The sequence below is a fragment of the Rosa chinensis genome, chromosome 1 (genome assembly GCF_002994745.2).
Source record: "Rosa chinensis cultivar Old Blush chromosome 1, RchiOBHm-V2, whole genome shotgun sequence".
Taxonomy (NCBI): domain Eukaryota; kingdom Viridiplantae; phylum Streptophyta; class Magnoliopsida; order Rosales; family Rosaceae; genus Rosa; species Rosa chinensis.
Genome location: NC_037088.1, coordinates 19,809,972 through 19,882,060, shown reverse-complemented (window position 1 = coordinate 19,882,060; position 72,089 = coordinate 19,809,972). Strand labels below are relative to the sequence as shown.

Below are 72,089 nucleotides of genomic sequence, written 5' to 3'. Positions count from 1 at the left end.
GGATCAACACGCCTCGATAAAAGATAAAGGAATTGGAGGATGAGAAATTTGAACAATATGAGGACGAAAGTGATAATCCTACTGAGAGGCAACATCATGCAAACAAATCAGATGACCAAGAGCAACTACAGGCTGGAGCAAGTGGAAAACAGAAGGATGATAATCCTACTGAGGGGCAGCAACTAGAAATGATAATTTTCCAAGAGTAAGAGTAAGGAAATGTAAATGCTGATGCATAGACTGGTAAGTGAGATTCTCACTCTCTTTCAATTAAATTTTAATCCCTCCAATAATTTCATGTTTTAAATGGTAATCTTATTAAGTTATTTAGTTTCAATATGTTTGTTACTGAGGCTCCTTTAAGTTTAGCCGATTTATGTTTGTATGGTGCAGAAATGGACAAGGCAACTTCAGTGATTATTAAATGCGCTGAAGACTTGAACAAAGAGGAAGAGAGAGGAAAGAAAGCAGAAAATCCAGTGATAATGAAACTGAGAAGGGAGAACAGAAATGACACAAAGGACTCCAGCAAATACATGTATGACACCCCTCCAGAAATAAAATGGAAAAATGCTCTCAAGAGATCTCCATCGAAAGTCGCATATAGGCTGCATGGAATCAAGTGCACCAGGATACATTGGACAAACTTATCTCCCAAAGAACAAGAAAGTATACAAAATTTCTGGGAATAAGCTAAAGAAGAGTAAGAAACGTAAACCAATCCTTACTAAGGGGTCAGTAGCATTGTATATTACTATTTTATATTAACCTCAAACTAATGCTTGCTATTAAAAAAATGCAGTGAACAGTTTTGGGATGGAGAACAGTTTGGGAGTGTCTCAAAACCAGATATGAAAGATCTGCTAGAAGGATCGTCAATAAAGTCCAATGTAAGTACCCTAATAACTTTACCGAGAAACTTTACTTTTATTTTATTTTATTTTTTAAATTTATCAAACATAAACTTAATGGACAATTTTCTAAAATGTTGTTTTGAAGGTGGTCAATGCTTACATAGACATAATCAAGGCGATTCAGAGAAATTGGCGTTAGAAACCAAAGAATCATGATGACATATGTGTTGCCGTGTTGGTAAGTATAAATTTACGCATCGCTACTGACAGTCAATAGAATTGATTACAAACCCTAGAAAATGTAAATGAAATTTTGTTTTGTGTTGGATTCAGGATTCAGTGAGAGATACTTCACTGAGATTAAAGCATAATAATGTCTTTGAACCCATGATGACTCTCTTAGGACACTGCGACAACATATTCATCTCATTGATCATGACTGAAGACTACCACTACACAATACTTAGGTTGAACAAGAAGGAAAAATAATGGATTCATTACAATCCAATGCGCAAAAGAACAAATCCTGAAAAAAGCAAAGGCTACGAGAATGCCAAAGAAGTGGTAAGTTTGATGGGTTATTTGATATTTGTTATGTTATGTGTGTTGACCCTCAGTAGCTTGATGGGTTGTTTGAGATTTGTTCACTCTGATGGGTTAATTGTACTTTTATACATAGGTAGAAGCAGTGACAATATGGATGCTTGATGTGAAGGAGTTCCACAATCAGAACAAGGAGAGGAGGCTAAAATTTGTCACAGTGGAAGGAAAGAAGACAGTATATGAGGAAATCCAGATTGATGAAAATGCAGAGAAAACAATTGCTTGGATTGTAAAAACTGACGTGGACAACTTAAAGCTGGTTGAAGACATGTATTGTGTGCAGTAACCTGATAATTCATAAGTGAAAAAGCAACATTACTGAGCGTCAAAACTATTAAGTACATTGAGAATGTCTCTTACATCTTTTTTCATTTTGTAGGTTGCACTACAGACTTTATATCCTACACTATATAGAGAATATGGCTAAGAACAGGCTGCAAATAAGCAAAGCTGATAGAGGCGTTTTGATTGACAAGGTGTTGGGATTAGAAAGAGAAATCAAAGAAAGCTTGAAGAACATGAGAAGAACCATGGTAGAGAGATTTCTTAACCATGACAAGAGCTGGTATTCGAAAATAGGTGACAATTGAAGGTAGGCAAAGACTATATTAGGAGGTTGGATTGGATTAAGATTAGGATTTTTGCAGATGTGGATTTGTGTTTATGAGTTGATAGGATTTTGACGAAAGTAAATTGACAGATGCGGGCTTTTTGAAGTCTTCTTTACCGGTTAATGTAAATGGAATTCAACTTTGCTAATTTACTTTTGTTGATTTACAATGGAAAGAACTGCAAGGCGTGTATGTCAGAATGATATTGAAGCTCAGTAATAAATCAACAATCCCTCAGAATGATACTAAAGCTCAATACATTAACATAATTTTTAAGAACGCTATCGATCATCAGTAGACAGTCAATAGTCATAAAATCATGTTGTATCTCAGTAGAAAATGAAAGAAACTAAAGTTACTTCATAATAGAAGTTCAATGAATCAAAAATCAACAACAATTGCACCTATTTTCGACAAAATCATATTGGAACATTGCATGTCTTCCTCTTATGCCGCCCTAATTGGCCACAACGGCCACACGTCCTCTCCTTTGAAGACACCTCGCGAGCAGACTTGATACGTTTGGTCTTGGGCCTTCCTGGAGGTCTTCTGTTTAGTGGAGGTTTGACAGATGTGATATCAGAGCATTGGACATAGCTCTGCTCAATATTGGGAATGGGCTTAGTACCAAAGGAATAACTCTTGAAATACTCCTTGTTAAAGTAATATCATTCAATATATAATAAACTAGTAAACCACATATCCCGCTTGCTGGATGGCAGCAAGAGCGTGAGAGCAAGGAAATGATTTCCTTTTCCACTGACGACATGCACAAGTCTGGGCCATTATATCAACAGATGTTGATAGTTCTGAGTAAACCTTATAAACAAAACTCATCCGACCTACTAACTGTCCAATCTCTACCTATTTCCATATTTTTAACAAGTTCAGCTTGCATAATTGGACAAAGAGGAAGAGTCCACTTCCTTACCAAGAGCTTCTCCTCAACCATCTTCCCCATCATCATCACGCGGATCTTTTCCAACATAGGAAAAATTGGGAGTTCCCGAGCCTTGAGAGTCCAACTATTAAAACATTCCACTGTACTGTTAACCATCTCACCATATCTATTACCTCAAAAGAAGGCATTATACCATTTTTCAACATTTAGTCCTCTAAGAATTTGCGCAACAAGATCGTTGCCCTTATCAAGAAGCTCTCTTAGGTTATGGTAATACTGATGCTCAGTAGATGAGTATGCAACCTTGTAAAACTTATCGACAATTGTGACGCGGAATGCACAGTTGTTATTACCCTTAAACAAGTTTTGGAGATTATTCTTCAACTGATACAGGCAAAAGCAATGAGATGATTCTGGAAAAACTCTAGCCAAGGAATTCATCAACCCTTGTTGTCAATCAGAAATAAAAGTAATGACTTTGCCTTGCGGGTCTAGAATTGTCTTCAAGATCCCAAAATACCAATTCCAATTAGCATCAGTTTCGGCATCAACAACGGCAATGACAAAAGGGAAAAAACATGAGGGAAAAAGAAAAGAATATACCGCATCAAAAACAAAATTATGGAGGACAAAGAAAGCGGGAACAAAAGAAAAAACTACTGAACCTCAATAACAAAGCTTAGATAGGCATGATATTTTTTTGAGGGAAACATCAATAACTACAAATAAACCCTAAACCTTAAACCCTAAACACTATGGAGGACAAAGAAAGCGGGAACAGGAGACAAAACTACTGAACCTCAATAACAAAACTTAGATAGGCATGATATTTTTTTTAGGGATCGAAACACCAATAATTACAAATAAGCATTAAACCCTAAACTCTAAATAAACCCTAAACCATAAACATTATGAAGGACAAAGAAAGCGGGAACAGAAGACAAAACTACTGAACCTCAATAACAAAGCTTAGATAGGCATGATATTTTTTTGAAGGAAACATCAATAACTACAAATAAACCCTAAACACTATGGAGGACAAAGAAAGCGGGAACAGAAGACAAAACTATTGAACCTCAATAACAAAGCTTAGATAGGCATGACATTTTTTTTAGGGAAACACCACTCACTACAAATAAACCCTAAACCCTAATCAAAATTATGGAGGACAAAGAAAGCGGGAACATAAGACAAAACTACTAAACCTCAATAACAAAGCTTAGATAGGAATGATATGAATCACAATATGAATCACCATCATTTCCACAATATGAATCACAAAATAAAACGAAAGTCATAATCATTCCTTGATTACCATTCTTTCTTGTAGCAGAGAGAAGTTGACCCTTATACTTGCTCTTCACATATGCACCATCCACGAACAATAGAGGTATGCAAGACTTGAAATCCTCAATAACTCCACCAAAATAAAGAAAAAGTCTCTGAAAACGACCAGTGGATTCATCACACTCCAAAATAAAGCAAGACCCTGGGTTACTCTCCATCACAGCATCATGATACCAAGTTAACATTGAATAGGAGTCCTCATCTGAACCGTGCAACTCTTTTATTGCTTTTTCTTTACCTTTCCATGCAACATGGTATGTAATATCAAGACCATAGCTGTTCTTTAACCTATCCATAATATCATGTGGCTTGAGAGAGGGATTTCCATGAAATTCATCATTAATGAGTGTCTTCACAATAGTAGAACTCAAAAGCTTATGCTTCAACTGCCTCAAAACACCAGAACAAGTATGTATATTATTAAGCTGCCTAATATAGAAGAAATTATTAGCAGGGCATAGTGACACATTGATGTACCATTTGCATCCCTTAGAAAGCTTGTTAAAACCTTCAACAACTACCCTCCATTTGTCATTTCTCACATAGACAAAGACAAACCCAACCTCAATTGCATACATACACAACTTTTGCCGAAACTCCACAACTCCACATCTAAATTTCTGGTCCACATACTTAATATACTCTCTCCACTGCCTAGACATGTAAACTTTGGGATTTTCAGGCCTAAAATCACCCAAATAATCAATCTCATCAATCACCCTTAATACTAGCGACTCACATGAAGAAGTAGCAGCAACGTCAGTACATTGAACTCTATCAGCAACACAATTAGCACCAAAAATACAAATTCTCACCAAAAATCCAAATTCTCACCAAAAATGTTAACGCAAGTTCTCTTAAACTCAGCTAAAGACCTAAACATCAACCTCATATCTAAATCAGAATCAAGAGCACAAGAAAGGTAATTCGGAAGGGAATACTTCAACTCAAACAAGCCTGGCTTCAAATCCTTAAACCGCATGCAAATTGTTATACCATCAATGAAGACCATCACAGTCTCTGACATGTAAGTACACCTAGCAACCACCTCCAAATACATGGTTCCTAGCACAAATGCACTCCAAAAAGTAAGAACAGCTACAAACACATATAATCAGCCAAACCTACTGAACATCAATAACATTAAGCACTTAACCAGCCCTACACCTAATCTATTGAATGAAACTAATCGAAATGAAACATTTACAAGTATAATTGAACAAAACCTATCTAGATTCGTCAAAGAACAAAGCTATTAATAACTAAATCAAAACGTGCAAAAAAAAAAAAAATCAAATACACTGTAAACAAATTGAAACAGATCAAATTGAAGGAAACTCATCAAATTGAAACATACACAACTAATTGAAGCAAATACAAAACACGAATCGAAGAAGAAGGAAGCTAATCACTAAATCAGCAAGATAGAAATTCACAATTAAGTTAGAACCTGAGCTTGTGTTTGGATTCAAATTCTCCATGATGAACGGCCGCTTCGATTACATTTAAACGCACAAAGCACTCCGACCTCCACTCGAATCAGAGCTTTGATGTGCTCAGGTGGCTTCAATAACGCACGGCCGCTTCGATTACATTTAAACGCACAAAGCACTCTGACCTCCACCCGAATCAGAGCTTTGATGTGCTCAGGCAGCTTCAATAACGTAGAGCTTGAACCAGCTTTGAAAATCATGATAACTGTCTGGTCTGAAGCCTTCATATCTGTTTAAAAGTCAATGGAGGTTATTTTGGTAATTTCTTATTTAACATAATCAATTCAAAAAATGGAAGGAAAATGACTACATGGGCTTGGACCTTGCACAAGGTTCAACTATAATACCGCAAGCGAATTGAAAAAAAAAAAGGCCTACTATTGGTAATAAATGGGCTGAGATTGTAGCTATTGGTAATTTGCTATTGGAAGTATGATGAAATCTTAACATATTTGAGTATTATCTTATTTGATATTGTCGTAGAAATGAATAATTAAGGTTTGGGTGTCCATAGTAATTGGGGGAACCACACTCGACGAGAAAAATAATATGTCTTCTTGATATTGATCATTTATTTATACAAGAATATTTGATCTTGATCAAGTGGAATTGGTTGCTTTTTTTAATAAGAGTTATTGGTTGGAAGTGGTAATACTCGAGTATTGTCAAGCTATGACTCCAGTTACCCAGAACATGAAATGTAGTGGTGTTGGCGCACGAAAGACGAATCGAGCTAAAGCTGCAATATTCCAGTTAAGGGATTATGGACTCGCCTCAGTTAGTAATTTTTATGCATGTATTTTAAGGAAATTATTGATGCATGGAAAATGTATTTCAATTTTTCTATGAGTTATTGTTTGATGACCTGAGAGTGAGAGGAGCATAGCGACTTCCTTGGGTTTCGATCCCCTAAACCTCTGGAGGGGCTATATGGACTGCTGACATCCTTTGAGGGGTGGCACTGCTTCTAGGTGATACGGCGTAAGTGGAAACTCTTGCTACACCTTGTCGATGTAAATGATATTAATCGTGGTAAGGTTCTAGTTGGCATAGCGATCGGTCATCAGGTTTGTTTCATTCTTCTGGACCTTTCTACATTTTTATAAATGAACAACGGTTTGTGGTTTCGAACATTTTTATTTATTTGCATTGCTTTCTCACTTATCTTGCCAACACCCATATATTAAACTGTTTTCACACCTAGTTGGGGTAGAGTCTTATTGAGCAGTGAGGACGAAACTCATCCCTACAACAGTTTATGGATGCATGTACTATGTACGAAGAGGGGACAGTTGGACGACACTAAATGTGTCTTACTTACCCTGTACTTCAATTGTGTCATCGATGGAGTTAGATCCGCGTGACAGGTTTTCTTATTTTCTCTATTCTCACAAAACTTGCTTATTGAGATTGTGATTGTTTGTAATATACCCCTTTGTATATTTTTCGGACTTTGGTTTTAAACCAGATAATCATTCGATATTTGTTTTTAAAGGATTTTCGATGGTTTTATACTTTTCACCTTACTTAAACAGACGCTTCCGCAGTCAAATTTTCATAATGGAGTTATTAAAGTATTTTAAATTTCCTTGTTTTGCCTTGCGGGTTCTTAGGACTTGAGTTAAGCATCTTAGCTTAGATTCTAAGAATATGCAACACTGTAATGTGCTTGATTTGATGAGGTGCAAATCAAGGCATTACATAAGCCATCAAACTATTGATGTGAACAAATCACACCAGTCATCACAAAAGGCTCCCGCTTCAGAATTTGCAAAAGTAGTCGTGGAATATAACTTCAAAGCCCTTAGAATAATGAATTGATGGGTTTAGCTTTGGGACACATTAATTTTTCTTAGTTTGAAAAGTGAGCTTCAATGTTTATAATGAATTTTACTTGCTAAATTGAGTTCCTAGGTTCCTAGCCTTTGAAAGACTGAAACTACATGATTAGTTTTGGTGTCTACTATTTACATCCCTCGATGACGCTCCTATTAACGCAATTACGTTTGCCTCTCAAAAATCATAAATTTAGAATTTTAATTATAATTTTGATAGTAGAGACAAAATAATTGTGTCAGATGACAGTTTGAGATAACATTTCTAACATAATATAAGGCATAATACACCTTAAACCTCCGTTAACGGACGGACACAATCGTCATTTAATATTTCACAAACGACAAGGTTTTTTTAACCCACTGTATCCCTCTCAACAGAGGGGTGAAGTGGTCATTTTATATTGGCACCATCCCTCTCACAACTAGTTGAACTGTCGAAACTCGAAAGCACTGAGAGACTCGATCCGCACCAAAATTGAAGAGGAAAGGCAGAAAGACAATGATACAACCCCTTTGAATTTCAAAGAGAGGGTGCAGATCAATCAAACAAGCAAAAGAGAGGGGACACAACCAGTGACATTAAAGAAATCTGACTGGAATATATTGGATTGGGAATGAATTGGCCGAATTTGATTTGTGTTTGGCACTTTTGGCAGAAGATTGGATAGGAGACGGAGCTTTGGAGGTTGAAGACGATGATGCTGGGTGAAGGTTGGGACTCGAGGAGCTGAAACTCTGAAAGTTTAGAGACTTCTAAAGACGATGATGGTGGCTGATTTGGTTTCTCAAAAGAAATCTGAATGAATCACCTTCAAATATTAAACTAAAGAGAACATTGCCATGCCAGCAACAGTGGTGCGTTGGCTAAGGCAGAAGGTATTTAGAGTGGCAACCCGAGATCGAGCCACATAATCCCTTTTTGTTATTTTTTTTCCGTTAAACTTTTGTTTTTTTTGTTCTAATTCATAATAAACTGAGTTTTTAAGCCCATTTTTAAGTTAAAATTTGTCAGTTATTGTTTTTGATTGGATGACATTAGTGACTTAAAAATGAATTGGAAAGAAAAAAAATAAATTAATTAAACTTGAATACTTAATTAAATTTTAATTTAATATAACATTAAAGTGTTTAAAAAAAATTAGTCATGATGATTAAGTCCTTTGAGTTCTTATACTTTATGAGAAATGTTCGTGAAAAGTGCTCTCATAGTATTAATGATGGATTGTCAAATTGTATTTTAGTTTTAGTAAAAACGAAGACAATGCGGTTGACCAAGTGGATCGTTGTTTAAAATAAGTCAAAAGCGGAGAATATTTTGAAAATGAACACAAAATATCTCAATCATTGCATCCAACGGTCAGTTTCCGCAATTTCTTATGTCTTTATGGGATTGTCTTTAGAGGAATGTAATAATGAATATAGTGTCATTAAGTTGTCATCTGTTGACCACATAGATCAAAGTCAAAACAATGATGAAATTGGTTGATTTTTTCACTGCAAACATAAAATATTTCAATCATCTCATCCAACGGTCGGTCTAAAAAAATTCAATTTCATCCTATTTGTTGTTTTTGAAAAGTCTACATCACTATATAAGTAATATACTAGTTATACAACACTAATAGGCACATAGGTATTTATAGCGATTTGCAAACAAAAAATTAAAAATCGATAGATTTAACATCACCCATGTATTTAATGCATGTTAATAGGTACCGCGAACAAAAATTAACTCGGTCGGCCTTCGTTTTCATATTGGTCAAACAGTCAACACAATATATGATTATGTTTCCCTAAAGGGAGCCGAATTACGGGGAGATAAACATTCCGAAATTTTTACAAGGGTTGATACACCTCGTTTCTGCAAGAGTGTGAGCGTTGATAGATTGAAAAAAGGAGTTGTGAGGGAGTGATTACGAGCGTTTTAGTTTGATGAATATTTAGACTTTAGGGTTGACCACGTGGACCGAGGCCGAAACGATGACGAAAACATGTCAATTTTTTTACCATATATATATTTCACTGCCTTGATCACATCCAACGGTCAAATTTGTCAAATTCTATTTCTTTCACCTTGTTCATCTGGGAAGGTATGCTTTCTCTACAACCAAAACAAGCTATGCAAGACTAGTAGGCATATAAAGATTTTGTGTGATCCAAATAATACGAATTGGAAATCGATCGATTTGGCATTACTCATGTATCTAACACATATTAATAGGTACCGTGTAAAAAAACTAACCTAGTCGGCCTTCGTTTTCATATTGGTCAAAGTGGTCAAGCCAATCTACGTTTATGCTTCCCTAAGAGGAGCCAAATCACAGGGAGATATATATCATGAATTTTTTACATGGGTTGATACAACTTTTCTCAGCGAGAGTGCGGGCGTTGACAGATAGAGAAAAGGAATTACGAGTGAGTGGTTACGAGCATTTTAGTTTGATGACTATTTAGAATTTATGGTTGACCACGTGGATCGAGGCCTAAACGATAATGAAAACATGTCAATTTTTTTTACCATATACATATTTCCTTGCCTTGATCACATCCAACGGTTGAATTTGTCAAATTCTATTTTTTTTCACTTTGTTCATCTTGGAAGGTATACTTTTCCCTATAAGTTCAATAGTCTACAACTAATAAACATGCTAAACAACATTAATAGGCTACAAGGATTTTGTGTGATCCAAAATTTTGAGATATTTATCTTGTTGCGATTCAGCTCTCTTTATGAAAGTATAAGCATTTATAGGGTTGGCTGCTTTGACAATGTCGAAACGACGGTGGACTAAGTAAATATTTTTACATAATACATATTACTACGCGATAAACACATAGAAAATTTTTACCTTATCAATTTTTAATTTACTTTTTTTTTTGAGTTTCACAAAATATGGAAAAATAATACTTCGTTGGAAAAATTAATTAGTCGTGATTTTGTTTCTCTTATGAAAAGTTATATGAGTTTCTATAGTCTTTTTTTTTCTCTAAAAAAAAACCCATCTCCACTGTTGAAATTAACATGCATTTGTTTTTATTATAAAAATAATTACGCGTTTGAGTCTAATTTAAGTAATGTGTAGTTTATTATAATTTTTTACAAAATCTGTTTTTTAAAAAAGTTAAACAAATAAACAACACTTTTTTCAGATAAAAAAAAGTAAATTACACTTTGCTGCAAAAAAAAAACTGAAAAAAAAAAAAAAAAAAAACTGGTACATGGCTCGAACCTGGGAAAGCCACCATAACACCTACATATGTCCTCACCACCGGTTCAATGCATGTAGTTGATTAAAGCTTGTTTCATCTCAATATAAATCCACTAATTGACTGGTATCACAATACAACCCAGTAAACCACCGCCACCAAGCTAATTTGATCCTTTGACTCCTTTCTCCCACCTAGACTCGTTTGAACAAGTTCATAGCCTCGTGATTTAAAATTTGCACTACCACCCACTCTTGGTTTTATGCTTCGAGGCGGCCGAGAGGGCTCAAGCTAAGCTGCAGTGAGATTTTGATTATGTACATGCACCATCTCAGATTGTGAGTTGTTTGAAAACTATCTGATACCTTGATGTTATGTAGTCCATCTCATTGATTTGTTATTGTAAGTACATTGGACTATCCCTATTCAACACATGACTTCCCCAAAGCCACAAGGAAATCAGAAAATGTAAAGCACTAGGAGAGTATCTCTCCTACTTGTTCGGAGGTTTAAAGAAAATCAAAGAAGTCTGCAAGATCGGATCATCAAGAGGAAATCTACGTGAATCACTCTCACTAATCTTGAGTATAAGTGGTATTCATTTCATATCATGCTAGATGATTTAAATTGATTTGGTATACACATTTGCATTAAAGATTTTTGAGATGCATGGCAGATAAATAGGAAGTGTTGATTTCTGTTTTAACATCTTTCCATATTTATCTTATTTGATAATTAAGAAAAGATTTGATTGAGGGGGAGTTTTCCTCCCTAATAAAAGGTTTCGAAACTGAAGTTAGATGGGGTTTTTATGCATAAAATTGTCCTCTCTTGAACTAGTCGTTTTTGTTCAAATCAGTTTCAGAAAACTCTCTCTGCTTGTTTCATGTATTTTATTGCATAATCTCTCACGTTCATAATTCATTCTCAAGATTAGTGAGACGTTGAGATCAAGGAAGATTGGTTGATTGGCTCTTGTTGATAGAGTGATGATTAAGTAAAAGTTAGATCAGTTATAAATCAAGTTAGCATTTGTTGCTAAGTGAATGTGTTTGTCATGAACAACACTACTTGTATACTGTAAACTCATTTGATTCATATTGGATTGATCTTTCGTGTTGGCTACGTTAAAAGCCACGCAGTGAAGTTTCCTCAGTGGAGAGGTTTACACTGCGTTAGCAATTTCTGTGTCCTCCTTGATATAGTGATTTATTTGTTAAGCAATTCTATTGATTATAGTACAGTATTGTTCTGTTTGGTATTTTCAGTTATGCACTTAACACAGAGTTTATTTGATTTGCATTGCATAGAAAGAAGAAGGTCGGTGGGCGGAGAAACAAAGAGGAGCTTCCGATCAAACCAAAAGAAAGCCACAGTAAAGAAACTAGTTCCATTTGAGCCACAAATCCAATCCATTGACTCCATTCAACTTTTTTTTTTTTGAATAAACATAAAATAAAATATTTCACCTGAACCTTCCATCTTCCATTACACTAACCAACGACGAAAGCCCTTCTATAGCTTCTGACTTCAGATTTCAAACAAAACCCGACGATCCAGACTTGTTCGATCTCCGACAATCCCAGAAGAGATCACCAGATTCGAAAAGTGGGAATACCCAGACTTATCAATTGCTCCATCGTTTATCAAATTTGGGGGCGTAGGTCACTCTGCATATTCTGTTTCATAATTTACTTTAATTTTGATATGGGATTTTTGGATTGTGATGGAGAGTGAAGTGATCAGCTCACCGACTCGCGGGAGAAAGATAGCATATGGAGGGTGCAACCTGGGTTTCATGATAATCACACGGATGATTAATTCCTCAATTTTTCAACCAGACTTTTAACTCTTCTGTGTATTACGTTACTACCCTTATCTTTTCACCGCAACGCCAACGTTTTTAACTGATAACGTTGGTTATCTCCACAATTACATCAACGCCCTTCTCATTCAAATCTTGTGGACAGCAACCATGCACGATAACGGGCCCACAACGGCGTACCACACGCCCTGCGTAGCCCAGACGCACCCTGATATAAGATTGGAAATCTCAAGAGTCAAGAGGGAATTGTAAAAGATAAGAAAAAGGTGGCAAGCTGTTTTCAGCGTGACCTCTTTCCCAATCAGCACAAAACTCCGCAACTGCTCCGTGGAGTCTTCTCCTTGGGTGGGGCCCAAGTGACCCCTGAGCGCAAACGCTTTTGTGGCTCTATGGCGCGCCACGTCACCTGGTCTCATGTCGGTAAAGCCCTACAGAAAGTCCTTCGTACGGACAGGAGACAGCCATCCACATATCTCAACTCAACTACATGCATATAAGTCCTCCTCCATCACCCACCTCCACACACCCACACTCACTCTCCTCCGCTCACTCTTTCTCACTCTCTCTCTGTGGCAAGCCGCCAACCATATTCAACTCGAAAAAGGTCTGCATGTTACAGTTTTTCTGAATCTAACCTAGCTAGCTTCTGCTGCCTTTGTTATACTAGTAGTACATGATCTTGATCACCTGTGGGTTTGATTTGGTTAAAGTAGGTACAAGAATGTATAACCAGCAAGAGGGTCATGAGCTTATATCCATGACCTACACCTGGACAATCGACAACTTCTCTAAGATCAAAACCCGGAGACATTACTCTGATGGATTTGTTGTCGGGGATTTCAAATGGTATACATATCTCTCGCATGACATTCTCGTATAATCAATTTTGTTACTTTTGCTTTCTTATATGTTATAGTACTCACTTACTTGGCTGGTTTTGATCAGGCGGATCGTGGTGTATCCAAAAGGGAGCAATGGGAGGCAATACTTGTCCATGTACTTGAACGTTGCGGATGCTTCAAAGTTACCATCTGGGTGGAGTCGATATGCCGAGTTCACCTTGACTGTCGTTAATCAATTTAACAGCGACAAATCGATAACAATCGGTATTTTTCTTCTTTACTTTACTATCTTCTTCATCTTGTTCGACTGTCTCACTTTTATGCTTGAGCCTCTGTCTCTTATTCGATTGCAAGCTGATTTCTTAACGCAGTAAAATGATTCTACTTTGGATTGCAATTCTCAATGTCTGATTGCCTTTTCTTTACATAGTCATAAAGTTCTATCACTGTTTGTTAATCGCTGCTGTTTATATCAGTGAATTTGATGAGTGAACCAAACACACTGTACACTGGCTCATTAATTCTTTTTTGTTTGTTAAGTTTTGTAACAATCTTCTTTCAAGGGCTTTTACTTGCTGATGGCTTGGTCTATGATTATGATCATATATCCGCTGGAAGTGCATTCTTTTTTATGTTTTTATGTTTTTATTTTTATTTTTTATTTTTTTGTTATATCCTTCTTATCTGGATTTACAGACACTCAGCATGAGTTCAGTGAAAAAAAAAGTGACTGGGGCTTCACATCATTCATGCCTCTGAGTGAGCTTTTTGACCCGAATGAAGGGTATCTCGTGGATGACACATGTATTGTTGAAGCTGAGGTTGCAGTCAGTAAAGCTGACATTAAGGTTTTAAAAGACCAAGAAGCTGCCTTTGTTGAGCAGGAACTTCAAAGTCAGTCTTCAGATGTGGATTCTGTGAAATATTCAGATGCTTCAACCACACATACATCACTTAGTAATGAACAGACGCTTGCTTTTCAGGATGCAATAAATTCTGACCCTGTTCGACCAACTGTTGATTCTGTGAAAGTTCGAAACTTGAAAATAGAACCAAGATCTGATCAAGTGCTTCCTTACCAGGAGACTGATAGCCCAGTTAGCCCTCCCATAGTTGAGGACAACGATGAAGCTCCCTCCAGCCCACTGACCCCAGTTGGCGAGCTCGCAGATTTCAGGGGATTAGGTAAAGTAGATAAGGCTTTTGTTCCGCTGCTGGAAGAAGTCTGTTCATGGCATCCTTCGTTGATTAGCTGCCAGAGGAAAAGAAGTCTCATGTTTAGTGGATGGGCATTCACAGCTTTGGGTCGACTATTGCATTTTCTGAACACTACAAAGGTTAAGGATATGATGGAGGATCCACGTGAGCATGATCCATGTGAGCACCTTCAAGTTTTGTGGGAGGAGGTTGAAACCTTCAGATTCGACTTGAGTTGGCTGGAGCCTTATGTTCAATCAGCTTTGGGAATAAAGAAGTTTGGGGAGAGGGAAGGAGTATTGAAGAAACTCAGAGAGGATGATGATGCTTTGGAGGCTGAAATGAAGAGGTTAAGGGAGAGGCTATCTGTTGCTGAGGTAGATCACGCAGTTGCAAAAAGAAACCTGGCAAAGGCAGAGGAAAGCTTTGGTGAGGCAAATTTGAACAGCAAGCTCGGTTATGGGAGGCATTAGCCTTGCTGTTGATATGCAGAAATTTGCAATGTGCAATATATCTATTATCTAAAAATATGTAATCCAGTTTTCCAAACTTATATCTATGTATGGGGCTGCCTGTACGTGGCATAAGCTCAATACACGAGAATTAAGGAAACTGGTTTAGTGTGTAATCCATATTTGAACACCATTTCCATTCTGGACCAATACCTTCTGAGCAGTGACAGGTATGAGTAGTTTTTACCCTTTAGTTTGTGATGTATGGGAATTGGATTACTAATTGTTAGTTTGTTACCCCACACTCTTGTCCAATAACACTGTATAAATGCCATTTTCTTACAAATTCAGCTACAGAAGTATGCTGTTCTGTGTACAAATGCAGGCATAGAGTTGTGGTTCTCATTGAGGATGAAAGCGATCAAACCGCAGCTGTATTATTGGGGAAAATGGCGGAAGACCTCTTTGAAATCTCATGTGAAGACATCATTGTCAAAAAAACCCGATAGAAATCAGCACATCCTGCCACAAGAGATTCTTCAAGTAGAGGAAAAAATTAAGTTTTTAAAACTAAAACCAAGCGCTGCACCAGACTCCATTGTGAAGGGAGTCTATGAAGATGTCCATCAATTCATGCCAACCCAAGGCAAACAGCCGACTAGTTGCATACCAGATCTCATTCACTAGAAAGAGAGGCACTGCTGCAGCACGGAAGGAGTTCTTCAACGCAACACCGAGCAAAATTTTGAAAAGGTTAGCATCACAGGATGATAAATTTACAGATTTTCATTTCAATATAATGGCATGTGTAACCAACAGTGACAGCCCGCGAGATGAAGGATCAGCTACATATGTACCCGCCGGTAATCCCCTCATTGCAACTATTCTGATGAACTCAGCTAGACTGCTAATCACCACACCCATGACTACATGAGGAATGATGTATATATGAAACTACATTGGTTGTTGGGATCATTGATCTTCTATATTTTTGTAAAGTTAATGATCCTCAAGAATAAGTTGAACAGCTAGGACCACAATAGACATGTAACCAATGTAGATAAATATTTTTGCACATAAACATCCACTATTTTTTTTGTAATCAATGTGGATGAGCTGCTATATATAACTGTTGGGGCAGCAATGTTTTGTAATTTTACAACATATTTTGTTTTTTCGTCAAAAAAAAATAAAATAAAAAATTGCTACAATGCATTACCACAACTACATCAATGGACTATGAGACCCGCAGCAATGCTCGGGCCCTAAAATGAAGCGAAACTACTATGCTGACCATAACCATTACTAGACACCACTACACCAAAAACATTAACACTGCTCCAAAAAATTGTAGATCCGTCCTTGCCGCCAAAGTCACTTATAACAATAGATGATCTGAAAATCTATTGCCTAGTATAACAAAAGCTGTTATCTCCAGAACTCCTAAGACTACCATAGCCACCACTACAAGCATTTCAAGCATTCAAGCCATCAAACTGTTGATGTAAACAAATCACACCAGTCGACACAAAAGGTTTCCGCTTCAAAATTTGCAAAAGTAGCTGTAGACAATAACTTCAAAGCCCTTAGAATAAGGAATTGATGGATTTGCCTTCGGGACACGGTGATTTTTCTTAGCAGCTTGTAAGAGCAAGTCCACAGGTATTGTCTTAACTGGTCACCAGCAAGACAAAGCTGATGTGGTGACCGACTGTGGGAGAAAACCAGCTCCAACGGTGGATGCTTGACCGGGCAAAACCCACCCCCTCTTGACTACAACTAAGAAAATAGTCAAGTCCATGACTATTTCCATGACCGACCAAGCCCACATGCCAGCTTGGCCCAGGCCTGATCGTGGCTGATGATGTAGGACAAGAATGGACCTAGTTTAGTCGAAAAACCATAAAAGTAAAGAAGCGGCGTAAAATCAAGAAAAGTGATTGGAAAATAGGTAACTCACGCGTAATTAGGTTACTAGCCGCTGGAATATTCAAGAAGATTTGGTTTTGGACTTTTCGGGTTTCTCGTGCGAAAAGTCAGGTTTTGATTTTGAATCAGATTTGACTAACTTTTGGCCAGAATGTCCGTTTGAGACGCATGACACCTTTCCAGAATGGGAACGACGAGATCTTCAAGGGTCACTATAGTGAGCCCTATCAGATTTAGGCCAAAATGTATCGTCTTAATTATCCGATTCTTGATTTAATATTTTTAGGCTAGTTTTACATTCTTTTTATTTGAGGTTTTCTAATTTATTTTGGATTTGTTTTGTTTTAATCCATGGGCTTTAGGGTTTCATTGTTAGTCGCCTTAGGGTTTCTTTTCCCATATATAAGTAACCTTAAACGGCTGCAGAACTATCTTTTATCCTTTTATCAATCAAAATTGAGAGTTTTCTCTTTTATCTCTGGTGGACTCCAGAATCTTTATTTTAGGTTTATTGCTTGTAAACCTCGTTACTTCCGACTGCGTCAGCTGACGTGAGCACCATCTCAGCAGACAACGATGCGCCGAGGGAGGGAACTGCATGACAGCGTGACGACGCGTGGCGCCGAAAAGAGACTAGGCGTGAAGCCAGTCGCTTGTCATGTAGCGACAGAGAGAGGGGGCCGGCCTGCCACGTGGAAGATAGCCGTTGGTCCTATTTGAAATCTGGGCCTAACGGTCAATTAATCCCAGCCCTTCATTTCAATTAAATGGGTAATCCTACGGCTTACAATTAACATATATATATATATATATATATATATGTTTGTAACGATAATAAACGGTAACAAAAATTTTTAAAAAAAATTCTAAACATTTCTCTATAAATACCTACCATTTATTTTACATCTCACACCCAAAAAATTATCTTTCATAGTAACCCAATTTTGTGCTTCCTCCTCTTCATATAGCTCTCATCTTCCAAATTTATTTATATCCAATATGGCTGAACAAAGGGGAAACACACGTCCAGTGGCTGAATAAGAGGGAGATCAAAGTGAAGATGATAATATCCAAGACAAAAGGAGATGGACGGATGAGGAAGATGTTCAATTGTGTAAGTCTTGGAAAGTTGTAAGCCAAGATCCGGCTGTGGGCACAAATCAGAAAAAAAAAAGACCTATGGAGGCGCGTGAAGTGACACTTTGTCGCAAATTGGCCCAAGAGCCTATCATCTTCCTCTTTGCAAGGAAGGTGGAAAATTTTGAAGGTTGAACTCTTTGAGTGGTATTGTGCATTAAGGCAAGCAAAAAATTAGTACAAGAGAAGTTCGAATGCGGTTGATGAAATATGTATTTGTTGATAAATCATTTAATTTGTTGATACATTATAGTAAAATATTACTTGATAAATAATGTATTAATTATAATATCGTTTTAATTGTAGTAATTGTTTTTCGTTATAATTAAAATAATTAGTTGATAAATAATGATGTAATTACAACGATGTTTATATTTGTACTTATTGATTTTTATTGTAAAACGGTGAGATACTTTCTTATTAAAATTATGACCTTTATATTTGTTGATAATTTATTTAATTTGTTGATACATTATAGTAAAATATGTCTTGATAAATAATGTAGTAATTATAATATCGTTTAAATTGTAGTAATTGTTTTTCGTTATAATTAAAATAATTAGTTGATAAATAATGATGTAATTACAACGATGTTTATATTTGTACTTATTCATTTTTAATGTAAAACGGTGAGATACTTTCTTACTAAAATTATGACATTTATAATAGATGACCCTTTATAATAGCGTTTATATATGTAATAATTGCATTTTTTATTACTTTTTTTAATTACGTAGCAAGAGGAAGCACATAAATTGTGGCATGCCGGGATGATGAGAAAATGGAAGAAAAGAAGACACAATTTTCAGAGTTTTGATAGTTACGCTGTTGTGGAGGGCTTTGCACAATTTAAAGACATCCCTAGCCATACATCCGGAGGAACATCAAATGTAGGAAGTCAACATACGCACACACAACCAATTGCTGAAAATTCCCCCATCAACCTGGACATGGATGTAGATGAGGTAATTGCAGGTGAAACTGCAGATCCTAATGTGAGGCCTCAAGGAAGGAAGGCTGTGAAAGAAGCGATTCGAAAAGGAAATAAGGCAGCGAAAGATCAAAGTCCTTGGTCAAGCACACTCGAGAGTATAGCGAACAACCAAATAGAGGAAATTGCGGGCAAGAAAAAACTCGATGAGGAATTCGCTCGAAGTCTCCAAGAGGAAAATCAATGAGATTGTATCTGATTGCAAATCGAAATGCGAAAATAGCAACTCCTATTACAAGAGAAGGAAGAGCGAATTAAAGAGAGGGAAGAGCATATTATGGAGATTGATACAAGTCAAATGACAACAAATAAAAAGCGTTATTGGTCAAGAAAGCAAAAGAAGATAGCGGAGAAAGAAGATCTTGGCGAGGAGATGCGACCTTTTATGGGTGGATACTATCTGCAACCCAATTTTTGTGGTGCATTCCCACAACCAAATTTTGGTGGTGCATACCCACAACCTCCTTACCCCGGTGCATACCCACAACCACCTTGCTCCGATGGATTCCCACAACCTCCCTTCACCGGTGTCTTCCCACCACCTCCCTTCACTGGTGGATTCCCACAACTCCCTTACCCCGATGGATACTATCCGCAACCACCTTACCCCGGGGGATATCTTACACAACCACAATTTTCACCTTCCTCTACGGGTGATTCCACCAACCCTAACCCTAATGATGACCCTTCAAACACAAATTGGATTCCTAATGTGAGCCCCAGAAAAATGTATCGAGCTTAGTGGAGATCGTATGAGAAATTATTTAGCGATCTCGATAAACGTCAGAGTGCTCGAGAATATTTTCAGAAATTTTCATAAAGTGAAATACTCAATTTAAGAGTTGGATGATAAAGTACACAACACGACGAGTTCGTGGAAATTTTCGGGGAATTTTCCGGATACTCGAGCTATTTATAGCGATTTTCCAAAGTCATGGGATTTTAGAAAATAAATTAGAGAAATAGGAAACAAGTGGAGCAATCTTAGCCATCCATTTTCCCCACCGCTTGATCACGGCCATCCATTGATTAATGGACAAATCTATATAGGCCTTTGATCAGTTGGAAGACCCAGAATGATCGAGAGAGAGAGAGAACCAGAGTTCTCCGACCCGGAATGCGACCCGCGACTGGGTCCAACGGAAAACGCTCCTCCGGCCGCCTCTCCGCGGCGGACCATGGGCAATAGCTTCGTCTCTCCATCGCCTATAACCCTGTAGCCTTGGATCGTCCATGCACTTGACGAGGTAGAAGCATCGACGGTGAGAAGGTCCGAGCTTTCTCCGGTGAGTTCTGTAATTTTCGGCTATTCCGGCCACCGTTTGGGCCACCTGTGGTATGAAACCTCACCTCCCCGTCATGCTCTACACCCCAGTATGATTAGTTTTCCAATTAGATCTAGTTTTGACATTTTGGTTTCTGGGTTGTTTCTGCCTCCGTCGCGGTTCCTCGCTGTCGGCTACTTCTCCGGCCTTCTGGGCTTCGTTTCTTGTTCGATTGCAGGTCTAGGGGAGGTATTGTGAAGCCATCTAGGCTGTAGCACGAGGAATCCTCGGTTCATCCCCTTTCCATTCTTGGCAGTGTGTTGAGCTCAGTATCGGTCGATTCTCGAAGGTATAATCTTGAACCAGAATCACGTTTAGCTCCTGTGTTAGTGATCAGGTGTGATGGAACCGAGCTTGGTTTGATATAGTGAATTTGAGAACTGTTTTCGAATGGGTATTGTGTTGCATGTTTGAAATTGTGGCTGTTGTAAAGAAATTGTGTATTGGTTGTGGAATAATCGAAAAATGGTCAAGTTGTGAAGCTTGGGTGTGCATAGTAATTATATCAGAAGCTATCCAACCAAATTTGAGATAGAATTAAAGTGGAGTGTTGAAGTAATAACAAGTAAAGAAAATAAATTAATGTGTATACATGTATTGGGTGGCCTTAGTAAATCGGGTGCACTCAATATATGTTTGGTCGATAACGTAACTTCAAGTGAATGTTTGATAATTAAGGTAATTATCGAACCTACCTCGGTTGGTCAAACTGGTCAATGTTGGTCAAACTAAGACTGTTGGTCAAACTGGTCAACTCCTTGTCAAACCAGGAAAAGTTGTCGAGAATTAATATAATTGTTCAAAATATATTAACTATCGAAATGTCGGAACTTAGGACTCCAGATACCCGAGGATCGGAAGGTTCGCAACTCTCGGAGTACGTGAGAGAAAGCATCGGAATCCAGGTAGGGGACTCGGGACTCTCTATTGGCTAATGGTTTTCCGTATTTTATTATATACGTGATGCATGATGAAAGTATACTGTTAGTTCAAATTTGAAATGTTTTTAAGTTAACGTGCGTATAAGATTGTTGATGGCGGTGTGTGAGAGCGGAAAGGTGGTCGATGACTTCCTTGGGGATTAGCCACCCCTAAACCTCCGGAGGGTTAGCTACACCGGTCGGACAGTGCGCAATCGCAATGACGACCCGGTTCCGTGTGTGTAGCTAGTGTGTTAAGTTTGGCGCTCTGTGACTGGTAAGGTCAGATGTTGGTTCTACGGAACCAGGCCATCAGGTAAATCGCACGTAGTTTTCTAATCATGCATCGGGTTTTAAGATTAATGATATTTTAAGTTTGTCGTTCTTACATATATATTCGCTTTGTTTTCACACTGGGCCCAAATCCAAATTATTACAAAGTTGAGTTGATTTTCAAACTTAGCCGGAGTAGGTCCCATAGAGCAGCGAGTCCCCGACTATTCAAACTTAGCCGGAGTTGATTTTTATTGTGTGGTTAAGTCTATTAGTCCTCGACTATTCAAAAATGACAAGTTCTAGACGAACAAAGTGAATTTTGTAATTTCAAGAAGCTTTCATCTCAAAAGTATTTCAAAATCTCCGCTGTGCGTTTTACAAAAAGTTTTCAACAAAAATGCCTTGCGGTTCTCTAGAATGTAATCCGAGCCTTCGGTTTATGTTTTAGAGTCTCGCGGCACTGTGACGTGCTCAAGCTGGCGAGGTGCAGTTTGGGGCGTTACAGAAAGTGGTATCAGAGCAATGCTTCCAAAGTTTTCAATTTCCTTTGATTTAAAACCTCTGGTACCAAAAATTTGTTTTTGTCGGCTCGAAAAATTTGGATTTCAGTTCAAGTGGTTTAACCTGAAAGATCGTGTTATAAAAATGTGTTCAAGGGATTTCAATAAATCCTCGAATTTTAGTTTCGATAAGGTATTTCGAAAAAGTGTTCGAGAAAGTGATTTAGCCAAGGAATTATTTTACGTCGTGTCGTGATTCGAAAGTTTAGTTTGCAATTTGAAATTGTTGACGTGATTTTAGTCGAGCCGATACTAAAGTGCATTTTGTCGAAAAGACAAACTTTGTGAAAATTGTTGTTCAACCCTGTGTGGGTTAAAAGTTGAGATTCGAAAGCGAAAGCTTGTGATGTTTTAAGTGATTTTTCGAAGTTCGTCTAGAATCTTGATTCTCTGCTTCATAACGTTTACAGCATCGATGATTAATTCATTATACTCTATAATTGTCTTCCGAACTTCGACCGTAATTGATGGGTACCATAGTTTATTCTTCCGTTGGATTCCTAATTGGAACTTTCATTCTTTCTTCGGAAGATTTGAGTCATATTTCAATTTGCCTTTGTGAAGATATTGAGCTTATAATTTGTTTGCTGAAGAAGTTGTGGATTCACTTTCGAATCTTGTTTATCTGGTGAATCTGGTTGCTCAAATAGTTGTTGTTGGACTTTATTCGACCTTTGTCTTTACATCTTATCGAGTCCGGTTAATTTGATTGTTTTCTTGGACTCGATTGTTGTTATTTTTCTTATGATCCTTTCGAGTCCTACTATTAAACGTTCATGCGTTAATCTAAATCGAGTGAGTGATGCCACCCAAAGCTCCTCCACAGTGCACAGACCGCGGTGAAGATGTGGGCCCAGTATGATGAAAATGTTGAAAGGTAAAAGGTACGTGAACGACAAACTTTGAGTCCCCATAAGTATAGTTGATGCTTGAAAAGGTCGAAAAGTTATAGTGCAAATTTCTTTGCTTATCCAATAGAAAGCGTGATTCCTTATGTCGTGGTGTTGACTTCGAAAGTAAAGTTGTTATAGTGTGGGACCGGTTAAAGGTCCAAATGTCGTATTAGTTCATACGTGTTGTTGAATGTTGTTCTTGTTTCGAACTTAAAATGTCGTTTGAGGAAGGAATCCCGAAGAGTTCGGATCACCTCAAGAAGATCATGTCGAGCGTAACTCGTTGATATCCCTTCTATCTGAGGTGCGAGTTTTGAAAAATTGGATCTTCAGTTACTTCATCCACTGAACAGAGCAAAATCAGGTTCCACTTAGAAGTCTCGACTCCGAGGTGAAGCGAGAGAAGTCAACTATGCTTTAATACTCGCCAATTGACGTTGCTTGTGGAATCTTAGGATAGTAAACTCTGAAAGCACGGAGAATAGAGCAAACTACTACTGGATCGGCCTCCGTCCTGGAATCTAAGCTTGGATTTGGCGAGTGGTACCATAATAAGGTGTTGTTCTCGGGTAGCCGAGGAAGCTACGCGATTAGAAAATTTATAGGTTTGACTAAAGTCACCTTATGGTACACCTGGCAGTGTGTAGACCCCTTCGAGATTGCTTTAGCAAGTTAATGCGTGTTCATAAAGGGCCAAAAGCGTATCGTAAGGGAAGGAGGAGAAGAGGTGTGTGTCCACCGTGTGACCTCTGTAGCGGCTTCGCGAAATATGTTTCTTCAACTCACTCTTATGAGAGGTGGGAACTCCGTGCCAGTTATGGTTACAACTGACTTGAACCTCTAAACGTCGAGATTGGCGTACGTATAAGGAAACAAGACTACTTTGTTTGGTGGGCCAAACGGCTCGATTCTAGGTGAAAGGTCATCTGACAAAACGTGCTTCAAGGAAGGGCAGGCGATTCTTTGGGATTCTGGCCGTTTACAATGCGTGTTACCTGTAAGGATCTAGAAGGACTGTGAGTATTACTTCCTTGCTAATAGTTACGTTGACTTTTATTTCCCTCTTTTGGTTGATGTTGTTTTACAATTCTCTTACATCATTAAAGTTCTGGTTATAGTTGAAATCATGCTGGTTCAACATTGAACTTCACCATTTGAGTTGTTTCCAAGGTTTAGAAATTTGTGGTGTGGTGATTATCCAGTGTGTGCTTGGCGATAGTTTCCTTGTTATAAAATTTCGGTTCAGACCTTGGTTGTGAGAGGTTAAAGAGTTATTTGAAAGGATTGTTGCTAGTGTGTTCATATAATTACAACTGTTCACTCGGTTCAGGGCCCAACTGGCCACCGGATCCCCCTAATGTATACCGAGCTAGAAAGTTGTTAATTAATGAATACAACTGCAACAAATAATTTCCTGTGTTTTGAGAGAGCTTTTCAGGTAGCAAAAGTATTTCGATTAAAGTGATTTCGAAATTGTTTTCAATTCAGGAAAAGTTGTTCCAAAAATTCCTCCCAAAGGTGGGAACATTTTGAAGTTTGAAAGCCAGTTCCAAAGTTGAGATTTTTTTTAAAATGTTAAAGGTACTGCTGATTTTCTGTCGCAGCAACTTTGGGATCAGTTTCAAACGACTTCGGAAAAAATCTGAAATTTCTGAAATTTTAACACAGTTGTGTTGAGTACCTTGGAAAAGGATCTGGAAATTTTCATTCCATTCCGATCAAAACAGAAGTTGTGGTGATTTTTCCAAATCTGTTGTACTATTACGAGAAGAGAAAACTTGAAAACTATTCCGCAAGTTGTTTTTGGTAAACTTTCACATCCTTTCTCTTCTCTTTTCCGAAAGTTTACAGTTTTGGTGTTGAAAGTTATTTGAAATTTTCTAAGGCCCAAATTCCTTTTCTTGGGAAAATTGCAAAGCAAAGTTTTGGCAATGTTTTCGGTTGCTTATTCTTGGAGTCCAGTGCAACGTGAACTATAGTGAAGGAGAATATTCTCTACACTACTAGACTATTGGCAACTGAGGATTGAGAAAAGAGATGGGCGAAAAACGAAAGGCTGAAAGCTTGCATTGTCATCGGTTAGAGACGTGACTCACATCCAAGTTAGCTATTTGGCATGGTTTTGACAACGTGTAACTGGAAAATGTGTTTCTACGTCAAGTACGTTATGAGCACGGTTCGTGGTCGCTTCAACATCAGTCCCTCAAATTGGGAGGACGCGACACCTAGCCAATCTGACCATTTGGCTTGGGATTGGCGCAGTACGGAAAGCACACTACTCGACGAGAAGTTTGACGTTGACCGTATTAGTAAATTCGTAAAGCTTAAATGCATGACCGTCAGTTCGTCGGAGTGGAAGTAAAGGTTTCAAGATCGGCGTTGTGCTATACGTGGAAGCGTGTGAGCTTTGAGTCTTCAAGAGGTAAACCTTTAACGGTGATCCTCGAATTTCATCGAACCATGACGGAAGCTCTTATTGGAGCTCGTTATCAAGACTGATCATCGATTCGACAAACTAGTGTCCAAAGACTCGTTGGAACGTAGTTGTTACGGGAAAGGCAACATGATTCGACGTTGTTAACACGGGGCATATCGTCAACGTGGTTGGAATGGGTATTCCGCCTTCGAGTTCGTGGACTGGATGTGTTAGCCAAGGTGGTAGTCATAAACGAATGCGTAACGAACTCGAGAGTACGGCGAAAGTGTCGCCGCGTGGCAATCCATGGAATAACTTTTAGGAATCGGCTGTTAGATTTCGTTGTGTATTCCTCGTATGGCGTGACTAGGAAGACGGATTCTTAGCCAACCTCACGTGTGTTCGTCCTTCTGAGGACAATGACTTCTTCCACAGTGATTTGCGAATTTCATGCTAGTGACGACAATGTCGACTTGTTATTCATAGTTGACATAGGTTCCGCGATGGGAACATAATATTACCTATGGTTAGTTGTACTTTACCACAGGTACTCGTGTTTTACTTTTGGGTACGTAATTGCGTACACCTGTATTGAAGTTACAATTCCCAGATAACTATGTACTTGTGATAAGCGGGAATTGGGTGGAGTTTGCCAGCTGTGGCAGTAGTGTATTGGGGTAACAAGGTTAGTAGTTACCCAGTCTTATGTGGTGTAGACATGAATCGTCTACAGAAATGCCAAATATGGCAATGTTGTGAGGAGAGTAAAGTGATTACCATTTACTCAATCTTGTTGATATAAGAAAAGTCTTGTGGGTACAGAAGAATAAAATTAATCGGAGCGAAGTGTATCCTGTGAACGTTAGGTAAGGAACACTTGATAAAGAAAAGGGTTAGCTCCGATGGTAATATATATGACTAGTAATAGTCGACTTGTACCACAAGGATTCAGAAGTGAGGAATTGTCATGGGTACTGGAGTCCGACATGAAAAGCGAAGTATTATTGACCATTTGACCAATCATGAAATTTCGAGGACGAAATTTATTTAAGGGGGGTGGAACTGTGAGCCCCAGAAAAATGTATCGAGCTTAGTGGAGATCGTATGAGAAATTATTTAGCGATCTCGATAAACGTCAGAGTGCTCGAGAATATTTTCAGAAATTTTCATAAAGTGAAATACTCGATTTAAGAGTTGGATGATAAAGTACACAACACGACGAGTTCGTGGAAATTTTCGGGGAATTTTCCGGATACTCGAGCTATTTATAGCGATTTTCCGAAGTCATGGGATTTTAGAAAATAAATTAGAGAAATAGGAAACAAGTGGAGCAATCTTAGCCATCCATTTTCCCTACCGCTTGATCACGGCCATCCATTGATTAATGGACAAATCTATATAGGCCTTTGATCAGTTGGAAGACCCAGAATGATCGAGAGAGAGAGAGAGAGAGAGAGAGAGAGAACCAGAGTTCTCCGACCCGGAATGCGACCTGCGACTGGGTCCGACGGAAAACGCTCCTCCGGCAACCTCTCCGCGGCGGACCATGGGCAATAGCTTCGTCTCTCCATTTCCTACAACCCTGTAGCCTTGGATCGTCCATGCACTTGACGAGGTAGAAGCATCGACGGTGAGAAGGTCCGAGCTTTCTCCGGTGAGTTCTGTAATTTTCGGCGATTCCGGCCACCGTTTGGGCCACCTGTGGTATGAAACCTCACCTCCCCGTCATGCTCTACACCCCAGTATGATTAGTTTTCCAATTAGATCTAGTTTTGACATTTTGGTTTCTGGGTTGTTTCTGCCTCCGTCGCGGTTCCTCGCTGTCGGCTACTTCTCCGGCCTTCTGGGCTTCGTTTCTTGTTCGATTGCAGGTCTAGGGGAGGTATTGTGAAGCCATCTAGGCTGTAGCACGAGGAATCCTCGGTTCATCCCCTTTCCATTCTTGGCAGTGTGTTGAGCTCAGTATCGGTCGATTCTCGAAGGTATAATCTTGAACCAGAATCACGTTTAGCTCCTGTGTTAGTGATCAGGTGTGATGGAACCGAGCTTGGTTTGATATAGTGAATTTGAGAACTATTTTCGAATGGGTATTGTGTTGCATGTTTGAAATTGTGGCTGTTGTAAAGAAATTGTGTATTGGTTGTGGAATAATCGAAAAATGGTCAAGTTGTGAAGCTTGGGTGTGCATAGTAATTATATCAGAAGCTATCCAACCAAATTTGAGATAGAATTAAAGTGGAGTGTTGAAGTAATAACAAGTAAAGAAAATAAATTAATGTGTATACATGTATTGGGTGGCCTTAGTAAATCGGGTGCACTCAATATATGTTTGGTCGATAACGTAACTTCAAGTGAATGTTTGATAATTAAGGTAATTATCGAACCTACCTCGGTTGGTCAAACTGGTCAATGTTGGTCAAACTAAGACTGTTGGTCAAACTGGTCAACTCCTTGTCAAACCAGGAAAAGTTGTCGAGAATTAATATAATTGTTCAAAATATATTAACTATCAAAATGTCGGAACTTAGGACTCCAGATACCCGAGGATCGGAAGGTTCGCAACTCTCGGAGTACGTGAGAGAAAGCATCGGAATCCAGGTAGGGGACTCGGGACTCTCTATTGGCTAATGGTTTTCCGTATTTTATTATATACGTGATGCATGATGAAAGTATACTGTTAGTTCAAATTTGAAATGTTTTTAAGTTAACGTGCGTATAAGATTGTTGATGGCGGTGTGTGAGAGCGGAAAGGTGGTCGATGACTTCCTTGGGGATTAGCCACCCCTAAACCTCCGGAGGGTTAGCTACACCGGTCGGACAGTGCGCAATCGCAATGACGACCCGGTTCCGTGTGTGTAGCTAGTGTGTTAAGTTTGGCGCTCTGTGACTGGTAAGGTCAGATGTTGGTTCTACGGAACCAGGCCATCAGGTAAATCGCACGTAGTTTTCTAATCATGCATCGGGTTTTAAGATTAATGATATTTTAAGTTTGTCGTTCTTACATATATATTCGCTTTGTTTTCACACTGGGCCCAAATCCAAATTATTACAAAGTTGAGTTGATTTTCAAACTTAGCCGGAGTAGGTCCCATAGAGCAGCGAGGACGAAAGCTCACCCCTACAATAGTGTATGTGCAGGTACTGTGCACTGGTAACGGGATTGTAGCGGACGGAGCTGGGTGTGCGGAATTTGATAACCCTTCCGGACGGTAAACGAGTTTGTGATGTACTCTTGATCTTTATTTATTGATCCACGCCATTCTGAAACTTGTTGTTGAGCGTTCATTGTGTGGTTAAGTCTATTAGTCCTCGACTATTCAAAAATGACAAGTTCTAGACGAACAAAGTGAATTTTGTAATTTCAAGAAGCTTTCATCTCAAAAGTATTTCAAAATCTCCGCTGTTCGTTTTACGAAAAGTTTTCAACAAAAATGCCTTGCGGTTCTCTAGAATGTAATCCGAGCCTTCGGTTTATGTTTTAGAGTCTCACGGCACTGTGATGTGCTCAAGCTGGCGAGGTGCAGTTTGGGGCGTTACACCTAGAGAGGATGAGGATCATGATTTGAATAATTAGGTGATTATGCATGTTGTGTAATTGTATTGTACTTATTCCTAGTTTTTCATTTATGTAAGCATAAATTTTATGAAATAAAAGTTGTATTTGAAAATTCCCCTTATTAAAGCACACACCTTATATTCAAAATCATAGCACATAATAAACATAATATAGCACATAATAAACATAATAGAAACCAAATTAAAATCACACTGACATAAAAAACATAGACATTAGCCAAATTAAAAGCACACCAACTTCCCAAAACATAATACTAGCCAAATTCAAAGCACACAAACATAACAAAACATAGATATTAGCCAATTATTCTAAAAAACCTATATTATGATCTAGATCTCCATGTTGCCTTGAACGTTCCAGAAATTCTCCATCAGATCTTCTTGAAGGTTTGAGTGACTGTTTGCACTTCTAATGGCATCGTATCAATCCATGAATCCATTGAAGTAATAACCATCTCTACCAACAGGATCAAAGTCATCACCGGTCAGTCCTTCCCAAACCTGGGCCTCATATTGTTATCCCCTTCTTCATCGGACTCCAAATCCTGATCACTGTCATCTGGTCTTTTATCCTCAATTATCATGTTGTGTAATATAATACAAGTCAGCATGATGTATCGAAGGTCTTCTCTATCCCAGCCACGAGCCGCTACTCGAACAATACTAAAGCGCGACTGTAAAATGCCGAAACATCTTTCCACATCCTTCATATACCCCTCTTGAGCCTGGGAAAACTTCAGATCCTTGGGTCGTGTAGGCCTTGGAATTGATTTCACGAAAGTTGCCCCTTGCGGATAAATACCATCAGCGAGATAGTAGCCTAAATTGTGAATCCTGTTATTTACTTAAAATTGGATTTGAGGGGCTCAACCAGCAGTGAGCTCGTCAAACAACAGGGACTTAGCAAGCACGTTGAGGTCATTGCATGATCCAGGCATTCCAAAGAAGGCATGCCATATCCATGTGTCATAAGAAGCGACTGCTTCGAGGATGATAGTGGGCACACGTTTTTCATCCGCTGTATTCTCCAGCCCAACCTGTTAGGCACCATTGCCAGTGCATGCAGTTGATGCTTACAATCATCCCAGGAAAGCCTCTTCTCTCTGCTTTGGCGAGAAGTCTTCTGAGGTCGGCCGGAGTAGGAGCTCAGAGGTATTTTTCCGAGTACAGATTAACAATTCCTCTTGTAAATCGTTTCGGAGCCTCGATGGAGGTAGATTTCGCCATCCGACAATACTCAGAGCATTGATTTGCCCCGGCACCATAAGCAAGCATTCTTAAGGAACATGTCAGCTTTTGCTAGGGAAGTAGTCCGACTTTCTTAGCAGCATCTGATTTCTGGACAAAGTACTGGTCATAGCGACAAAGGTCACTGGAGATGCGGTTGAAAACATTGTGACTCATCCTGTACAGTGTCCGGAATACCTCTTCACTGAAAACTGGACACTCCACAAAGTAATCTTCCATCATGTTTTTCCTTCTTGATTCCCTAAAGCGCTCCTCATTCTGTGCACCCCCCGGTTGAGAACCCCATCGTCGTGATCCGGAGGATGCTTTAGCTTCAGCGACTGCTGCTACCACAAGAGCATTAGTCGTACACATTTCTTCATGATCTTCATCTCGAGATTGTCGATACATAGCCCACAATCTCTTCATTGAAATGAGGGAAGGAGAGGAAATGTGTTGGATCTGGAGATATGAAAAAGAAGGAGATTTGAGAATATCAGCTTGTGTGTGAATGGTGTGCTGCCTCTTGCTCTATTTATTTACAATTTTCACATAAAATGTAATCAGACTTCGAGGACACGTGTCCACTCCTGGTTCGACGTAATTTGATCTGAAATCTTAGATAAGATTACATCAACAATAACTATTAGATTGAATAGTATGCAAATGATCTGGTCCGTTCAAAGATGTCGATGGTTATTTCAAGAGTTTCAAAAAAATTGTCGGTGGTGCCTTCACTCATTTCAAGAAAAATTGTCGTGCTGCCTTCACTCATTTCATGAAAAATTGTCAGTGGTGCCTTCACTCATTTCAAGATAAATTGTCGGTGGCTCATAATTTGTCCACCGAAAATATTAGAAAAATAGTAAATTGCATAATTATGACATTAATTATCTATAAATCTCCATTATTATCATCAAATATATTTTAATTTTAAAATCCAAAAAAAAAAAAAAAAAACTCAATGAACAGTGAAAACTAGGGCTGCACACGGATTGGGTTGGTTCGGTTTTGACTCTAAACCGTCTCTATACTAAAGTGAGCGGTTTAAGCATTTTAGACAACCGATCATTAAAAAAAAAAAGCTTAACCCGATCCAATCCAATCTAATTAAAGATGGTTTGGTTCGGTCGGTTAGGCGGTTTTAACCTATATTATATTAACATACTATTTATGAAAAAAAAATTCTAGTAAAATTCAATCTAAATAATAAAATTATATTAAATAAGCATAATCTAAATTTAAAATACAATAATCGAATCCAAAACTAATATTCAAAAACTAAAATCTAGAATAGATTCAAAGTGATTGAATTATTTGATGGCTTAGCTATAAATACTAGCTTAATAGGGTAGTATTAAAGGTTAGAGAATGAGAGATTGAGATATGTGATATGAGAGGATCAAATTAATTGTGGCGATTATTTATTAGACTTCTAGGCCTTTGGGCATTAGATTTGATATGGTAGTATATCATTTGAGAATAAAGTTATAATTATATATTTAGAACTTACTTACAACGACTGGACAAATGAATATATATTTATATTTAACACTTTTTCTTATTATATTTCAAACATACCGGTCGGTTCGGGTTCCGCGGTTTAAGCAAAAGAGAAACCAAACCAACCCAATTCATAAATGGTTTGGTTTGGTATTGAACCGGTTTTCAATTTTTAAAGTTAAAAAACCTTAACCAAACCATATTTACCGGTCGGTTTTGACCGGTTTGGCCGGTTTGTACCGTGTTTTGCACACCCCTAGTGAAAACACTCACTGAACAGTTAAAATCGATGAACAGTGAAAAATGAACAGTCTTGACTGGTCAAGAAAAAAAATGGGTGGAAACCCATGTCCAGTGGCAGTGAACAGTTACTTGACTGGTCGAATTCTTGACTTTTCGACCTTGACATTTCTTGACTACGGGTGAACTTGCTCTAAAGTGAGGTTCAATGTATATAATGAATTTTACTAGCTAAACTGGGTTCCTAGCCTTTGAAAGACTAGAACTACATGCTTAGTTTTGGTGTCTACTCTCAATTACGTTTGCCTCTCAAAAATAATAAATGTAAAATTTTAATTTGTTTTAGGGAATCGATATTTGAGAGGGAAATTTTTCACTTCTTCTTCATAGAATCCCAAACCTGCTTGGAAGTGTCTTTCATAAGAATAGTCTCCAATATTCTCCGATCAATGGCCTGAAAGAGATAATTTTTTACTTTCAGATCCTCAGCTTCAATTCCTCTAACTTCTTGCGTTATGCTTCTGTCTGCTCCATTTCTGCTTCTGGCTCAACATAGCCAGTCTCTACCCAGCCCGAATATTCCTTAGAGCATAGGAAGTTCTCTATTAATTAGAATGCTCCAATGGTCATAGTGACCATCGAAGCGAGGGATGGACGATTGCACAAAGTTCCCTTCGGTTGTCATCTTCTTTGCTGCTGTAAAAGAACCTCAAAGACTGTTGCATTGATTTTATTAGGCCCAATACGGGTTCTGATACAAAATGTTAAGAACCAATACACCACGAAAGAGTACTCAACGTTTTCTGGGAATGACTTACACATCTTATTGAACAAACTAGGCTTATAAATAGCCTTTTACAATAACATAGAGTCGCCTGTAGAGTACTCTTTGCTAGTTGGTGTGTAATTCAATACAATTGTTTAGTAGGGAGTCATGATATTATGTCAAGATATTCTCTAGGTGCCTATTGTAATCAGGGGTTTAGGCTCAATTTCCCCCCTTGTATTCGACAGTTTCATTAATCAAGACTTGAGGGCAGACGCACCAGCCCTTTATTCAAAAAAACCTAGCTCACATTTACAACTAAACAACGTGATAAATGCAACTAAAACAAATTCAAAGCATTAAACACGTACGCTAAAGACTAGGGCTTATTCAAACTGAATGCAAAAATCCTAACTGAAAATCTTAACAGAAACCTAAACTTTCTCTTTAGAAATAATGCTACTGGGTAAGCACAAGACCCAATTTTTAAACAATCAGAAAGACGGAAACCATATCAAAAACCAAACCAGAAACAACAAGCATGGTAACTAACACCTAGAAGATCATATAATCCAGGAAAAAAAAATTAGAGAAGTTCAAGATGAGAACACTCACAGGTTGAGAACTCGATATTAAAGCAGCATGAGGGCCGATTCCAGAGGGAGATTTCGGTCAAAACTATTGGACTAAAACAGTGTTCCAATTAAGATTAGCAGGCTGGTTGTACACCTTACTGATTCTCTCTCTTCCAAGCGCACAATTCTGGTCTCTAGTCAGTCATATGCGCTTTTTTCTTTTTTTTCTTTTGAGATGAAGCTCATCGAATCGTTTGAACTAATGACCAAAATATCTGCCTATCTAGTATCAAGGAAATATCCATAGTTTGAAAACTGAAAATTTAGATATTGATAAATTTTTGAAAGAAATGATAGGAATTGAGAGAAAATTATTGAAATTTTAAGTGAAACTTTCTAAGTTGCTTATTTGATCAATTATGTACTAGTATTTCTGTATACGCGCGTGTAAAAAGATTACGCTCGCGCATGGATAATGTCTGTGTCCAAATTGGCATTGTCAACTTTGTATTGGATTGGTTAATGGTCTACAATGCGTCAAAAAATTTCGAGTTTCATATGTTATTTAGGCAGTAATTCATTTATTTTTTGCAACTTTTTCTTGCGAATCTTTTAATGAAATAGAACATTTTTATTTTCTTATGTGTTTTGGAGCAAGTAAATGAAGAACCTCTTCTAAAATGGTACAAAATGTCATTTCAATAAATATGTTAGAATTCAATTAGTATCATAGATCACCTGTCTTGAATAACAGTGTACCGAATTAGGTAAAATATTGAATGAGTTTAATTTAAAATAAAAATAAAAATAGTGAAATTCACACCTCCCACTCTCCCCCAAATGTGCTACTAGGAGCTAGCATGCACCACTCTTAGTAGGACGCTAGTAAACATTGCAAACTCCAAGACCATGCATCAATGGAGAGAAACTATTATGAAGAACATAGCCATTACAAAACATCACTACACTAGGAACATTAACACTGCAACAAAAAATTATAGATCCGTCTCTACTGCTAAAGTCGCTCATACTAATAGATGATTTGAAAATCTATTGCCCAGTATAAGAAAAGAAAAGATGTAATCTCCAAAACTCCTAAGATTACCATTACAAGCATTTAAGCCATTAAACAAATCACACCAGTCCTCACAAAGGGTCTCCGCTTCAAAATTTGCAAAAGTAGTTATAGTTAATAACTTCAAAGCCCTTAGAGTTAGGAATTAATGGATTTATCTTCTTTCTAGGTTCCAAGCCCTTTTTTTTTTTTGGCAGTGGAATGATAATTTTTATTAGAACATAACCGTACAAACACAAACACACACAAAACCCACAGTGTGGGGAAAACACAAACAAACAGAAGATAAACATAACAGTAACAACCCATCATTATCCATCCAAGTAGCAAACCCTCCAAAGGAGGAATGGACAGCAGCATGCTTTGTTTAGTTGTCTAATATTTATCTCTCGATGGCACTCAAATTAATGCAATTACTTTTGCCTCTCAATAATAAATTTATAATTTTAATTATTATTTCTGTAGTAGAGACAAAATAAATGGTGTCAAATGACAATTTCTAACATAATAAGAGGGAATTGTAAAAAAAATAAGAAAAAGGCTGCAAGTCGGTTTCAGCGTGAGAGTGGATATTGCCTATAACCCGCAACTGCTACAAGTGGAGTCTTCTCCTTGAGTGGGGCCCAAGCGAACCCTGAGCGCAAACGCGTTTGTGGCTCTTTGGCGAGCCACGCGTCACATCGTCTCATGTCGGTAGAGCCCTACTGTTACGTCCTCGTACGGACAGGTGCCAGCCATCCACATATCTCAACTCGGCAACTCCATGCATATAAGTCCTCCATCACCCCCCCTCCACACTTCCACCCACACTCACTCTCTCACTCTCTCCGTGGCAAGCCACAAGCATATTCAACTCTAAAAAGCCCTAATCAATTCAACCACAAGCATATAAGTCCTCCATCACCTTCCTTCGCGCACACACACACTCTCTCTCGACCTCGCGAGCCGCAGGCATTTTCAACTCGAAAAAGGTATGACTGTTACGCTAATATGTAGCTTCTGCTGCGCTGGTTATACTAATATGTATGAGGTTGATCACCTGTGGGTTTGATTTGGTTAAAGTAGGTACAAGAATTAATGGATAACCAGCAAGAGGGTCGTGAGCTTATATCAATGACCTACACATGGACAATCGACAACTTCTCCAAGATCAAAACCCGGAGACATTACTCTGATGGTTTTGTCGTCGGGGATTTCAAATGGTATACGTATCTCACATGACATTCTCGTATAATCAATTTTGTTACTTTGCTTTCTTATAAGTACACTTGGCTGGTTATGATCAGGCGGATCGTGGTGTATCCAAAAGGGAGCAATGGGAAACAATACTTGTCCATGTACTTGAACGTTGCAGATACTTCAAAGTTACCATCTGGGTGGAGTAGATATGCCGAGTTCACCTTGACTGTCGTTAATCAATTTGACAGCGACAAATCGATAACAATAGGTGTTTTTCCTCTTTTCTTTAGTATCTTCTTCATCTTGTTCGTCTATCGCGCTTTTATGCTTGTGCCTTTGTCTCTTATTTGATTGCAAGCTGATTTCTTAATGCAGTAGAATGATTTCTTTTTGGTTTGTTAAGTTTTGTAACAATCTTCTTTCAAGGACTTTTACTTGCTGAGGGCTTGCTCTATGAATATGATCATATATGCGCTGAAATTTGTTCTAAATCCAATAACTTTTTTGAGTCTTCCAAGCATACAGACCTTTTATCGTGTTTTTGTACTACTTCGCTATGAGGTGGGCATTCTTTTCGATATGTTTTTTTATCCTTCATGTCTGGATTTACAGACACTCAGCATCAGTTCAGTGCAACAAAAAGTGACTGGGGCTTCACATCATTCATGCCTCTAAGTGAGCTTTCTGACCCGAATGAAGGGTATCTCGTGGATGACACATGTATTGTTGAAGCTGAGATTGCAATCAGTAAAGCTGACATTAAGGTTTTAAAAGACCAAGAAACTGCCTTTCTTGAGCAGGAACAGTTTCTTGAGCAGGAACTTCAAAGTCAGTCTTCACATGTGGATTCTGTGAAATATTCAGATGCTTCAACCACACATACATCACTTAGTTGTGAACAGACGCTTGCTTTTCAGGATGCAATAAATTCTGACCCTGTTCAACCAAATGTTGCTTGTGTGAAAGTTCGAGGCTTGAAAATAGAACCAAAATCTGATCAAGTGCTTCCTGACCAGGAGACTGATAGCCCAGTTAGCCCTCCCATAGTTGACGACAACGATGAAGCTCCCTCCACCCCACTGACCCCAGTTGGCGAGCTCGTAGATTTCAGGGGATTAGGGAAAGTAGGGAAAGCTTTTGTTCCATTACTGGAAGAAGTCTGTTCATGGTATCCTTCGTTGATTAGCTGCCAGAGGAAAAGAACTCTCATGTTTAGTGGATGGGCATTCACAGCTTTGGGTCGACTATTGCATTTTCTGAACACTACAAAGGTTAAGGATATGATGGAGGATCCACGTGAGCATGATCCATGTGAGCACCTTCAAGTTTTGTGGGAGGAGGCTGAGACCTTCAGATTCGACTTGAGCTGGCTGGAGCCTTATGTTCAATCAGCTTTGGAAATAAAGAAGTTTGGGGAGAGGGAAGGAGTATTGAAGAAACTCAGAGAGGATGATGATGCTTTGGAGACTGAAATGAAGAGGTTAAGGGAGAGGCTATCTGCTGCTGAGGTAGATCACGTAGTTGCAAAAAGAAACCTGGTAAAGGCAGAGGAAAGCTTTGGTGAGGCAAATTTGAACAGCAAGCTCGGTTATGGGAGGCGTTAGCCTTGCTGTTGATATGCAGAAATTTGCAATATGTGCAATATATCTAAATATGTGTAATCCTGTTTTCCAAACGTATATCTATGTATGGGGCTGCCTGTGGCTTAAGCTCAATACACAAGAGAATAAAGGAAACTGGTTTAGCTTGTAATCCATATTTTAACCCCATTTCCATTCTGGACCAAACCCTTCAGAGCAGTGACAGGTATGAGAATTTTTTATCCCCCTTCCATTTTTGATGTATGGGAATTGAATCAATAATTGTTAGTTGTTACCCCGCTGTTGTAGGACAAGATTTTAGCCAATTTCAACAAAGAATCCCGAAAAGAAAGAAGCGTCTTCACATTAAGAAGAATAATTTGAATATTCGAAATTGATATTCAAATAGGCTTCTTAATGATGGAATTAATCATAAATTACTATTTTGGATATATCGGGATTCTCGAACAAAATCTTGGTTGAGATTCTAATTATATATTTGCGTAATATTCTTTAGTATCTAAGATTCTATTTCTGATTTTTATTTAATGAGGTTTAATTAGGTTTTCTAGTTTTAGTCTATAATAAATTATTCTTTTTGTTTTCTAGTTGTATTAGGTTTATGTTATGTGCCCTATATATAAGGCACCTCTTAAATTGTAATTTTCATTCAAATTATCAATAAAAAAACCAAATATTAGAGAAATTTCTCTATGTTTCTTACGGCTGTGCCCGTAATTGCTAGTGAATTCTAGCTCATCTCATATGGCTTTCGACGCTTGACGGAGCCTCATACTATCGTGTTCACGCCTGCCCTTGTGTCCAATAACACTATAAATGCCAGTTTCTTACAAATTCAGCTACAGAAGTATGCTGTTCTGTGTACAAATGCAGGCATAGAGTTGTGGTTGTCATTGAGGATGAAAGCGATGTTAGTTTTAGGCTTCGTTAATTATAAGTGGCAGATAATTTCGTTTGACTTGTCTTTGACACGTTATTTGAATACCCTATGAAAGTGGAACGTTTCTGTTGAGATGCAGATTTGGTTGTTAAGATACTAAGGTATGCTTTTGCATCCCTTAATGGGTGGGATTAGTTAGTATAGTATCAATATAGAAGGAGGTCCCTGCTCTCGCTACTATGCATGTTCTAAATAGCACTAGTCCTATTTACTAGTTGAGCAAAAGCTGCAGTAAGAGAGTAGAAGTCTTCCTTTTGCAGCAATCACTGATGGCATCTTCTTCATGTAATCTTTCTATCTGTTTCTAATCATTCTTACTTCATGATGTAACATGCCAATGTAGTTCTATGCACACTTGATTGATGGTTTTATGTTCTTCTAACAAGCGATCAAACCGTAGCGGTATTAATGGGAAAAATAGCGGACGACCTCTTTGTAATCTCATGTGAGGACGTCAATGTCAAAAAAACCCTATAGAAATTAGCGCATCCTGCCACGAGAGATTCTTCAAGTAGAGGAAGAAATTAAGCTTTTAAAACTAAAACCAAGCGCTTCACCAGACTTAATTGTAAAGATGTCCATCAATTCATGCCAACCCAAGGCAACCAGCCGACATGCAAGCTGCACACCAGATCTCACTCACTAGAAAGAGAGGCACTGCTGCAGCACGGAAGGAGTTCTTCAAGGAAACACCAAGCAAAATTTTGAAAAGGGTAGCATCACAGGATGATAAATTTACAGATTTTCATTTCAATATAATGGCATGTGTAACCAACAGTGACAGCCCGTGAGATGAAGGATCAGCTACATATGTACCCGCCGGTGATCCCCTCATTACAACTATTCTGATGAACTCACCTAGACTACTAATCACCACACCCATGACTACTTTAGGAATGATGTATAAAGTTAATGATCCTCAAAAATAAATTGAACAGCTAGGACTACTATAGACATGTAACTAATGTAGGTAAATATTTTTGCACATAAACAGCCACTATTTTTTGTAATCAATGTGGATGAGCTGCTATGTATAACTGTTGGGGCAGCAATATTTTGTGATCAACGTAGTTAAAAATCTTTGTAATTGTGCAACATATTTTGTTTTTTGGTCCAAAAAAAAAAATTGCTACAATGCATTACCACAACTACATCAATGGACTATGAGACCCGCAGGCCATGCTCGGGCATTATTTCAAGTTACCCCTAAAATGGGGAGAGTACTATGCTGACCGTAGCCACTACTAGACACCACTACACCAAAATCATTAACACTGCTCCACAAAATTGTAGACAAGTCCCTGTCGCCAAAGTCATTTATAACAACAATAGACTAGCAAGGCTGCCCGCGCTTTACTGCGGGGTTTACCATTGTTGATGAAAAACAAAATTATTGGCAACATAAAAAAGCTTTGCTTGTTAATATATAAAACAGAACAAAGTAATCAAAAGTTGACGGATTACCAAAATTGATGTTAATGTCTTGGCTGAAGATTTTGAAATCAAAACTAAAGTAAGCAAGGGAAGAAAGCAAAGGGAGAGAGACAACCATAGAATCAAATGCAAAGGAAAGGAAGAAAGAACCCGTACTAACTTTGGAAGTAAGTTGCCCTTCGGCATCTCTGTTAGTTTGATATTTGTCATTGATGAAATTTACAAAATCTTGTAATTACATACGACTGATTGAACATATTCTAAACTCACTAAACCATGAACATCACTAAACAGTCTAAACTCATACTTAAATAACACCACCAAGTATAATCCACTTGCAAGAAACCTCTTTTTAGGATTTTAGCTTGCTTATTTTTTCTGTCTGTCTTTGATTAGGATTTCACTTTGGGTAAACAAACCATCTTATATATCCAGCCATCTACATCAACTCATCAAGTGGCTTTGAATCATCCCACTTTTTCACTTGCTAATGCTTTTTGTTGTGAAATTGTCAGACAAACTTTAGATCTATTTCTTCCTCTCCCCGTCCTCTCTGATCTGTTCATGAAGTGATTGACTAAATTTTCAGAAATCCTTGCATGATCATTAGATCAAATTATCAGATGCTGATAAATGGCATCAAGAAGAATCTAAATATTCACTGAGAGTATACACCCAATAATCCAAAAACTCAACCAATCTGGTAAGCGAATCATACTGCCAATCTGATAAATCTGGCAATGTCTATTTCTTCTTTTTCTTCAAGGGAATTGGTATATGCCTGCTGTGCCACATATAAGCAAGAGATTTAGACATAGCAAGACTGAAACATGTGGTACAAATAAATAGATCTACAATTCATGGACAAAATTGAGCACAGAGAAAATGTCCGAGAGAAAAGATTAATAATAAGCTAATTCACAATTATTTGGAGATTATTCTTCCAAGCAATGTCATTTCCGCAGCAATTACATGATAGAAAAAAGACATCACATATTCATTTTCCATTGTTTTTTTTTTTTTGAGAGAAATAGGTCAGCCATTTCATTATAATTCAGCAAGCAGTACAAGAACGAAACACCCCTATGGGGTCATCAGAAAGAATCGCCCCTTAGAATCTCATGAAAACCTATTCTAGAAAGAATAAAATCCCACAAAATCCTGAGTACACCCACCTTTTGGTAAATTCACGCACCTTTATTCTAATAAAAACCAAGAAACCTCGAAGCAAGACTTAAAAGTAACCAACTAAGACATTGGTTTTTGCGACCCAAAACAGAAATTAAGCAATATTATGGGCCATAAAGACCCAAGTCATCCAACCCCATAGTAACAGGGTAATCCGGCCCATAAGGACCCTAGACCAGTGAACCAAAAACTGAGGCCCACAGGCCAGATTAATGCCCAAGAGGCCCAGCCACTACCAACGCAGGCCCAAACAATAGGGTAAGCCAAAACCCTAACCCAATGAGCCCACCGGTACCTTTCCAGCCCAAAGCTGCCAGTCACACAGCCGCCGATACCCGCCATCAGTGCCACCGATCCAACTCCTTCGACCTCCCACCCACGGCATCGAGTGAACACTGTTGTGTCCGCAAACGCTCCCTGACGAGATCCAGATACTGAGTCTGATCCCATATCGCCGACGACCCATAAACCGTCGCATTCACAACCATCTCTTCCATCTCGAAGAGCTCGACTGGTAAGGACGTCAGTCCCATCAATAGCCAAGCCACCATCGTCCTCACCCTCAACATCTGCACTAAACCCAAGGCTAATTGCCTCCCATCCTAGCCCAAGAAAACTGAGCCCGTGCTCCACCCTACTGTCACCGGCGGGAAGAGAATCCAGTCTGAGGTCCTCAGATCCTTGACGGGCTTCTTCCCTGGCGCTGCCGGTAGCTCCAACGACATAATCAGCCCTCCAAAAGCCCTCGCCGGCCTTGCATTCAAGCATCCGTTCCGGCAAAAAGGGATCCCAGATCCGACACCCCAACAGCAGCTAACGTTCTACCATTCCCCACCTACTCCAACCCAACTCCTTGAAACTTTGATCCGGCTTAGACCACCTCGGATCTGGTGTCCACCAACCACCACGAGAAGTTGCAGACGAAACCCAACCTTCCCCCACAACAAAACGACGGCTCCCCGACCCAGAAAGCAACATACCACAACCATCACCAAGCGCGATGCTCACAGAGATTAGGATCAAGCCAAAGATGGTGAAACCCATAAGTTTTGGAAAATTTTCCGAGGACGGGACGTCAACTAGAAACCCTAACAGAGTAGCTAGGTCAAAGAGGTTTCGATAAGAAATGATGTTACATGCTTAATACTTGTCCAACCTAATAGGAGCCTTTGCCTGTCTTCAACAACAAAAACACTTATTCGTTTTCCATTATTTCTCAATTAAAACAATGTTTTCTTTAGTATATATACACAATGCTAACCTTCGAGCAGAATCCTTAAACTCCTAAACCTCTGCCTCTAACAGTTTAAAAATGATCCTCCCAATTTCTTGAATATACACAACTTTCAGGCTCCAACTACACAAAAACAACAAATTAGATTTTTAATGCCTACAAACAAACAAAGAAAAAAGAAACAGTAACAATGGATAGATAAAATCTCATAGTGAAAGTTTAATTTTCTGTCAATTGATTACTGCAAATATTTATTTTAGGTCCTTTTTTTTTTCCTTCACTGAAGTTGTTAAGAGTGAAGAACCTTAAAATAAAAATACAAATTACTCATGTCAAGTATAAAAAGAGTGTCCAGTTATTCATTTGAATAGCCTAACAAAAAAGGAAAAAAGCAATCAGCAACTACAGTAATACACATTGCTTGGAAAAATTCATTCATCAACTGTAGACTAACAAATTCACAGACCACACACATATTCATGGTGACAAAAGTGTTTACTTTGACCTTGAGGATCTGGGCAATACCACTAGAAAATGAGACTTGTACAGCTCAGATGCACCCTCACCTCACAACCCTCTGCAGGTTTTCTATCTCACCACTTTCATAAGTATTTAGATTTTAGAATCATTTCAGAACATATGTGTGGTGTGTTCTGATCCTAAAAAGAAAGAACCAAAGAGCCAAAAAAACAACAACATATAGATAAGAGCAGAAGGCATATTCATACCAAAACGCCAAGGCGTTGGTAAAATTAGAGAAACTTAAGTCTCTCACAGCAATTACAGCAATGCTAGATATAGCTCAAACTTGTAACAGAATCATACAAACAGAACATGAGAAAAATATCATATATAGGTGTAATTAAATAAACAAAAGCTTCAATCTTTTCAAGAATAAAAAACTAACAACAACTATAGTCATCAATGTATTATTACACATGATTATCTGCTAAACTATCACCACTGCTGACAAATAAAAACCCAGTTACTAATTTAACCAACAAAGCTCAAACAAATATAGCAAGCACCACAAATGCATTCATGATCTATACTCAGTAATTTCAACAGATAAAGTGAAACTCTTAAGCAACTGGAACTCAACCAATGCCAAGCAATAACCTTCTTGGCAAAAAAGAAAAGAGAACAATGTGCATACATTTCATTGTTTTGCGTGCTTAATAACTTATCAATACTCAAATGCTGCACAATATTTGGTTTAAAAAAATAAAAATAAAAATAAAAATAAAAAACCCAGCAAAATACTAATACCAAAAAAAAAAAAAAAATTCCGAAGTAGTGCCTTATTTCCAATGAAACCTATAAAGCAACACAGAAGAGAACCACAGATCCTTTAACTAACTAACTATGCTGTCAGTTCAAAGCTTCATTGAAAAAAAGGCGAAGTAGTGTCTTATTTCCAATCATTGCTGGAATGCTCTCATTTAACCTTCTGAATTATTCATGAATTTGCCTTTTGTTACAGGAATAATGATCAGCTGTCCATACCTGAATCCAATGCAGTTTATTTGGGTGCCTAGAATTCAATAGGATAGAAAGGCTAAGTTTAGTATCAATATCAGATGCACTGGTAGTGGTTCTATTCACCACAGGAGAAAAAATTGGGTAAAAGGTGGCCTATTACTCACTGTTGGGTTGCTCATGTTCTCGACCTGGTCTATCCTTCAAGTGATTTGAAGCTGCCCATTTCTTAAACTCAAGTATACATACGTAGAAAATAGTGAAAGTTGCAGAGAACTGATTTCGAATCCTAAATTCTCATGATAATATTTTCAGTTAAAATTTCTACTGAAAATATGGTTAAATTCCATAATCCATTGCAAAGAATGAACCGAGAAAACAGAGAATTTCTACCAAAAATGCCAAATGAACAAAATCAAGAATCAGTGAAGCTTCTTACGATGATTGTAACTAAATATGTATCACATTGCATACAAAATGTAACTAAATATGGATGCCATCTGTGAGGCAGCCATCCAACCAATAATAATAATAAAAAAATAATAGAATTAGTATAAATTAATAACAATTTTTTACCAAAATCATTCATTTAGACCAACATCGTAAAGGTGATAGTAAATACTCACGTCGTTGCCACCTTCTTGATCTAATTTGACGATCTTTATCCATATCAGAAATAGGACCAAAAGCTTCACCCTCTCCATTTTGATCACGTAAATGTCTCGTTATTTCCGTTTTTCCAGGTTTTGCTACCATCACTGTATTAAAAATTATCATATATCAACACAGTTAAAACAAACACCAAGTCAAAACAAACGATCAGCTAGCTATACCTGAATCCAATGCAGTTGGAAAATTCAATAACAAACTGTTTCCAGAATCTGAATAATCAAATATTAACAGTTAAAGAATCAAACATTACCACAGCTATATGCATTGTGAATTCAATACAAAAAACATCTAACTAAGCTTTAGCTGATCTACCTGATCAATAAAAACAATGGATCAAAATACTACCAAAGCACAGATAAAGGAGTGGCAGCAAAAAATTGAGACCAAACTTTTTTGCACAGAGTCTGAAAAAGAAAAAGAGAATGATAATGAGAAAGAGCCTAATCATGACTCACATGTAAAATTCTATCAGATATTACTTGTACTTTATGATGCATATTTTCTCATGCAACAATCAATTCACAGAAAAACGTAAACGTAAACATACCAAAAACCAATCACAATATCTTTCCTTAGATACAACACTACATATTAGTATATTACCAGCAATGTAAGAAATCCAAAAACCAATCACAATATTTTACCTTAAACAAAACACTACATATTATCAGCAATGTAAGAAATCAAGGTTTCAAAAACTTAGTCACGTATATCTATTCAAATTGACACTGCCAACATTCAGCAAGCCAAAGTTTGAAATGTATCGAAGCAGCAAGAAAGTTTGACTGGAGCGTGCTTTATGAAGCATAATCCTAACACTTGGTAAACAGCAATCTCTCAGTTTATGCACTAAGAAACAGCAATTAGCCACTGTGAATAACTATAAAAAATAAAAAATCATAGACGTATGAAGCAGGGATCAATTGAATGATATGCATCAATCATCGCAGACAGAGCCTAATATAAGGTGATACAATCTCAGACACAGGTAAAGAATCACAAGCATACCTCTCAAAAACTAAAATGGAAAATCTATACAAAAGCTTAACATTTAGTAAAACTATTCTTTAAATATCTAAAATCGAAGACTGACATATGAAGCAGGGATCGATTGTATGATGCATCAGTCATCACAGATGCAGAATAAGTTAAATAAAGGCTATCTAGCTTGCATCAAGTGAACTACAGGAAGCTATTAACGTTGAAGGTGAAGCGGTAATTCATTCCTGGTTTTCAAAACACTAATATGAAAGACAGAAAGTAATTACTATATCATATAATAATAGCTCACAATTGCCGGCCAGAAAATTTTGCCAATTTAATACAATTTAAGGGACATTGACATACAATTTTAAGGTGGACAGCCTGTAAACAAAGGTTAAAATGATGTATCTGCTATGAGAGCGTTTAATGAAGGGTTTTCGTCCATTTACCCCATTTCTAGGGATTTTTTCCCCACTTACCCCATTAAGTTTTTTTTTAATTCCCTCTTACCCAAAACACTCTAAGGAGGTTTTTCCTAATACCCTATTAAGGTTTTTTTTTTAATTTTTAATTTCTAATTTTTTATTTTAATACAATTTTATCCTCACCCCTTTGTTCTTAGAGAGAGAGAGAGAGAGAAAATGGAAAAGAGAGAAACTATAGGAGACTTTACCGGAGCCGGTCACTGGTCGCAAGAATCAGCTCACCGGCGGCCCGAATCCTGTCACCGATTGCCGCTCGACGGAATTTTCTGAAAACCTCGCCGAAAGTCTTCAAAGAGGTCACTGAAAAGGTTTATTACCCCAATAGACGTCTATTGCTCCCCATTGCCCTCCAATAAATGTCTATTGCCCCCAAATAGACGTCTATTACCCCCCAATAGACGTCTATTTAGGGACAATAGAACTTTCAGTAGCCGAAATGAAAACTAAACTCCCTAAATTTAGACAAATAAAACTTTGATTAAGAAAAAAAAAGAAGATTACATCAATTCAAAGTGTCTATTACCCCCTAATAGAACTTTCAATTGCCAGAATGGGAACTAATCTCCCTAGATTTAGATAAATAAAACTTTGTTGTAGAGAAACGAAATTGAGAGTAAATTGCTGTGTGTTCTCATTGATAATAGGGGATTACAATGCATAGAATCTCAATCATACAAGGAAAGTAATCGTACATTGAATAGGAATCTAGATCCTTCTAATTTAACCCTATTACCATTAGGTCAAGTAACCTAGAGTTTGGGCCAAACACAAATTAGGGTTTACTTGAACACTCCCCCTTCTGTTGCCCAAACGCGGTGCTTCTCTCGTTGCCTCGTTAAAAACCTTGCCGAGTATCAAAAACCCAGTGGGACAAAAATAACCTCGGTCGAAGGGGAAAAAGAGCACAACACACCCTTTACGTTTCGAACATGTAGACATCTCCCCCTAATGTCTGCGTCTCCCCCTGATCACTACGATCATGGGAGTTCAGATAATTTCCACAAGCCAATTCTTGCCACATGTTTCTCAAACGTGGATTTGGGCAATGACTTAGTAAACAAGTCTGCCACATTATCCTCAGATCGAACCTAGTTCACTTCGGTATTTGAGGAGAGTCTGTTGTTGCTGATTATGCTTGGTGTTGTCGCTTTTGATGTAGCCTTGCTTCATTTGTTCAAAACGAACAACATTATCCTAAATGCTCGTAGGCTCATCTTGTGGTAGGCTTCAAACCACAATTGTTCGAACATGAGTGATTATGGATCCAATCCATAAACATTCACGAACCACTTTGTGATGAGCAATAATCTCGGCATGGTTCGAAGATATAGCGACTACGGTCTGTTATGTAGACCTCCAAGATATCACGGTCTTTTCCCATGGTGAACACTTAACCAGTTTGGGAGCGACCTTTGTGTGGGTCAGAGAGGTACCCAGCATCAGCAAGACCTTCCAAAACACTTATATCGTTTTGGGATGGGGATAGAGAACGCAGGCCAGCGTTGGCGACATTTCTGGTGTGTGATGGGTCCGAACCCATCTTCTCTCTGTAGGGATAGAACAAGCCCATATAAATTGTACATCTCAAGTACTGAAAGATATCTTTTACACCAATCAAAATAGCGTCGCGTTGGTGCATAGCTATACCTTAGCTAACAAGTTCACTGCAAACGAGATGGCCGGTCCTGTGCATTGAGCTAAGTACAATAATGCGCTTATTGTACTCAAGTAAGGCACTTCTGCCTCTAGCACATCTTCGCCATCATCCTTCAGACGAAGAGGATCCTTTTCAGGATCGAGGTTACGGACGATCATGGGGGTGCTTGAAGGTTTGAACTTGTCAAAATGCCTAAGCATCTATCGACATGATGCTCAAGTTCCAAACTGAGACATAATCGTATTCTCCCATAATCCTTCATCTCAAAATCGGATTTCAAGTGTTCAGCGGTTTCCCTTAACTCTTTAAGGGCTTCTAATGAAGATCATGTCCAACATGAACGGCGATGGAATCCGAAACTTGTTATGGAAACGCGTGGGGATATCCCTTCCCAATCAAGTAGTCATTTTAGCGAGCGTTTCAACCTCTTTGTAAACGCACTCCGTGGTCTAGAGCCACTTGACTTGGGTAAATGAATTTCACCATGAACCTTCATGTATATTCCGTATCTAGATCCCTATAGAGATACGTAGTGACCACATTTGTAAGCTGCATGTTCAGTTATTCAGAAACTATCAAACTGACAGGGTAGTGGAGTGCAATGACATCCATTACAAGAGAATATGTCTCATTGTAGTCGATTTCAGGGCGTTTTATGAGAAGCCTTGCGCCATAAGGCGAGATTACCATCTCTTTTTCTCACTACGCTTTCTAACGAAGACCCATTAGTCAACAGGTTTTATGTTAGGAGGTGTTGGCATCACTAGCTTGAAAACCTTCCTCTTCGTTAGAGAATCTATCTTAACCTGGATCACATCTTTCCATTTAGGCCAAATTTCTCTACGTTGGCATTCATTCATCAACGGAGCGTGGTTCGATATCATCTAACTCAACAAACTCATGCGCAACGAAATGCGCAACTATATCATCAATTATGATGGAGTTTCTATCCCACGTCTCATGTACACTAGTGTAAGTTTCATAGATCTCTATATTCTCAGGAATAGGTTCTGACGTTGAGGTGTCCCCCAACGATAACCCTAACCCAAAAGATTCTCATGAGACGGATTTTGAGTCTTGATGATCAAAGGATTGGAATGTGCCAAAGTGTCCTTCGAACCTACGGGCCTCCCACGCATCCTAGCAGGGGCCATGGCATGTAACGCCAGAATGCCACTCTCTTTGGGGTTGGCACCATGCCTACCTCCGTGTAGGGTAGTGCTACGTCCTCTCATAAGGACGTCCTTCCTTGCAGGCTTGTTTGCAGCATATTTATGTGATCTCGTCACTTTAACAGGGATCGAGATGAGACATAGTGGGACAGGCCACGACAATTCCTGTCGTTCCTGCTGAACATCCGTGTTTTTATCTCCCCCTAACGACGGGAAGACTGTCTCATCAAAGTGACAACCCGCAAATCTAGCTGTCATGAGATCGCCTTGCAAGGGCATGAAGTGGCGGACGATTGTTAGAGTCTCAAATCCAACGTAGTTGCCCATTCATCTGTAAGGACCCATCATAGAGCGCTGTGGTGGCGCAATTGGCACATAAATGGCTCACTCAAATATGCGTAAGTACGATACTTGTACCCAGTCATTAGCTGTAACGCAGAGGTACATTGAGTGGCAGTGGGTTGTAGACTAATTAGCATAGCTGCATGCGATATTGCATCACCCCAAGTGGATATAAGGAGATTGGTGCGCATTACCAATGTCCGGACTATCATCGTAGTCGTTTCCGCAAGACCATTTGGGTGTGTACATGGGAATATGATGTCTAACATCAATCCCATTGCAATATCCATCGAAAGTCTTTCGATGTAAACTCTCTAGCATAGTCAAATCCAATTGACTGAATAAGATGATCTGGGGAGTGAGCCCGTTGTCATATGATATGTGCTAGGAGTGTAGCATAAGCAGCATTTATAGGTGGACAATGGCACAACACGTGACCAGCGTGTTTGCGTGTCAACCAACATCATGAAATATTTAAGCCTCCGCAAGTTGGTTGAATCAATCCACAGAATCCCCATGGATTCTATGTAAGAACAGAATGAGTATGTTCATTTCCTTTGCATAGGACGGTCTTAGTCCTAATTTCCCTAAGGAACGGGCTTTGTAAAACGAGCGAGAGGCTTTAGAAGCAACCAATGAGTATTTTGGTTAGGCTTGAGCGTCTGAAACGCTATTTGAAGCCAGTTGGTGATTGCAACATCACCTGGGGTGCCATCACCATGATGGACGCTATCCATGGCGTTATGGATAGGCACTGTGCCAGCCCTAGGCTGGTGGTGGATGGAGGCAGTGCCCTAGGCAGCTGTGTCGGTCACACTAAGTCTAGAAATCAACTTTTGATTCATGCTTCGTTTCGCTCGAAAGAAATGATGTCCATGTGAAGTCTTTAGTAGACGGATCATCATATGATGACCAGGATGACCTATCCTGTCGTGACAAAGCCAATATGTGTCTAAATCCAAGAGATCTTCCCTAGTAACTTTATTGGATTTAATAGCTCGAATAGTGACATAAAATCCACTAGCGAGACACATAAACTTCTCTAAGATGTGCCTTTATTCGCAATTATTAGAGGTATTGCAAAGGAACTCATTTCTGTTCTCTACATGCGTTTTTGCATGGAATCCGTCGGCTATTCATAGGTGTGATTCGCCCTAGAAGTGTATAGAGTTTCTGTGACAGTAATTAAGGTGTCATTTGGCAAGTGGAACTTGGGCTATTCCATGTCCTTGAATTAATACTGATGGCCCAGCCATTGTAGTCACAAAAGTCATATGCTCAGAATCAAAATGGAGTCATAAAGAACACGAAATTTTATTCATAAGCCAACGCAGTTACATCATTGTCTCTTTGACTAAACAAAATCTAATCCAAAATGATAGCTAATGCAAAACAATGGTAGTTGTCTAACTTCTTTCGGTAATTCCAAAATAAATGAGACCAGGTGAGTCGAGAGATGTCGGTGGAGCAAGGTTCGCTTAAGTACCACTAATCTCAGAACCTTCCTAGACATCACACTTACTTTGAGTGAACCTACTTTGAAGAAAAGCTAAACCATTGGCATTTACTACAAAAATATATGGCAATTGCCGATTACATCTCTTGAAAAAATAAAGACTTAAACAGAATTGGCGATCTATTGATCCCAGCCTGATTTGTAGTCTTCAACCCTTCACTCTAGATCATCTTCTTGATCTCCTTGTTCCATATAGTGAGCTTCTCTTGCTTCACAATATGCTTTGTAGGAGGTGACAATTTCTTCACGAGCTCTAAAAATGTGTGCCCAATGATCAGACACTCCACATCGAGAACATACATCTCTTTGCTCAAACTCCATTGATTGAGGCACTTTGAAAGTGTCATTTAGATGGCTCTTAGTGTTGGTGGCGCCACCAACATGGCCAGAGGTGTTGCCTCCCTCTCTCTTTCCACGTTGACCTCTTCAGTTCCGTGATCGCCTATTTTAGCGGTTACCATCCCAAGTAGAGCGATTATATGGACCAGAAGATCCAAATGTATCCCTACGATTAGGGTTTCGCTCTTAGCGCCCTCTCTTTGGGGCGCGACTATAATTGGATTCCGGAATATGCTTTGTTTCCACGGTTCTCGAATTATAGTTCTTCACAAGGATGTTGTCATGCTTTTCAGCGACATTCATAGCTCCAATAAGCTCATGAAACCTTGTGATTCGTCTTGCAGTAACATCAATTCGATAGTTCTTAGTAACCATCAATGCAGAGACGGGGAAAGTAGAGAGAGTCTTCTCAATCAACATCGCATTTGTGATCTCTTTAACACATAATTCCATTAAGGATTTAATGCGAAGTGCTTCCGAGTTGTAGTCAAGAACTGGCTTGAAATCACAGAAATGGAGGCTATGCCATCTCACTTCTAGGTCAGGAAGTAGGGAGTCACAGACGTTGCCAAATCTATCTTCAAGTGAGACCCATAGCCTTTTGGGGTCTTCTTCATTCATACACTCGTACTGGAGCGGATCATCCATATGACGAGTCATTAGGATGATGGCTTTCACCTTATTTGCCTCTAAGGCTGCTCTATTTTCTTCTAAAGCTTTAGCTTGCTCAACAGTTAGCACGTCCTGGCCAGGCTCGAGAATCGTATCCAAGATTCTATCGGCCTTGAGATGCTGGCGGATATCACGAGCCCACCTGTGATATTCAAAGCCAGTTGTTCCCAATGGAGCAAAGTCCAATTTGTTCAGGTTACTCATCCTGAAAGAGAACAAGAAAAAGGGTTAGTTTCGGAACAAAAAAGGCTACCATGAAAACAAATAAAATTTCTGAGCGTAGTCGCTTCCAAGAAATTAGGAATTTCCGAGTGTAGTTGCTTCCAAGAAATTCGATTCCAAGAGGGGTTGGATTAGATCGAAACAATGATATTTGCGGTCGATCGTTTTATCTCAACAAACTCTAAGTCTGGAGGACTCTACAAGTTCCAAGCTTGGAGTGAGCACGAACGTCCATAGTTCGGCTTAATTTGGTCTCCCCTATGAAGAAGAAGGGAGGTTGCAAGTCCTCGAGAAAAGAAGAAAAGAATGAAAAAAAACTTCAAAAAGGGGAACTTTTAGAAAAGTTTACCTTGAAAATTGGCAAGAAAATTTGACCAAAAAAGTCATTGTAGATGGTAAAAAAAAGGGTCACCAAAGGTCGCCGAAAAAGTGGCCGGAAACTGGTGGCCAGAGTTAGGCAGGGCTACTGAAGGGGCTGTGCAGGGCTGGCAGGCATATGCTCGGTAGGTACTGCGCAGGGGCTAGGCAGCTGTCGGCAAATGCAGGCACAGGGGTGCGCAGGTCTCGGCAGCTGCTCGGCAGGGGTTATGCAGGGCTCTCGGCAGATGTCGACAGTGGCTGGCACAATGGTGCGTAGGGCTCTCGGCACCTGTTAGCAGGGGTAGGCACAGGGGTGCGCAGGGCTCTCGGTAGCTATCGGTAAGACTCGGCAGGATGATTGCAGGGGCTGTCGGCAGATCTCAGCAGATGCACGCACAGGGCTCGGCAGCTATCGGTAGGGCTCGTAGGGAGCAGTACAGGGCAGGCTCAAGGCAGGCACAAGGCAAGGGCTGGTTCGGATTTTCAGACGGCTGGTTCAGGTCGATTCAGGTGGTTCCGCCGCCCGTTCTGGGCTCCTTGGGATTAGGGCTTCGATATGTGGGGTGGTGGTTGCTGGATTTCGAAAGTTAAGAAATTAGGGTTTTCAGGGTTAGGGCTTTGTGCTGATAACGTGTTGTAGAGAAACAGTATTGAGAGTAAATTGTTGTGTGTTCTCATTGATAATAGGGGATTACAATGCATAGAATCTCAATCATACAAGGAAAGTAATTGTACATTGAATAGGAATCTAGATCCTTCTAATTTAACCCTATTACCACTAGATCAAGTAACCTAGAGTTTGGGCCAAACACAAATTAGGGTTTACTTGAACAAACTTTGATTAGAGAAAAAAAAAATGAGAAGATTACATCAATATAAAATGTTTATTGCCCCTTAATAGACGTCTATTGTTGGTCACCCCCGCTGGAATTTTCTGAAAACCTCGCCGGATGTCCTCAAAGAGATTACCGGAAAAGTTTATTGCCCCAGTAGACGTCTGTTCCCCCCCTCCCCCCATTGCCCTCCAATAGACGTTTATTGCCTCCAAATAGACGTCTATTGCGCCCCCCCCCCCCCCCAATAGACGTCTATTTGGAGGCAATAAATGTCTATTGGAGGGCAATGGGGGGGAAATAGACGTCTATGGGGAGGCAATAGAACTTTCAGTTGCCGAAATGAAAACTAATCTCCCTAAATTTAGACAAATAAAGCTTTGATGACAAATAAAGCTTTGATTAAAGAAAAAAGAGGAGATTACATCAATTCAAAACGTCTGTTGCCCCCAATAGAACTTTCAGTTGCTGGAATGGGAACTAATCTCCTTAAATTTAGACAAATAAAACTTTGATTAAAGAAAAAAATGAGAAGATTACATCAATTTAAAATGTCTATTGCCCCCTACTAAACGTCTATTGCCGGAAAATTGTGAAGACACGGCGTCAATGGAGTCAAGGCAGAGCTTGAAATATGGAACAATTCGGAGGCAAGTTTGTCATCTAGCTTTGAAAGATCGGCAAGTCGGAGATAAGGCGATGAATCCGGACGGAGATGAGAGTTTCGGAGGTTTCGATGGCGGAGGCCATGGCGATGATGAGAGTGGATGGCCTTTTGGAAATGAAGGGTCCTCACCAGGTCCGTCGCTCCGCCACAGATTGGCGTTGGAGTCGAAGCTGGAGTCTAGGTATTTGAGAGAGAGAGAGAGAGATAGAGAGAGAGAGAGAGAGAGAGAGCAGATGGGCATCATAGTAGTTGTTTAGTTAAGCTGAGGGTAAAATTGTCATTTTTTTTTAAATTGGGTTAGTGAAAATAAAAATTTGTTGCTGGGGTAAATGAGATAGTTTTGGTGCATTTGGTCAAAGACCCTTTCATGAAATGGTCATTCTCTTGGTTTCGTGGTATGTGCTCCAGGTCCAATGAAGGAATTGCTTAAGCTATGGTTTAGGGTAAAGTATATTATTATAATAAAATTTAACAGCAATAAAACCATAGAATCGAATCATAATTGACAACATACAACAAAACATAATAAAAATTTTGAAATAGAATCATAAAACAAAATTGGAAATCAAATAATCACCTTATAGAGAATAGATGCTTATCAAAACTCTACCCGGTAATTTTTTGAATCAACCGTCTAGATTCCAAACAGCAGGACAAACAACACACCCAAAACATCAAAACCCATATCAAGTCAAAAGGCAAAGTTTTGAAATCGAAATCAGAGCCTCACCTTGAGCCTTTTCCAATCGATCACTCAAATCCCAAACTAGAGCACAAACAGTACCCCTAAAACATCAAAAGCCCATATCAATTCAAAGACAACCACAACAAAATAAAACCCAATGAAAACCAAAAAACATAGAAATCAATAAAGCAATACCTTCAATTTGAAACCTTTCAAAATCCACAGAAAGAACGACCTAGTATTTATCCAAACAGAATTCAAACCAATTTCTTCTACTCTTCCTTTAATTGGCCACGCCTACCCCTCTCTTTTCTATTCTAAAACTACATGTCCAAATTTCTCTTTATCTCACGTTAAACTCGTCAGGAAAGAAAGGGAGAGCGAGAAAATATCTAGAGCTGAATGGCAGGGATGTTAACTTCAGAAAAAAAAAAAAAAATAGAGGGCAAAATCGCCATTTCATAACTGAGTGAACAACCCTATAGTGAGAGAATAGAGTGAACATGTAACGTCCCGAACCTGAATTCACCGGTTTACTAGTCATTTAGACGGTAAACGATCTTTACTTTCACTTTTATTGTCGTTTCAATACTTGTAGTGGGCCTAAAAGTTGACTTTTTGGTCGGGTCAAAAATTTGAGAAAATGTTCTTCATCAAAGTTGTAGAGGATGTTAAACCGAGCGTGTGCATATGTGGTAAGTAAAAATTGGAGTTCGTATACGAAAGTTACTGTTCATAGTAAGTTTCTATAAAAGGTAGAAACTACTGTGGTAAGTTTCCATTTTCGGAAACTTACCGAGTTTTCTCTCTCCTCTCCCCCGATCCTTTCCTCCTCTTCAGCCCGATTTTTCCTCCACCGATTTCTTCCTCCTCCGGCCACCCCACGAAGGAATCCAGGCTCCAACAAGCTCGCCTCCTCCTCCTTGTCACACTTGCGATGGTGCTTTTCGATGACTCGGCCGGAGGAGCTCGAATGTGAACCGTGAAGCTCACTGTAGCAATTTGGAAGTTTCGTTGATTTCCGGTGATTCCGACCGTCTTCGGCTACCTAACCGGCGTCGAAGGTGCGGTTTTTGCCAAGGATCATTTTCCCCCTAGCCTTGAGCCACGATTTGCAGTGTAGAGGGAGACTCGATCAAAACCCGATCCTAGGGTTCTTGGATTTTCTGGGTTTTCCTCACTGGCCAATTTCGAGCACTTAAAGGTAAAATTGGAATGTACTGTAGTTGAGAAACTTGTTGGGTCTGTTGTGATGTTGCTGCTGCCAAAATTTGGCGGCCATCGGAGGTGGTGGCCGCCGGCGCGTGGGGCCACTGTAGGTGGCGCGTGGAGGCACGTAGGGCAGTTTTCTGACTTCGCTTTTTAGCCTATTAAATCCTGTAATTGATGTAGAGCTCGTAAATGTGAATTTCGTTGGAATTGAAGAAAAGTTGTATTGATTATGAAATTTCCGGAATTTAGAATTTTCATTACCGATTTACAAGAATCCGACCGTCGGATATCTCTCGGTTCTGCCTTGGAACCTTTAAATTAACGAATTAGTATTAGTGGTATCATTTGGGTTGAATCCGAGAAGAAGTGAAGATGTGATTATGAGGATTTGATTTTAGGAGTCGTATGTAATTGCCGAATCGTTATTCATGAATTATAATTGTGTACAGGGCGATATACGAGCTATTGCTCGATGCAAGAACTCGTATGCATGATCACCTAAATAGTACTGTGAGTGGACTTTTATTTTAAATTAAATGTGCATGCAATATATTATTATTTTTCCGATTGAGGTATAATTTATTATTTGAATTATTGAGTGTTATGATTTTATGAGCTTGATTTCTTGAGATTTATTATGCTCTATGAGTTACGGGATTTTTTAGTGGATTTCCTTCCTGAGGGCTTTCAATAGATTTTTTTCAAGCTATTTATTTATGAGTTATTGTGTTGGGAAATGATTTTCGGGAAGTGACTGATTAAGAAAATATTATGAGAACTATTGATTTCGAATATCGGTTTTTATGAGGATTCACGACTACGAATGTTTCATCGAATATTTGAGCATGATTGAATTATTGAGATTTATTGAAATTTTGAGCTCCGCACTTATCAGCCTTGAAGTTAGATTGAGATTTCTTTCCGAAAGCATTTATTGATTTATAGAGTATTTGATTTATGCTTTCGAGGATTTATTGAGATATTGAGCTTTGAGTTAGCGAGATAATCCTGAGTTATCCTTTCGGTGAATTATTAATGATTTATTGAAGTACTATCGAGTTTCTTTCCGAAAGCAAGTAATTGAAAGAGGTTGTTTCCAATTTATTGAGGAGACTATCTTCGGCGCATGCGTATATTACCTAGTTGGCAGTCCCTTCCAGGTAATAGTCTGGTTGGCAGTCCCTTTCAGACTACATCCCTGTTGGCAGTCCCTTCTGGTGAGTCACCTGGTTGGCAGTCCCTTCCAGATGACATGAGGTAGTTAGTTGGCAGTCCCTTTCAGACTACATCCCTGTTGGCAGTCCCTTCTGGTGAGTCACCTGGTTGGCAGTCCCTTCCAGATGACATGAGGTAGTTAGTTGGCAGTCCCTTCTAACTACCTGTGGTTAGTTGGCAGTCCCTTCTATCCACCGCCTCCTAATCCGGTTTGCAGTCCCTTACAATGCATCATCTGGGTGGCAGTTCTGTATTTTCTGGATTTGAGAATGCGTTCGGTGGCTAATTTTCAAAATTGTTTTCTAAAAATGAAAAACAGAAAATGCGTCTGGTATGGAAATTTTAAATGTGACAAATTTACTTTAAGAAATAAAGTAACCGATTAATTTAAAATTAATTCCTCAAAATATTCAAAACAAAGTTGTCAAATCATCATACAATCCAAACTTTGTTGAAAAAAATCATAAAATCCAAACAAAAATTGCATTAAAAATTGATTATCACCTAACAATCCAAGGGTGAGGGATAAAATCTTGCCACAAGTGTTTTGCAATTGCATTTCTAACATTAGTCATCTGTGCAAGGTTCTCTTGTGAGATATTTAAGTTCGTTGGTGTATTGTTTTCCTCCTCAAAAATCATATCTTCTACATCAAAAGCTTCAAACAATCTGTCGCGATGAGCTTCCTTCCGAATAAAATTGTGTAAAACACAACATGCTATAGGTATACGTCGTTGCCTTCTTGGACGATAATTAGGCATATATTTTAAAATTGGAAAACGCGCTTTCAATACACCAAAACATCGCTCAATTACATTTCGCAATGAAGAATGTCTGTAGTTGAACAATTCCCTAGGGCCTCTCGGTGATGATGAGGTCCTCTGTAATCACGCAAATGATACCGCTCACCTTGATAAGGAGCTAAGAATCCTGGCATGTTTGTGTATCCAGCATCCACAACAGAATAATATCCTGTTTTTTTTTTTTCAAAATTATTTTGTGCATGTCAAAATCAAAGTAAAGCATATGTATTTTTAGTTTAGACAGCCACAGAAAAAAGTTTCGTGGTTTATTACCTTCATTTGGAAATGGGAATTTATTTTCTGGCCTGGTCACTGCATCTGCAAAGATCCTAGAATCATTTGCAGTCCCTTCCCATCCAGTGTAAACAAAGGTGTACATCATGTCAAAAGAGCATGCACACATGACATTTTGGGTAACAAGAACCTTCCTACCACGATATGAAGTTTGTTTCTGAGCCGGAGCCCATGCAGCGATATGTGTTCCATCAATTGCCCCAATACATTTCTGTCATAAAATAAATAAGGAAAAATTTCAGTTTAGTACCCTGTGGTTTGGGGGTAACATCATGTTAATCCCTACTCTTTCAATTTGATCAGCAACACCCATGTGCTTTCAATTTCAATCAATTGTGCCCAAAATTTACTGTTCGGTCCAATTTAAACGTTAACTTTGACTATGGGGCCCACTTTAGGGGCTAAAAATGTCATTTCAAATACATTTTCTTTTTTTCTCTTCTCTCTCAGCTTCGATGGTTTCTCTCTCTCTCTCTCTCTCTCTCTCTCTCTCTCTCTCTCTCTCTCTCTCTCTCTCTCTCTCTCTCTCTCTCTCTCTCTCTCTCTGCCATGGCCGGAAATCATGGCGTCCGGCGCTGGAAATACGGAGCTCAGAGCTCCATTCCTCCATCCCCACCCACCTCATCTCCCTCGACGCTCAAATCAACACCTTGGCCTTGCCGGAGCTCTCCAAGGTCGTTCTCTTCTTACCTCGCCTTAAGCCCAATCCCCGCGACTCCTCCTCCGTTGTCGCTACTCTCGCCGAAATATTGAAGCCCGATTGCTTTCCAAGCATCAGACCAAAGTTCCAACCGTCTCCGCCTACCTCATCTTCTCAGATCGGGTCTCCAACGATCCGGCCCAGTGGCTCGAGTTCTGCTTTGAAAATCTTCTTTGCACCTAGAGACTGGATTTTTCTGGGTTTTTCTTCAAGTTTTGGTACGGATTTTCTTGTTTCACTTCTGGGTTTTTGCCATTTCTTGCATTGAATATTGTTCTTTTTTATTTCTGGGTTCTTGGTTTTGGATTATCATGTGAAGGTTTTTGATTGAAAATTGAACTTTCTATAGATCTAGGCTCGGAGTTTGATGAAGGTTGGAATCGGAGATTTTGGTTCATTAAGGGATTATAGTGAGAGAATGAGGGTTCGGAGCAGAGGAGGAGAGGAAGAGAAGAAGATGATGAGGAGCAGAGTGAATATACTGTGTCGTCTTCGTCTTCTTCTGAAAACCGGAAAAAAAAAAATTGTTTGTATTCGAATTGGGAGAAAATTAAAACAGGCATATGAATGATTCTTCTTTCATGTTTTGCTCGAGAAGCAATTGATGGTATTCGAGCTTCAGTTTCCTCTTTAATAGCATCTGGACAAGAAGAGTGGGGATATGGGTCTACTTTTACATTGCCTTTAGTTCCAACTTCATTAAGAACAGCAAGCTGAGAAATTGAAGGTAAGCCTTGTCTCATTGGCAGGCCTAAAGTTACAGTCTTGAAGGCTTGTGACGCTAGGCTTCTCATGATTAAGTTGTAAAGCCTTCTGCAAACCAACCAGGACAAGGTATTCCCAGATTTCTAGTATCTAAAACACTTATGATTTCTAGTAGTTTTTTGAATAAATATTTTGTAATATTTTTAATTTCCCAGATTTCTATATTTGTAATATTTAGATGGAAAAAAAAAAGGTTTGTAGGAAAATTGTGTGAAATGTCGAATTTAGCCCTTCAAATGGGCCCACTAACGGTTAATTTGGACGACACAGTAAATTTTGGGCACAGCTGATTGAAATTAAAAGCACAGGGATGTTGCTGATCAAATTGAAAGAGCAGGGACTGACATGATGTTACCCCCAAACTACAGGGTACTAAACTGAAATTTTTCCAACAAATAAATATTAGGGAGCAAATAAAACAAAATAAAACACAAATAACTTCATTCATAATAATTCTTTGCCTCAAAATATGGATAAAACTTTGGATTGTTCAAAATTTCAGGAGGTGTTTCTCCTTGACTTTGAGGACGTATAATCTGTGGTGATAACATACACAAGGCTGCTAATACACGCTTAAACTGTCGGTGAATAGTATCCTTTGATCGTTGAAAGCGCTCAGCAGCCATTCTCATACGCTCACTATGAGATACTATATATAAGAAAATCGCCACGGCTTCTTGGACACCTACATGTCGATCATCTTCTAATAACTTTAAACTCTTAAGCGTGCAACACGACCTTTGAAATACATGTTTATCCATGCGAAATGAGTTATATATTCTATCTGGATGTCCATTCAACAACTCTTGCACATATTCAGCTCCAGATAGAATCGATGTATGGCAAGGAATCTTGTCTATGTATGAAGACCAATAATCATAAATGTTCATACAAATGATCATGTGTTGTGCCATTTCGTCTAGTTCTGAAGAACTATCCGAGTCACTATCTTCCATGTCTATAATCATCTTTAGTACCTACTAAAAAAATTCAAACAAATAGTGAATTCAAAATATCCAATAACACATAAGGTATAAAATCAATGAATAGCATCGATTATTTATTTGAATACGAACATTAACAATAATCAAAAGTTCACCAAGGTAAAGACATGAAATACGAAACAAAATGACAATTTATGCAATGAAGACAAACATCAAGCAAGATAACAAAACAACCACAATGTAGACAATAATTCTAGAGATTAGCTAGCCAAGCTCTCCTTCTTTCATCTGACATGGAAAGAAAGAGCCTCCTCCATTCAACAATTATAAGCTTATCCATCATTTTGATAAATGTGGCATGGTCAATGTTTCCACAATTTGCACACACTCTTCAATGGAGTACTTCTCCTTATTCTCTTCAGTATTTTTTTCTTTTCTTTGTTGTAGCTTTTCTTTCATCACCTCACCACAAATTTCTAAGTAGGCTTGTATTTTGTCCCACTTCTTTGTACGACGCTCTGAAGTTGGAGCCTCTGTCATAACCTTTCTTTTTCCTTTTGTCTCAATTTGAGCATTATTAATATTGAAATCCTCATCAAGATTGATATGAACTCCATTATTAAGAAACTTGTTCTCTAACTCGCGCTCTTCATCTGAATTGGGAGGGAGTTGGCTAGAGGCATAATGTAGTTGACCCGTTACAGTAGTAGTGTTAAATATTTCCCCTAAAATTTCATAATGTTCCAACCCTTTCTTACGATATGGCTTCACTCCTGGCACTCTCTACAATGAAAAATGCATATTACATATAGCAAAATAAATACTGAAAACTCAATAAGCAAACAATGGATTAACACTAAATCATTGTTTAATACTAAATTTACCTTAATATATGTAGCCCATACTTCCTCTGATGCAGTAACAGTGTTCGCAATAGGGTCCCACCCAAATTCGTTATTCTCAATCAAATCAGAAAATTCACGGTGTTTTTTGCGTAGTCTATTGAATTTAGACTTTAGTTGTGGCACAACATATCTTTTTGTACTTTCAGCAAACAGCTCATCACTTATTTCCAACCAAATTTTCTTTTTGAAAGTGGACGTTTGCATATCCTTTTTTCACATGCTCATGCAAAATACGAATGAATTTTCCTTCATTCTTAGCAGACCATTCGGCTTTGTCATCAACTTCCATTTCATTAGAGGCCACATTCCTTGAATGAAAATGAGATGAAAATTACACAGATAAATATATTTCAGTAACTTAATCCCACAACATAATCGTTAGCCTTCTACTGCACTCAACCATCCTAAACCCTAAAGCCTACTCAGAATTGCAAGCTTAAAACGTTCAAGGCAATGGATCCAAAAAGAGAATAGCTAAGTAGAATGAAATCATTAAAACTAGAAGGCACAAACACAAAGGAGTGTAACACACGAAATCAATAAGAACTCATGAAGAAAAAACCAAACAGAACAGAATACAAAAGAAGGGAAATAAGAAACAAACAAGCTGGAAACTAACAACAGAACTGCACAGACTGAGGAAGCATAAAAATATATATATATATATATATATATATATATAGATAGTACTGATTGTAGTTTCTTTAGGTTCATCTGCTAGTGTTTTGTTTTAGCACATTGAAAATTAATAAATATGTTTCTACCATGTAAGGGAAAGACAGAGTCCATAAAAATCATGAAACATGAAGCCAAATGCATAGTTTCCATCAACCAAGCAATCTCATAAATTCATAAGTGTCCAAATTACATATCAAAAGCACCTTTTTAAATAAACTATCTTGGGGATTAGTATTATCTGACACATTTGACAAATTGAAGATTCTTGGTTTTGTTTTGTAACATGCTGGGCTTAATCTAATAATTAACAGAAAAATCTTGCTTTTGACACACTATGTCAGGAACTAAGAGATGACATATGGACGAGTGTTCACATATCAAATAAGAAGGATTGTAAGCAAATAAGAAATAGTATTATTGCTATCAAATCAGGATATTATTGCGAGGCATATTTCTGGGCAAAGCTTTTTCAATGAATAGAGAGTAGCATTTCAGAATCAACATAAACAATGACTTATAACTTGACACTAATGAGATAATATCAAAATAACCAAGCAGAACAATGACAAGAATCAAGTACAACGAATCAAATGTAATTCAAAGCTCCAGCAAAGACCAATATATAGGATATATAAACTAAATCAAATGTACTTCAAAGTTCCAGCCTAGGAATCAAATGTACTTCAAAGTTAGTCCATAATATAAATGGTAATCATATGATATATATCCACTTTGAACAAAAGAACAGCCCTCGAAAAATCCAAATCATGTTCCAAGCTTTATAAAAAACCCCTAAACAAAAAGCAAAAGAATACCAGGAGCAGTAGCGTCAAAACGAGTGTGGGAGGTTGCCTTTGCTTCTGTCTTCCTACATGGTTTTGGCAGTAACACATCAGTAAATTCATAAAATTTAACAAAAATTAACATGTTTTCGACAGCAAATTCAGAATGAGGGAAAGATTGAAGTAAATTCAAGATTTAGGAGAAGATTATCATACCTAGAGCAGTAGAGTCCAAACGAAGCTCTGCTTCCTGAAGAAGATGAACGCGACTAGATATGGATTGTCAGAGAACAATGAATCGATGAATATATAGAGCCTTTGGGAAAAAATTTGCCGCACTCTCATCCCGCGCTGCAATCTTTTACGGAAACAAGAAATCCCGCTCTTCTCTTTCAGCATCCCGCGTTTCACAAATTTAGGATTCTGTTTTCAAAGAATAAAGGATACGCTAATATATCGTTTTGGAAAAGATAGACTAAAATTGATTCTGTATTTAAGATAGAGTTTTCATCGGATTACGAATTCAATTTGTCAGACGCGTTCTGTTTTAGGATTTGTAGAACAGAAAACTGTTTCCAAAAACAATACCGAACGCACCCTAATATTCTTAAGTTCAGAATTGTATTGTGAAATGGGAGATGTTTTGATATAGGGAGCAGGGTGACTCTAGAAGGATAAGGGTGGATTATTTCAGAAGTGTAAATGTCTTTCTACAGGTTTTTGGGTAGTCCACTTTTAGATAGAGTTCTGCCAAATTTTTGGTAGAATTTCTTCTGAGGTGGGCCCCGCAGGGCCACTTTGGATTTTCAAGGTGAAATCCGGGGCGAGTCCTGTCAGAACAGCCCTACATTGAACTCAACTTTGGTATATAGTAAATGATCTGAAAATCTATTGCCTAGTATAAGAAAGGATGTTATCTCCAAAACTCCTAAGACTACCATAGCCACCACTACAAGCATTTCAAGCATTCAAGCCATCAAATTGTTGATGTAAACAAATCACACCAGTCGTCACAAAGGGTTTCTGCTTCAAAAGTAGTTGTAGATAATAACTTCAAAGCCCATAGAATAAGGAATTGATGGATTTGCCTTTGGGACACGGTGATTTTTCTTAGCTAGCTTGTAAAGTGAGCTTCAATGTTTATAATGAATTTTACTAGCTAAACTGGGTTCCTAGCCTTTGAAAGACTAGATCTACATGCTTAGTTTTGGTGTCTACTGTCGATTAATTTTGCCTCTAAAAAATAATAAATTTAAAATTTTAATTATAATTTTCATAGTAGAGAAAAAATAATTGTGTCAAATGATAATGTATTGATATTGTTTCCAATCACTTAACTAATAACTGCTATATAGGGAGGCCTCCGAGCAATACAGAGCGACCTCGAGAGTGCGAAACCTAGAGTTTCGTGTGGCAGCGGTGATCGTGCGGTATCCAGTCCAAGGCGACAGCAAGAAGATGAAGATAAGATCCTTGGTCGGTGACGTCAGTTGTTTCTAGGGATTGTTCGACGGCCCTTTTTGAGGTTGTACGGCACTGTTTCGCAGCGGCTTTGGGCTGAGGCATTAAAGGGTGTGGTGATGGTGTTCGATCCAAGTGGTGACAGACCTCGTGTTATGACCGAGATTTTCATTTAATTCTGTTTTTGCATGAAATTAATAAAAGTCTCAATTAGTAAAAATTTTAGTTTTGATGACTTGCTCTTTTTGATTTATCCAGAAATCAAAATCATTCGAACAACAAATTGCTCGAAACGCTCGATTCAAAAATTGACTTTTTATAGGTTTTGATTTCTGTAAAAACTTCCTTCATAAAAGTCATAGAGCGTGTCGATACGAGTTCGTGCATATGTGGAATGCTAACATCGGAGTTTGTATGACGAAGTTATGACTTTCGAAAAAAAAATTTCTATTTTGGTATAGAGGACTAATTTTTCTAGAAATTGCAAAGGACGAATTTCCAAAATTGGAAACCAGCCCTCTCTTTCTCTCTCTCTCCCCAACCAGAAATTGCTTCAAACCTTCGCTCGCCAAAATTGGAACCTTCTGAAGATGCTGATCATGATCCCCAAGTGGCTTTAACAGAGGAAGATTTTCGCATAGGTTCCGCCACCCAATTCGAAGGTTGACAGTGGCCGGGGGGGGGGGGGGGGGGGGGGGGGGGGGGTGTTTAGGGACAGTTTCAGGTTCTGTATACGATCTACTCGTTGATATGAGCATTTCGATATACAATACGTAATTTTCAAAGATCGTATGAATATGTTAGGATTTTTAAGGTTTTGATCATCTCGGTTTTTTATCCATGAGGATCCAGCCGTTCGATCGACTTGTAGTTTTGTTGTATTAATCGTAGAAGTGTTTTGGTGACATTGTGTGGTCTCGGATGAGGATCTGACTATTGGACCTTTGTATAATTGTGAAAAGATGATTCTAAAAGAGATCCGTGAAGATCCAACCGTTGTATTGTCGTATAATTTTGAGATGATGATCCTAAAAGAGATCCATGAGGATCTGACCGTTGGATTGTCGTATAAATTGGTGAAGATGATCTTTAAGGCGATCCGTGGGGATCATCGTATAATTGTGTTCTGGGATTTGTATGCTAAGTTGAGACCGTATGTAATTATGTGCTTGATGGAATTGTATTGGGTGAACATTGTAAGACTGTGTGATCTTGGCTGTTACAGAAGACGTAGCTGGAATTAGAGGTGAGTAAATCTCACATGGTTCATTTACGAACCGAATTTCATTATTGTACATTTTATTGTTAAATTGTGAAATTGTTTTACGAAAATAGTGATTTATTTTAAATTCTATGAACCTGTTCCACTACGGTTCATGGGTAAGTAAAATGAGATTTTAAGTATAAAAATGATTTTTTTCGATTTGCGTGAGCGTGAACTGTAGTTGGTATTAGTAGACATTTTTAAATGGATGACCAGTGGCAGAGCCACTTTGGAGCCTACTGGGTCCCGTGACCCAGTAAGTTTATATACATTCTAGTTTGCCATGTACGTATTGTGACTGTTCTAGCATGGTGGAAGCCTGATCGATAGGCGACATTTACGTCTTGGGTTCGAAGCAATACATGGATAGTTTTTTTTTTCTTTCTTTGGTCTGAACATTTATCTTTTATATATATATTTTTGTTTCTTTGGTCTGAACATTTAACTTTTATATATATATATATATAGGATAAATTTTAGTTTAGTACCCTGTGGTTTGGGGGTAACATCATGTCACTCCCTGCTCTTTCAATTTGATCAGCAACACCTCTGTGCTTTCAATTTCAATAAGCCGTGCCCAAATTTTACTGTTCCGTCCAATTTGAAAGTTAACTTTGACTGGATTGACAAAGAAAAATTTGGACGGAACAGTAAAATTTGGGCACGGCTGATTGAAATTGAAAGCACAGGGGTGTTGCTGATCAAATTGAAAGAGCAGGGACTGACATGATGTTACCCCCAAACCACAGGGTACTAAACTAAAATTAATCCATATATATATATATATATATATATATATATTATGTTTTGGACATTAACACTAGTTTTGAATTACTTTTAATAGAGTTATTAACAAATTGCTTTAGACAATTTAAAATATATCATTTTGGATTATTTTTTTTGTAACGCCCCAAGCCGCACCTCACCAGCTTGGGCACGTTACAGTGCCGCGGAGCTCTAAAATATAAACCGAAAGCTCGATTCACATTCTAGAGGACCGCTAGGCATTTCGTTAGAAAACTTTTTGCAACACACAGCGGAAGCTATCGATATTTTTGAGGTGAAGAACTAGAGTTGCTGAAATCTATTTCACTCATCCAGTACTTGGATAAGGATCACACGAGGTATGAATTTCAATGAAAGAGAATTCAACTAACTTTGACACGATGTTAAATAACCACAAGTTCCGAAACACGGAGTTCGAGAACTGGAAATCAGAATAAAGCCCAGAAGGTGGTTTACCAAACTTGTTCTGCACACCCAGCTCCGTCCGCTATTGTCCCGTCACCAGTGCACAGTACCTGCATCCATACTGTTGTAGGGGGTGAGCTTTCGTCCTCGCTGCTCAACAGGAACTCTACCTCAAATAGACTCAAAACCAATAAACAAATATTTGGGCTGCCCAGTATGAAAACATATTTAAACCAAATATTTAAAAGAACGACAAACTTTAATGTTTTTCAACTTGAAACACGATGCATGATGCTCAAATAAATACGGCGCCAAATCCAAGTATTACCTGATGGCCGGTCCCATAGACCCACTACACGACCTTACCTCAAATTAATTTATCACCAGGTAAGCGTAGCGAGAGCGTCCGCTACCTAGCTACACACACGTACCGGGCCCATTATTACGATCGGAATACCCGGACGACCGGCGTAACTAACCCTCCGGAGGTTAAGGGGATCGAACCCAAGGAAGTCAGAGCCACCCTTCGCTCTCAAGCCATCACACATTTTCTCACGGATTGGTTAGTATGCATTGCATTTTACATAACCAACCCATACCACTTATCATGCATCACATTAATAAAATATAAAAGAAACTCACAAACCGAGGAGAGTCCTGAATCCCCTACCTGGACTCCAATGCTTGCTTTCACGTACTCCGAGAGTCGCGAACCTTCTGTTCCTCGGGTAACTGGAGTCCTAGATTCCGACATTTCGATAGTTAATAACTTTTGAACAGTTAAACGAAATCTCAACGATTAATTAATCGTCCAACCAACTTTTCCTGGTTTGACCAGGAGTTGACCAAGGGTTGACCACATTTGACCATTTGACCATGTTTGACCAATCGAGACTAGTTCGATAATTAACTCAAATTACCGAACAATTACTTAAAATTGTGATATCGACTCGATATATTAGGTGCACCATAATTTTACTAAGGCCACCCAATATATACACATTTCTTTTCTTTCACTTCGCATTTTGTCATATAGTATTTACTATGGACACCCAAATCACCTGTAACCAATTCCACCCATCAAATCCATTTCCTTGACAATTCATTTTATAAACCATATTAAAAATACCCGAATAGTAACTCACAACAACTTAACAAACTAAACACACAACCAAGGAAATCTGAGCTCTACCACAACTCCACAGTTCATTTCAAATACAAACAATCGATTCCAATCCAAAGTTTCAGTACCAGCAACAGATAAACCAACTCAAGCTACCCAAACTTCAATTCAAGATTTTGAATTATACCTTCACAACCCAACTCGGTTTTCCGGAATTCCTAGCTGAATTGGGCTAATGATGAACTGAGGATTTTGACGCCAATAACCCAGAAAGTCTCTTGATTTCTGTCCACCAACGCAGCCAAGATGAAAACCAAGCCCAGCATGACCGGAAAAACTACCGGCGTCGAGGAACACGGCAAACTCAAAATCAAACTCAGAAACGAAATCGTTAACGCGGGGTCAAAATCAAAATCTAATTATACTGGGGTGTAGAGCTTGACGAGGAGATGAATTTTCATACCACTTGCAGCTCCAACGGTGGCCGGAAATTGCAGAACTCGCCGGAGAGACTCAGACCTTCTCACCGACGTTTCTCCCTCCCCGTCCGGTGCATGGGCAGTCGAAGACCACAGGCATGACGGCGACGACAAGAGGAAGAGGTCGGTGGTCTTGAGTCGTCGATCGGTGGCCGGACGGCGTCCCTCCGGTCCGGTTTCTCTCTCGGGCCGTGCTGCTCCTCTGGTTAGAGCACCGAGCTCTATCTCCCTCTCTCTCGATCTTTCTGGTTTAATCTCACTGTTCACAGGCCTATAAAGTTGTCCAATAAATAATGGATGGCTAGGATCAAGAGGTGGAGGCGGTGGATGGCTGGGATGAAACGGTGGTGAGATCAACGGCTACGATTGCAACGCGGAAATCCTTTTTATTTAAATGAATTTCCATAATTCCCAAACTTCGGAAATTCATTATAAACACTTCGGGTGTCCGAAAAATCTTCCGAAAATTTCCACGAACTCATCGTGTCGTGTACTCTATTATCCAACTCCTAAATTGAGGATTTCTCTTAATGAAAATTTCTGAAAATATTCTTGAGCACTTTTGACAATTACCGAGATCGTAAATATATAACTTGTCAAACGATCTCAATTTAAGCTCGATGAATTTTCTGGGGCTCACAGTTCCACCCCCCTTAAATAAATTTCGTCCTCGAAATTTCATGATTGGTCAAATGGTCAACAATACTTTACTTTTCATGTCAGACTCCAGTACCCATAACTATTTCTCAGTCTAATTTCTTGTGGTACAATTCGACTATTACTAGTCATACATATCAACACCGGAGCTAGCATTTCTCTTTACCACGTGTTCCTCAGTTATCACCAACAGGATACACTTTGCTCCGCTATTTTTCACTTTTCTGTAACCACAAGACTTTTGTTAGAACAACTGGACTGAGTGATTAACAATCTCATTACTCTCCTCATAACACTGCCATACTTGGCAATTCCACAGACAATTCATGTCTGTACCAAATAAAACTGGGTAATTACCAACCCTGTTACCCTAACTCAATATTGCCACAGCCGGCATCTAGTAAATGATTCCCATCTCCATCCAATTCCCGTTTATTACAAGCACACAATTATCCGGGAATTTGGACTGAACAAGAGACATACTCAACCACCTGTAGGTGAAATCACAACTATCCATGGGTAAAATTGTGTTCCCATGGCGGAACTTATGTCAATTATGAGAGCAAGTCGACGTCGTTGCCGCGACTCGTAGCTTCTAGCGACCATGAACGTCCAATGGAATACACTCTCTGTTAACAGTTCACTGGTCGTCACTAACATGGAATTCGCGATTCATCGTGGAAGACATATCTGTCCTCAAAAGGACAACCACACGCGAAGCTGGCTGAGTATCCGTCTTTTCTAGTCAAGCTATACAAGAAAAGCACGACGGAACCTAACCGCCGATTTCCAAAAGTTATTCCACGAATTTCCACGTGACAACACTTAACGAATTTTTTTCGTAGTGCACCCGAGTTCGTTACGTATTCGTTTATGACCGTCATCTCGGCTAACGCATCCATTCCATGAACTCGAAAGCGAAGCACTTCTTCCAACCACGTGGACGATATGCGTCGTTTTATCAACATCGAATCATGTTGCCCTACCTGCAGCAACCACGTGCCAATAGGTCCTTGGACACTAGTTAGTCGAATCGACGACCCGTCTTGAAAATGAGATTCAACAAGTGCTTCCGTCACTATCTGACGAAATTCGAGGATCACCGTCAAAGGTTTACCTCTTGAAAACTGAAGGCTCACATGCTTCCACACATAGCACAGCGTTGGTTTCGAAAGCATCGCCAGAATTAGAGAAGCTGATGGTTAAACAACCATGAACAACACTTATAACGTACTTGACGTCAAAACACCTTTCTAGTCTACACATTATCAAGACTTTGTTAAGCCAAATAGCTAAGTACACGCAATTCGCGTTTCTAATGGTGATGACGCAAGCTTTCCGCCCTTCGTTCTTTGCACTTCTCCTTCTTGCCTTTCGGTTGCCAATCGTCTAGTAGTGTAGAGAATATCTTCCCTGACTACAGTTTACGTTGAACTTGACTTATATGAATAAGCAACCGAAAACAATGCCAAAACTTCGTTTTGCAAATTTCCTAAGAAAAGGAATTTGAGCTCTAGGAAATTCCAAATGATTTCCAATACCAAATCCGTAAACTTCCAAGAAGGGAAGACAAAGGAAGTGAAAATTTTCCAGATCATTGGCAAAGATGCCACACATTGTTGTGTTAAAATTTTAAAATTTCGGAGCTCTGGAGGTCACTAGAAATTGATTCCAAATTTGCTACAACAGAAAGTCAGCAAAACTTTGAGATTAAAAATCCCAGCCTTGAGACTGATTCAGAGGGTTAAAATTTATCACCTTTGGGTGAAATTTACCGGAATTGCAAACAATTCTGAAAATAACTCGAAATACTTTTGAACCTGAAAAACCTTTTCAAACACAAGATTTTCTAAACCTTGGAAACAACTCAAATGGAGAAGTCTAAATGTTGAACTAGCATGATTTCAACCACAACCAGAATGTCAGAGAATTGATAAACAAAATCAACCAAAGGAGGAAAATAAAAGTCAACGTAACTATTTACAAGGAAGAAATACTCGCAGTCCTTCTAGGACCCTTACCGGTAACACGTGTTGTTGTAAATGGCCAGAATCCTAGAGAGTCGCCTGCCCTTCCTTGAAATACGTTTGACTTGATGACCTTTCACCTAGAGTCGAGCGGTTTGGTCCACGAAACAAAGTAGCCTTGTTTCCTCATACATACGCCAATCTCGACGTCCAAAAACTCGAGTCAACTATAGCCATAAGTGACATGGAGTTTCTGTCACACATACGAGTGAGTCGAAGAAACAAAATTCAAGAAGTCGCCATAGAGGTCACTCGGTGACACACACCTCTTCTCCTTTTTCCCTTATGGCACGCTTCGGGTCCATGCGGAATCCGAATTATCTTGTTTAAGCATTCCAGAGGAGGTCTACACACCTCAAAGTGTAACATAGGGTGACCTTAGTCAAACCCATAAATCTTCTAATCGCGTAGCTTCCTCAGCTACCCCAAAGAACACCTTATATGGTACCACTCGCCGAAACCATGCTTTCAGATTTTACAATCCTAAAATTTCACAAGCAATGTCAAATGGCGAGCACTAAAGCACAATTAAATCTCTCTTACTTAATTTCGAAGTCGACAGGTCTAAGCGAGGAATTTCATTCCGCTGTTCAGTAGATTAAGTAGCTGAAGATCCACTTTTCCTTGACTCATACCCCAGAGGCACGAGAAACGTCAACGAGTTGTGCTCGACAGGATCTTCCCGAAATAATGATTCAAATTCCTCGAGAGTTGTCAAATGACATTTCAAGTCAAGACTAACATGAGAGCAACAATTAACACTACTCAACAATCAAAAGAAACTCACAAGACAATTTCCATGTCCAAACATCCACTATGCTTATAGGGACCTAAAGTTTGTCGTTCACGTACCTTTTCCTTTTTACTTTTACCTCATACTGGGCCCACATAATCTTTCTCGCAGTCTGTGCACTGTGGAGGAGCTTTGGGTGGCAATACTTGTTCAAATTCCAAGAACAAATAAAAGGATGAACAGTAACTGGACTCGATAAAGATTACAAGACAGATGCAACATCGAGTCCTACCAACAATATTTCAATGAACAGGATTCACATGATTATGCACAATTTGGAAGTGAATCCATAAACCAATTCACATAATGTATAAACATATAACAGTTGGACTTGAAAAGAAGTTAAAACAAATCACAACAATCGAGTCTGTGGAAGTAATCAAGGGAACTAGACTCGACAAGGTATCCAAAGAAGAAACAATTACCAAGTCCAACACCAATAGCAATGAGCACAATTTTAACGAACCGGATTCACTGGACAAGGCAATGGATCGGTAAGTGAATCCAACAATATAACCACAATTTCAATTTCTAAGACAAGTCGGAACATAAGTCA

General features: G+C 38.7%; 3 protein-coding genes and 2 long non-coding RNA genes across 6 annotated transcripts; 2 read left to right on the top strand and 3 right to left on the bottom strand.

Annotated features, from left to right (window-relative positions):
- Positions 1-13,153: 13,153 nt before the first annotated feature.
- Positions 13,154-15,467, top strand: LOC112184895 (MATH domain and coiled-coil domain-containing protein At2g42480). Its single transcript, XM_024323133.2, has 4 exons — positions 13,154-13,283; positions 13,393-13,525; positions 13,625-13,785; positions 14,218-15,467. Exons 2-4 carry the CDS (start codon positions 13,401-13,403, stop codon positions 15,189-15,191), a joined length of 1,260 nt encoding a protein of 419 aa, XP_024178901.1. The 5' UTR covers positions 13,154-13,283; positions 13,393-13,400; the 3' UTR covers positions 15,192-15,467.
- Positions 15,468-29,678: 14,211 nt separating this feature from the next.
- On the bottom strand, positions 29,679-30,831 carry LOC112203230. Its single transcript, XM_024344226.1, has 3 exons — positions 30,511-30,831; positions 30,065-30,230; positions 29,679-30,013 (listed from the first exon to the last, which is right to left on the bottom strand). Exons 1-3 carry the CDS (start codon positions 30,829-30,831, stop codon positions 29,679-29,681), a joined length of 822 nt encoding a protein of 273 aa, XP_024199994.1.
- A 4,556-nt stretch (positions 30,832-35,387) lies between these two features.
- LOC121048786 (MATH domain and coiled-coil domain-containing protein At3g58220-like) lies at positions 35,388-37,456 on the top strand. The gene is made up of 4 exons (XM_040515565.1): positions 35,388-35,550; positions 35,645-35,781; positions 35,866-36,026; positions 36,371-37,456. Exons 2-4 carry the CDS (start codon positions 35,657-35,659, stop codon positions 37,360-37,362), a joined length of 1,278 nt encoding a protein of 425 aa, XP_040371499.1. The 5' UTR covers positions 35,388-35,550; positions 35,645-35,656; the 3' UTR covers positions 37,363-37,456.
- A 22,989-nt stretch (positions 37,457-60,445) lies between these two features.
- LOC121051938 lies at positions 60,446-62,960 on the bottom strand. Its single transcript, XR_005807537.1, has 4 exons — positions 62,755-62,960; positions 62,572-62,624; positions 61,058-61,386; positions 60,446-60,956 (listed from the first exon to the last, which is right to left on the bottom strand). It is a non-coding gene; the product is annotated as an uncharacterized LOC121051938 (long non-coding RNA).
- Positions 62,961-66,081: 3,121 nt separating this feature from the next.
- LOC121051937 lies at positions 66,082-68,321 on the bottom strand. Of its 2 annotated transcripts, none has more exons than XR_005807526.1 (3): positions 67,765-68,321; positions 67,125-67,194; positions 66,082-66,575 (listed from the first exon to the last, which is right to left on the bottom strand). It is a non-coding gene; the product is annotated as an uncharacterized LOC121051937 (long non-coding RNA). The 2 variants fall into 2 exon arrangements; XR_005807527.1 differs by having other exon boundaries at positions 67,125-67,186.
- Positions 68,322-72,089: the final 3,768 nt, after the last annotated feature.

Bases quoted from the DNA above. Each gene is read 5' to 3' on its own strand.
- LOC112184895 (XM_024323133.2), top strand. From the start codon at position 13,401: ATGTATAACCAGCAAGAGGGTCATGAGCTTATATCCATGACCTACACC. The intron at 13,526-13,624 runs GTATACATATCT...GGTTTTGATCAG, and splicing joins GTTGTCGGGGATTTCAAATG to GCGGATCGTGGTGTATCCAA. The intron at 13,786-14,217 runs GTATTTTTCTTC...CTGGATTTACAG, and splicing joins CGACAAATCGATAACAATCG to ACACTCAGCATGAGTTCAGT.
- LOC112203230 (XM_024344226.1), bottom strand. From the start codon at position 30,831: ATGTATCGACAATCTCGAGATGAAGATCATGAAGAAATGTGTACGACT. The intron at 30,231-30,510 runs GTCGGACTACTT...GGTGCCTAACAG, and splicing joins AATCAGATGCTGCTAAGAAA to GTTGGGCTGGAGAATACAGC. The intron at 30,014-30,064 runs GTTGAGCCCCTC...TTCACAATTTAG, and splicing joins GTTTGACGAGCTCACTGCTG to GCTACTATCTCGCTGATGGT.
- LOC121048786 (XM_040515565.1), top strand. From the start codon at position 35,657: ATGGATAACCAGCAAGAGGGTCGTGAGCTTATATCAATGACCTACACA. The intron at 35,782-35,865 runs GTATACGTATCT...GGTTATGATCAG, and splicing joins GTCGTCGGGGATTTCAAATG to GCGGATCGTGGTGTATCCAA. The intron at 36,027-36,370 runs GTGTTTTTCCTC...CTGGATTTACAG, and splicing joins CGACAAATCGATAACAATAG to ACACTCAGCATCAGTTCAGT.